Genomic DNA, 72089 nt, shown 5'->3' with positions numbered 1-72089 from the left:
AATTTGTTCATGCATAAAATAATTTTAACCAAAATTTCTCTTAAAAATTAAATAAAAATATCCATTAATCTTAATATTACATCACATCACATCTTATCACATCCACATCCACATCCACATCCATTTACATCACATCACATCTTATCACATTCACATGCATCTTATCACATCCATATCCATATCCATTTACATCACATCACATCCTTTCACATATCCTCACATCTCATTCTCATCTCTTCATTCACATCCACATCCATTTACATCACCTCACATCCTATCCACATTCATTTACATCACACCACATCTTATGACATCCATATCCACATCCATTTACATCACATCATATCCTTTCACATATCCTCACATCTCATTCTCATCACTTCATTCACATTCACATTCACATCCACATCCATTTACATCACCTCACATCCCATCCACATTCATTTACATCACACCACATCTTATCACATCAACTCACATCTTATTCACATCTAGTATCATTTTCTATTTTCGATACCGATGAGACTTTTCTAAATTTCTGCCAATTGCTTGGCCTAAGTAAGATACTTTTTCTCGACGGATATTTTCATATTCTTTCTCAAATTTCTTAAGTGAAATATATTCAATATTCTTCTTTTTAGTAAAAGATTCATGGGATTTACAAAAATCAATTCTATCCATATTTCCCAATAATGCTTAAAATTTCACTTTTGATAAATACTCATAATTTAAATTATGCTAAAAATTATTCTTTTTCCATTTAATTTCTTGGATCTCAAATATCCGTGGAATTTCTCTTTTTGTATTTAAATTGTTGAATTCCAAATGTCATGGAAATTCCTCTTTTATCATTTAAAAATTTCTCATGCATAAAATAAATTTATCTACAATAATCCAACTAAAAATATCCATTAATTCAAATATGCCAAGAATTACACTTTAACCATTTAAATGATTGAATTCCAAATGTCATGGGAATTCCTCTTTTATCATTTAAATTTTCTTATACATAAAATAAATTTATCTAAAATTTCTCTTTAAATAAAAGTTTTTATTATTTTAATATACCAAAATTTCTCTTTTTCCATTTACTTGCATGGATCTCCATTATCATGGGAATTCCTCTTTTGCATTATCATGGGAATTCCTCTTTTGCATAAAATAAAATTACCAAAAATTTCTTTTTTCTTTAATTAATTATTTATGCATAAACACTAAAAATTAGTTTTTCCTGAATGTGATGAAAATCATTCTTTTTAGCATAGGATGAGCAATCCTAGAATATGGTAGGAAGTCCTCTTTTCACATTATGCATAAAAATGAGCTATGTATTAATTTCTAAAAATTTTGCCATAGCTTTCAATATTTCTAGAAAGAAAAAGACTTTGTAATACAATTATGATAGAATAACTATCCTAGACTTAAATCCAATTTATGGAATTAAATCATATGTTTACCATAAGTTTATTAGCATAAAAGCATAAAAAGCCATTTTCTTAACCTCTAGCTTAACAAGCTTAGAGATTCATTTTGAATTAAGAATTTATCAATGAGAAGTATTCATTTGCTTAAGAATTAGTCATAGGAATGACTATTCTTTTGAGAGAGAGAGGTATACATAAAAAGCATCCTAATTAAGCATAAAGAATAGTCATAGGAATGACTATTCTTTTGAGAGAGAGAGATATACATAAAAAGCATCCTAATTAAGCATAAAGATTAAATTTTTGTGATTAATCATTAAAACTCTTAGAGAAAGCTTGATTTGCATTAAAAACAACTAAATATAAACTTCTCAAGCTTGAGAGGGGTTGAGAAGTGAAATCATTGAGAATATTAATGAAAACCATGAAATTACTTCTTACCTCTTAATTTGGCTTGCTTCTTTATCTTAGAAGGAAGTCCCCAACCAATCAATTAGTTTAGTATGTTGAGAAGAAAGCTCCAAGGATTGTTAAAGAGAGAGAGAAGCTCCAATCTCTCCAAAAATAGAGGATTTTTAAGGGATAATAGAAAATATCATTATTTTGATGTAATACTAGCATGGTATAGCTCAAAGATGAAAATACAAAAGATTGAGGATCTATTTATAGGTGAGGGAGGCCACTAACTGAGTCCAACTAAGTTCTATAACTTTTCAGCTTTAGTTTGGCTGAATTTGGACAAGATTTGGACCAATTGAGCTCCCATTTTGATCCAAGAGAGAGGAGAGATAAAAATATCACAAATTTTTTGAATTTGGACAAGATTTGGACCAATTTAGCTCCCATTTTGATCCAAGAGAGAGGAGAGATAAAAATATCACAAACTCTCTCTAGGTCAAAACAGGGTAAAACAAGATCTTTCTTCTATTTCAGAGAGAGGAATAATTACAAGAATACAAGGGGAGGTTCTTACACCTTTAAAAAACGCGAGATATCCTCATCTCACAGCTCGAGGACAAACTCTTTCCCTTAAGATCCAACTGATTCTGGGGTTCCTTATAATCTGGTCAACTCAAACAGAATCCTGGGATAAAGATCCCTTCTACAAGAAGAACATACAGGACTCATTATTAGATAAAACTTCATTCAGAACAACATATCATTCATATCCTTAACACAATAATGGTCCATCAGACCGGAAATTCCATCTGAACATTCCTCCACGGAAATTTCAGTTATGGCAGGTTCTCAATTTGTCATCCCTTAATTTGAGCCACTGGGTCAAAGGTCAAACAGCAGCAATCTCATCAGAATCCACTAATCTCGTAGTGATTTGCTGAAGTCATTATTGCCATTCTAGTTATTAACATCATTACTGGGATTCTGCCCATTCATCCTCATTGTGCATTTGTTCAACTTATCTTCTTTCAACCAGAATTAAGGAATCATCATCTTTCAATCAGAATCCAAATCAACTCATCAATTCTCATCCAAAATGCTAAAATCATATCAACCAGCATTCGAATTCGTCATCTGGATAGCATTTTTCCTTTTAATTTCAAGGTCTTAGATTTACTCGTATATATTGTCAGTAAAGAGCTGCAGATATACCCACTGAAGACCCAATTACCAATTTATGAATTTTTATTTTGAATATCAATTTGTATGAATTTCATCACACAATTACAATCTTTTAATGTTACTTCATAAAATTTTGATATTTCTTGCTTCTTGGTTGATCCACTTTAGCCAATTCGCTCTGATATACCTGCTGAAAGATCCCTGCCCCCTCTGCGCAACGAATTCGGACGTGCTAGAAGCGAAAGTAGCACTTCTTATGCAGGGCAGAGCCTCTCTCAGTCAGGGCCTCGCCCCCACGGATATCCGGACAAGAGACTAATCCCTTGGTTTGTTCCAAAACCGAACCCGGAAAAACTTCCCTTGCCCAGAAAGCACGGGCGATTCCTCCAGGATATTTTTATTCTAATGTAGTCAAGAGCCTTACCTAACCAAACTGATCCGACCGAACCCATAAGTCACATGGTCAGATCAAGGAAAAGACTTGCACTTGGATCATAGAGACCAACGCTTTTTTCCTCATCAAGAGACATAGCTGTTGATTCTTTTCCATAGAACAATGACTAACCTGGATTTACTTTATCTATCGTACCATAACATAATTGAGTCTCATTTTAGGGATCCATTAGTCCAGCGCCTAACCCCATCCAGTCCCATGGGTTAGCCAACCGCCCCCAACCACTGTAGTGATAGGATCCATTTAGGAATTTGGTTATGTTTTGTCCCGAGTAGTACTAGGGAAAAGAGTTCCCAGGCCCCCTAGCCGACCCTTCATGCAAACTTCAAGATAGTCATACCACTTACACACCCAATATGAAATTTCCTGTTTCACGGATTCATCTATCTTTAAAACAAATTTTTAATGAAACCATAGTATCTCTGATCATAATCCTCCAAAATATCCGGTTGAATTCTAGCTTCCAATCATTCTTTCATTGGTGTACCTATGGCATCATTGGTGGCAACCAGAATGCTCAGGGGCCTTTTCAACAGTCCCTAGCTCATAGTACTCGGAAATATATTCACTTATAAAAATCCATATGGACTCTCCGTTGAAGATCAGCAAGATCAACCAACACATTCATATAAAAGAGCCATGGACTTATCTGTTGAGGACCAGCAAGGTCAATCAACCAGATCCATGCCCGAGTTTAGAAAATAACTCTAACACCTTGTTCCATTTTCTTCCTCGATGCACGCGTGGGTATCTTCGGTGACCCCCAGAGCCTGAGCACCGAATTGTCAGCACTCTCTAGGATCCTTCTCGCAGGTCACCTAGCGCTTCACTCATAGGCCTCTTCCTTGGTCCCTCATCCATCGTACCGGAAGCTCACCATTTAAATCGAACCGAGGCTGGTTAAGACCTCGGCGGACCTTGCTACGCGAGACGTCCTCTGTTGACTCTCCGTCTCGCCGTCAGCTGTTGCAACTTTATCACTTAGGTCTCCACGACCTCATTCACAAGATGGTCAAAATGCTTTCCCAACATTATTGACATAAAACGGTCATTTAAAAACAGGTCATAAATATAGTTTCTAACGAACTCTCATCTTTCCACATTGATTCACATCATTTCTCGTTATTCCACATTCTTCTACATCAATTCACATTGCTTAATCCACATCCAACCATATGTATTCCCATCGTCCTTCATCCATTCTCATCTACTTTACATCTCATCACATCTATTCTCATCACATCCCATCCCATCTCATCACATCCCATCCATTCACATCTACCCATATCCATATCACATCACATCACATCCATTCACATTGCATCTCATCCATTCACATCTATCCCGATTCACATCACATCACATCACATCTCATCCATTCACATCTATCTTGATTCACATCACATCACATCTCATTCATTCACATCTATCTCGATTCACATCACATCACTTTTATTTCACATCACATCACATCCATTCACATCACATCTCATCTATTCACATCTATCTTGATTCACATCACACCAGATCACGTCACATCTCATTCATTCACATCTATCTCGATCCACATCACATCAAATCACATTTGCATCTATCCCGATTCACATCACATCCATTTCACATCACATCACATCTCATCCATTTCACATCACATCACATCTCATCCATTCGCATCTATTTACATCACGTCCATTCACATCTATTTACATCACGTCCATTCACATCACATCTCATCCATCACATTCATTGCATCCCCATCCTATCACATACATTCTATCCACATTACATCACGTCCATATCTATCCACATCACATCTTATTCTATCCATCCACATTACATTATGTCCACATCTATCCACATCATATCTCATTCATTCCATCCACATTACATTACATCCACATCTATCCACATCATATCTCATTCATTTTATCCACATTACATCACATCCACATCCATCCATGTCTCATCACATGCATACACATTCCATCTCATTCATCCACATTCATCCAGCCTTACACATGCACGTCTATATACATCCATCCATTTACTCACATTCGCATCTATCACTTCACATCTTATTCTCATCCATTTACATCATAGCACCCCCATACATATCATCATATCTTTTTCACATCTATTCACATTCACATCCACGAATATTCACATTTCATCCAAATCTCATCATATTCACATCCACATCCCTTTACATCACATCACATCACATCACATCTCATCCACATTCACATCCACATCCACATCCATTTACATCACATCACATCTAATCACATCCACATCCAATCCATTTGCATCACATCTAATCACATCCACATCCAATCCATTTGCATCACATCACATCTTATCACATCCACATCCCCATTCATTTACATCACACCACATCTTATCACATCCATATCCACATCCATTTAAATTCCATCACTTTCACATATCCTCACATCTCATTCTCATCTCTTCATTCACATCCACATCCATTTACATCACCTTACATCCCATTCACATTCATTTAGATCACACCACATCTTATCACATCCATATCCACATCCATTTACATCACATCAGATCCACATCCATTTACATCACATCAGATCCTTTCAAATATCCTCGCATCTCATTCTTGTCTCTTCATTCACATCCACATCCATTTACATCACATCACATCTTATCACATCCACATCCATTTACATCACATCACATCTTATCACATCCACATCTACATCCATTTATATCACATCCACATCCACATTCATTTACATCACACCACATCTTATCACATCTATATCCCATCCATTTACATCACATCACATCACATCCTTCCACATATCCTCACATCTCATTCTCATCTCTTCATTCACATCCACATCCACATCCATTTACATCACCTGACATCCCATTCACATTCATTTACATCACACCACATCTTATCACATCCATTTATATCACATCACATCCTTTCACATATCCTCACATCTCATTCTCATCTCTTCATTCACATCCACATCCACATCCATTTACATCACCTCACATCCCATCCACATTCATTAACATCACACCACATCCTATCACATCCACTCACATCTTATCACATCTTATTCACATCTATTCACATTTAGTAACATTTCCTATTTTCTATACCGATGGGACTTTTCTAAATTTCTGCCAATTGCTTGGCCTAGGTAAAGTACTTTTTCTCGAGACGGATATTTCATATTCTTTCTCAAATTTCTCAAGTGAAATTTCATACCGATGGGACTTTTCTAAATTTCTGCCAATTGCTTGGCCTAGGTAAAGTACTTTTTCTCGAGACGGATATTTTCATATTCTTTCTCAAATTTCTCAAGTGAAATATATTCAATATTCTTCTTTTGAGTAAAAGATTCATGGGATTTACAAAAATCAATTCTACCCATATTTCCCAATAATGCTCAAAATTTCACTTTTGATAAATACTCATAATTTGAATTATGCTAAAAATTCATCTTTTTTTATTTAATCTCTTAGATCTCAAATATCATGGGAATTAAAATGATTGAATTCTAACTATCATGGAAATTTCTCTTTTATCATTTAAAAATTTCTCATGCACAAAATAAATTTATCTAAAATTTCTCTTTAAATTCAAATAAAAATATCCATTAATTCAAATATACCAAGAATTCCACTTTTACCATTTAAATGATTGAATTCCAAATGTCATGGGAATTCCTGTTTTATCATTTAAATTTTCTCATATATAAAATAAATTTATCTAAAATTTCTCTTGAAATAAAAATATTTATTATTTTAATATACCAAAATTTCTCTTTTTCCATTTAATTACATGGATCTCCATTATCATGGGAATTCCTCTTTTTGCATAAAATAAAATTACCAAAAATTTCTCTTTTCTTTAATTGATTATTTATGCATAAATACTAAAAATTAGTTTTTCATGAATGTGATGAAAATCATTCTTTTAGCATGGGACGACCAATCCTAGAATATGGTAGGAAGTCCTGTTTTCACATTATGCATAAAAATGAGCTATGTATTAATTTCTAAAAAATTTACCATAACTTTCAATATTTCTAGAAAGAATAAGACTTTGTAATACAATTATGATAGAATAACTATCCCTAGACTTAAATCCAATTTATGGAATTAAATTATACGTTTACCATAATTTTATTAGCATAAAAGAATAAAAAGCTATTTTCTTAACCTCTAGCTTAACAAGCTTAGAGATTGATTTTGAATTAAGAATTTATCAATGAGAAGAATTCATTTGCTTAAGAATTAGTCATAGGAATGACTATTCTTTTGGGAGAGAGAGATATACATAAAAAGAATCCTAATTAAGCATAACGATTAACTTTTTGTGATTAATCATTAAAACTCTTAGAGAAAGCTTGATTTGCATTAAAAATATCTAAATAGAAACTTCTCAAGCTTGAGAGGGGTTGAGAAGTGAAATCATTGAAAATATTAAGGAAAATCATGAAATTACTTCTTACCTCTTGATTTGGCTTGCTTCTTTATCTTAGAAGGAAGCTCCCAACCAATCAATTGGTTTAGTATGTTGAGAAGAAAGCTCTAACGATTGTTGAAGAGAGAGAGAGAGAAGCTCCAATCTCTCCAAAAGTAGAGGATTTTTAAGGGATAATAGAAAATATCATTATTTTAATGTAATACTGGCATGGTATAGCTCAAAGATGAAAATATCATTATTTTAATGTAATACTGGCATGGTATAACCAGAATTTAGGAATCATCATCTTTCAGTCAGAATCCAAATCAACTCATCAATTCTCATCTAGAATTCTAAAATCATATCAACCAGCATTCGAATTCATCATCTGGATAGCACTTTTGCTTATAATTTCAAGGTCTTAGATTTACTCGTATATATTGTCAGTAAAGAGTTATACATAGACCCACGGTATATACGGATAGTCACGGTCCTTTGAATTATAAGGTAAATACCATCATATCTAGGCCTCAAGCAAGTCAAAGATTTCATACAATTGCGGTACTTCCATCTGAAGACCCAATTACCAATTTATGAATTTTTATTTTGAATATCAATTTGTATGAATTTCATCACACAATTACAATCTTTTACTGGTACTTCATAAATTTTTGACATTTCTTGATCCACTTTAGCCAATTCTCTCTGATACCAACTCCCTGCCCCCTCTGCGCAACAAGTTCGGGGGTGCTAGCAGCGGAAGTAGCACTTCTTGCGCAGGGAAGAGCCTCTCACTTGGGGCCTCGCCCATGGATATCCGGACAAGAGACTAATCCCTTGGTTTGTTCCAAAACCGAACCCGGAAAAACTTCCCTCACCCAGAAAGCACAGGCGATTCCTCTCGAGGAAATTGTTATTATAATGTAGTCAAGAGCCTTAACTAACCAAACTCATCCGACCGAACCCATAAGTCACATGGTCAGATCAAGAAAAAGACTTGCACTTGGATCATAGAGACCAACGCTTTTTTCCTTATCGAGAGGCATAGCCATTGATTCTTCTCCATAGAACAAGGACTAACCAAGATTTACTTCATCTATCGTACCATAATAGAATTGAGTCTCATTTTAGGGATCCATCAGTCCAGCCTAACTCCATCCAGTCCCATGGGTTAGTAGCCAACTGCCCAACTACTGTAATGATAGGATCCATTTAGGAATTTGGTTATGTTTTGTCCTGGGTATTAGGGAAAAGAGTTCCCAGGCCCCCTAGCTGGCGCTTCATGCAAACTTCAAGATAGTCACACCACTCAATATGAAATTGCCTGTTTCACAGATTGAGATGTCTTTAAAATAAAATTTTAATGAAACCATAGTATCATTGATCATAATGCTCCAAAATATCCGGTTGAATTCTAACTTCCAATCATTCTTTCATCGGTGTACCTATGTTGAATTCTAACTTCCAATCATTCTTTCATTGGTGTACCTATGGCATCATTGGCAACCAGAATGCTTACCACCTATCCACTCAAGGGCCTTTTCAATAGTTCCTAGCTCATAGTACCCGGAAATATATTCACTTATAAAAATCCAGATGGACTCTCCGTTGAAGATCAGCAAGATCAACCAACAGATCCATATAAAAGAGCCATGGACTCTTCCGTTGAGAGGACCAGCAAGGTCAATTAACCAGATCCATGCCCGAGTTCAAAAAACAACTCTAACACCTTGTTCCATTTTCTTCCTCGATGCATGCGTGGGTATCTTCGGCGACCCAGACCTCGAGCATTGTATGGTCAGCACCCTCTAGGATCGTTTGCAAGTCACCTACTAGTGCTTCACTCATAGGCTGCTTCCTTGGTCCCTCATCCACTGTACCGGAAGCTCACCATTTAAATCAAACTGAGACTGGTCAAGACCTCGGCCGACCTTACTACGCGAGACGTCCTCCGTTGACTCTCCGTCACACACATAGCTGTTGCAACTTTATCACTTAGGTCTCCATGACCTCATTCACAAGATGATCAAAATGCTTTCCCAGCATTCTTGACATAAAACAGTCATTTAAAAACAGGTCATAAATACAGTTTCTGTTGGATAAATGTAATCCCAAATCCTTAGTCCAAATTAATATGTGGTTGATAGGCTAGTGGTCAGTGGTTGGTGTGTAAGGCCTACAAATGATTGGTGCATGTTGTTCATGCAACTCATGCAACTAAAAATAGGATAGAGGAGTCTCTAAATAAGGTACAAGTCGTGATCAAGTGATTATATAAGTTTGGTTCATGTCTAATCATAATTAGTGTCTTCTTGTGTTAATCTCATATCAATTTTCTGCATATACCAATTTTTGTCCCTCATATTTATGATGTCTTGTACAATCTTTGATCCACCTTGAGTATGTTTTGATCAATCTTCATAGCTTAGTTATCATATCCAACATTTGGTATCAGAGCTTGACTCAATTAGGTTTAGTTTATTAGAAAAAAACCCTAATCAATTTCTTAATCACCATAGTCAGTTTTTCTCTGTTTGAACCACATGCTGTAGATTGCTTCCGTGCTTGCACCTGAGGGGATGAAACCCTAATATTTTGACATAGCCTTGTTTCCTTGCTCCCACGCTTGCTACAACTCGAAGCTTACTCGCCAATTTCAACTCAACCTCGCGAATTCGTCATCGCTAGTCAAATCGCCCGTTTTCTGTTCAACGCAACAATTCGCCTTCGTCGCTTCAAATTGGGTCAATTCCTTTGAGGTGTCCATCATGTGAAGATTCTCAGCACACAAAATCTTGGAGCATATGGTCCATCGTAGCTGCTGTGTACGCTACCAAAATCGCCTATTTTCTGCAGTTTCTGCTCCAGCTACATGGCTATACCTATTTTGATTTATATTGATGATATTTTTACTATTTGGGCTTAAATCATCTATGTGAGTAAGTTTTCAACATTAATCATCATATTTCATTATCATGAGTTCCAAATTTCTCGACAAATTCAACGAAACTGGGTTCCATACCTGGCAAATCAAGGTGAAGGGCTACCTCATGAAGAAAATCTGTGGAGTATGGTCAAGCCACTTTCTGATGATGAAGCAGGTATTTCTGCTGCAGTTACAAGAGCTACAACGGCTGCACTGAGCAAGCACTTGGTATTATCATTACTGCTTTAGAAGATGATTTTATTCATTATATTGATGATGTTGAGTCAGCTATGGAAGCTTGGGAATTATTAGAACGTACTTTTGGTGCAAAGGCAAAGCATTCCAAGATCAGTTTGAAGATGCAACTCTTTGATCTAACCATGGAGAGTAATGAAAATTTAGCAACTTTGATTAACAAGTTGAAGAGCTTAATGACACAGTTGGTTTATGTTAAATCTCCTGTTCCTGAAGAAGATGCTATTGCTATCCTGGTTAAAAGCTTACCTTCAAGCTTTAGACAAATTGTGACGGTACTTAAAGAAAAAGAGCCAGTCCCTTCTTTGGAAAGTATCATAAATTCTTTGCAGGAAGAAGACAAGAAGATTACAAAGGATGTGATAGATCCTTATGTATATACTGTTACTATGACATCGGCAAAGAAGAAGTGTACTATTTGTGGTTGTACAAATCATCTTACTAAGGATTATTTCTTCAAACATCCTTATGAGTATTGTGGAAAGACGAATCATCCATCCTCAAAGTGCTACCAAAAAGATCAAAAGCAAGCAAAGGCACATGTGGTTGAAGAAGTCAACCACACAACAAGATGAAACAAATCTTTGTTCTAGTCTCAGTATAAAAGATGTAGATGAGGAGTATGCTTTTTAGATTATGTCATGTATGTGGTTGAGTCAAGACTTATGTTGTTCCAACTTGACAAGTTGTAGAGGAGAGTACACTACCCTATGTTGTTGTTAAGGGGGGACTCTTACTCATTGTGTCAAGGAGGTTTGTTAGACTTGATTCATGTTTTGTAAGAAGTTGGTCTTAAGGGGGGATTGTTGGATAAATGTAATCCCAACTCTTTAGTCCAAATTAATATGTGGTTGATAGGCTAGTGGTCAGTGGTTGGTGTGTAAAGCCTACAAATGGTTGGTGCATGTTGTTCATGCAACTCATGCAACTAAAATTGGGTAGAGGAGTCTCTAAATAAGGTACAAGCCGTGATCAAGTGATTATGTAAGTTTGGTTCATGTCTAATCATAATTAGTGTCTTCTTGTGTTAATCTCATATCAATTTTTTGCATATACCAATTTTTGTCCCTCATATTTATGATGTCTTGTACAATCTTTGATTTACCTTGAGTATGTTTTGATCAATCTTCATAGCTTAGTTATCATATCTAACAGTTTCTAACGAACTCTCATCTTTCCACATTGTTCCACATCATTTCTCGTTATTCCACATCAATTCACATTGCTTAATCCACATTATCCAATCATATATATTCTCATCGTCCTTCATCCATTCTCGTCTACTCACATCATATTACATCTCATCACATCTATTCTCATCACATCCCATCCATTCACATCTACCCATATTCATATCACATCACATCACATCCCATCCATTCACATCTACCCATATTCATATCACATCACATCACATCCATTCAAATTGCATCACATCCATTCAAATTGCATCTCATCCATTCACATCTATCCCGATTTACATCACATCACATCACATCCATTTCACATCACATCTCATCCATTCACATCTATCTCGATTCACATCACATCTCATTCATTCACATCTATCCCGATTCACATCACATCACATCTATTTCACATCACATCACATCCATTCACATCACATCTCATCCATTCACATCTATCTCGATTCACATCACATCACATCTCATTCATTCACATCTATCCCGATCCACATCACATCACATCACATTCACATCTCATTCATTCACATCTATCCGGATTCACATCACATCCATTTCACATCACATCACATCCATTCACATTACATCTCATCCATTCGCATCTATTTACATCACATCTCATCCATCACATTCATTGCATCCCCATCCTATCATATACATTCTATCCACATTACATAAAGTCCACATCTATCCACATCACATCTCATTCATTCCATCCACATTACATTACGTCCACGTCTATCCACATCATATCTCATTCATTCCATCCACTTTACATCTATCCACATCATATCTCATTCATTCTATCCACATTACATCACATCCACATCCATCCATACACATTCCATCTCATTCATCCACATCCATCCAGTCATTCACATGCACGTCTATGCACATCCATCCATTCACTCACATTCACATCCATCACTTCACATCTTATTCTCATCCATTTACATCACATCTACATATAATCACATCTCATTCACATCTATTCACATTCACATCCACGTATATTCACATCACATCACATTTCATCTACATCTCATCACATTCACATCCACATCCCTTTACACCACATCACATCTCATCCACATCCATTTACATCACATCACATCTCATCCACATCCATATCCACATCCATTTACATCACATCACATCTTATCACATCCACATCCACATCCATTTGCATCACATCACATCTTATCATTCACATCCACATTCATTTACATCACACCACATCTTATCACATCCACATCCATATCCAATTACATCACATCACATCCTTTCACATATCCTCACATCTCATGCTCATCTTTTCATTCACATCCACATCCATTTACATCACCTCACATCCCATCCACATTCATTTACATCACACCACATCTTATCACATCCATATTCACATCCATTTACATCACATCACATCCTTTCACATATCCTCACATCTCATTCTCATCTCTTCATTCATATCCACATCCATTTACATCACCTCACATCCCATCCACATTCATTTACATCACACCACATCTTATCACATCCACTCACATCTTATTCACATCTATTCACATTTAGCAACATTTTCTATTTTCAATACCGATGGGACTTTTCTAAATTTCTGCCAATTGCTTGGCCTAGGTAAGGTATTTTTTCTCGATGGATATTTGTATATTCTTTCTCAAGTGAAATATATTTAATATTCTTCTTTTGAGTAAAAGATTCATGGGATTTACAAAAATCAATTCTACCCATATTTTCCAATAATGCTCAAAATTCCACTTTTGATAAATACTCATAATTTAAATTCTACCTATATTTTTCATTTGAATTATGCTAAGTCACATGGTCAGATCAAGGAAAAGACTTGCACTTGGATCATAGAGACCAATGCTTTTTTCCTCATCGAGAGGAGGCATAGCTGTTTATTCTTTTCCATAGAATAAGGACTAACCGGGATTTATTTCATCTATCATACCATAACAGAATTGAGTCTTATTTTAGGGATCCATCAGTCCAGCCTAACCCCATCTAGTCCCATGGGTTAGCCAACCGCCCAACCACTATAGTGATAGGATCGATTTAGGAATTTGGTTATGTTTTGTCTCGGGTACCAGGGAAAAGAGTTCCCAGGCCCCCTAGCCGACGCTTCATGCAAACTTCAAGATAGTCGCACCACTTACACACCCAATATGAAATTGCCTGTTTCATAGATTGAGCTATCTTTAAAACAAATTTTTAATGAAACCATAGTATCACTGATCATAATCCTCCAAAATATCCGGTTGAATTCTAACTTCCAATCATTCTTTCATCGGTGTACCTATGGCATCATTGGCAACCAGAATGCTCACCACTTGTCCACTCAGGGGCCTTTTCAATAGTTCCTAGCTCATAGTACCCAAAAATATATTCACTTATAAAAATCCAGATGGACTCTCCGTTGAAGATCAGCAAGATCAACCAACATATCCATATAAAAGAGCCATGGACTTAGGACCAGCAAGGTCAATCAACCAGATCCATGCCCGAGTTCAGAAAATAACTCTAACATCTTGTTCCATTTTCTTCCTCGACGGACGTGTGGGTATCTTCGGTGACCCAGAGCCCGAGCACCGTATGGTCAACACTCTCTAGGATCCTTCGCAAGTCACCTAGCGCTTCACTCATAGGCCGCTTCCTTGGTCCCTCATCCACCGTATCGGAAGATCACCATTTAAATCGAACCGAGGCTGGTGAAGACCTCGGCCGACCTTGCTACGCGAGATGTCCTCTATTGACTCTCCGTTCAGCTGTTGCAACTTTATCACTTAGGTCTCCATGACCTCATTCACAAGATGGTCAAAATGCTTTCCCAACATTCTTGACATAAAACAATCATTTAAAAATAGGTCATAAATATAGTTTCTAATGAACTCTCATCTTTCCACATTGTTCCACATCATTTCTCGTTATTCCACATTCTTCTACATCAATTCACATTGCTTAATCTTCATCCAATCATATGTATTCCCATCGTCCTTCATCCATTCTCATCTACTCAGATTATATCATCTTATCACATCTATCCTTATCACATCCCATCCATTCACATCACATCACATCCATTCACATTGCATCTCATCCATTCACATCTATCCTGATTCACATCACATTAAATTACATCCATTTCACATCACATCTCATCCATTCACATCTATCTTGATTCACATCACATCACATCTCATTCATTCACATCTACCCCGATTCACATCACATCACATCCATTTCACATCACATCACATCTCATCCATTCACATCTATCTCGATTCACATCACATCACATCACTCACATCACATCTCATTCATTCACATCTATCCCGATCCACATCACATCATATCACATTCACATCTCATTCATTCACATCTATCCCGATTCACATCACATCACATCACATCCATTTCACATCACATCACATCAATTCACATCACATCTCATCCATTCGCATCTATTTACATCACATCCATTCACATCACATCTCATCCATTCACGTCACATCTCACCCATCCACATCCATCACATTCATTGCATCCCCATCCTATCACATACATTCTATCCACATTACATCACGTCCACATCTATCCACATCACATCTCATTCATTCCATCCACATTATTACATTACGTCCACATCTATCCACATCAAATTCATGGAAAACTAATTTTTAGTGTTTATGCATAAATAATTAATTAAAGAAAAGAGAAATTTTTGGTAATTTTATTTTATGCAAAAAGTACAAAAGAATGAGGGTCTATTTATAGGTGAGGGAGGGCACTAACTGAGTCCAACTAAGTTCTAGAATTTTCTAGCTTCAGTTTGGCTGAATTTGGACAAGATTTGGACTAGTTTAGCTCCCATTTTGATCCAGTTTGATCCAGGAGAGAGGAGAGATAAAAATATCACGAGTTTTGGTCGCTGTTGACAAGATGTCTTTCATCTTTTTTTTTATAGATAATGTATATCACATATGTGTTAACGAAGATAATGATAACATAGGATTGGGTACAAGGGATGTGATATACCAAATATCTGTAATACTAGATTTGAACGGATTACTATTAGAACGTTGCTTCACAAAGTCAAATAAGCATACAAGCTTACGTTGCGGGAAACAATGGATTGTACTTCATCTAGGATGCACGTCATGCATATGGTGGAAACTTTAGAATTGCATGTAGGGATATTATTGCCATTTTTTTATTATGTGGGGATAGGAGGAGTGTTGTGTATGATCTTGAGAAAATACTTAGGCCAGGAAAGATGAGAACAGGAGTGTTATGTGCATGATCTTGAGAAAATATTTAGGCCATAAAAGATGGGTATGGAGGCCATGTTCAAACCACTTAAAAAGGTTTGGCACCAATGTAATACACAATACTATGTAACAATGACAGATCTCATTGATGATAGTCCATACAAAGGATGTGTAAGTCCACTAGAGAATTGCATTTTTCCACCCAAATTCAACATTGATGCATACAACACATTCAAAGACTTATATAGATACTTCCACTATTTGGATATTGCTAGTGATATCCATTTAATGATTTCTTTTAATAGATATGGGAAGTTGTTATGGTTCAACAAGGACATACCTTGTATGAATACTTTGGACGTGTGATTATAGAGTGGGAGGAGATGTATAGGGATGAATCCGAGGGATATATAGCCTCAACATGTGATGAAAATGACATAATCAGTTCATGCTACCAAGGTGTTATTAAACATGCAGCATTTGATTCTGAAGTTACATTTTCAAGAGTAATACGCTCCTCTCCATTGACTGTAAGTATACTGCATAATTAAAAATATTAAAAAAATACCACTAGTGTCAAAACTAAATAAAATAGTTACAATGCACTTTGTCAAATAGCTAGAATATAAGAAAAGGTTCATCACAGGAGCCACATCTAAGAGCTTCATATCACAATTCTATGTACACTTGTTAAGGAATAACACACTACCTTGCCCACACAAGAGAAAGAAGAAGAGAAAGGTGCATGCAAGAGTCAAATCCGATGGATGGCACTTAGCCAATCCTATGAGGGTTAACTCTTCGATGTGAAGCTGCTAGGGACTCACGCCACACTCTCCTTGTGTCACCTAAAGAGAGATCCAATGGTAGGTAGAGAGCAAGAGGGAAGGAGCTATGGAGAGCTCAACCTGTACCTCATGCCAATCGTATGCAAATGGGATATAGTAGATAGCAATGAGAAGGTAGAAGAGAAGAGAAGGGAGAGCACTACCATACCTACTCAACAATCAAAGCAAGCAAGCAACAACACAAAGAAGCCAGCAAACCATAAGCTCAAATGAGAGAGAGAGAGAGAGAGAGAGAGAGAGAGAGAGAGAGAAGGTAAAACTCAATTGAGACAAATGGCATTGTCCCTTTTCATATTTCATAAAAATTCATATTTCATAAAATGTCTTATATACATGAGCTCATATTTACAATTTCTAGCCACCCAATTACAAGTGGGGGCCCAAAACTAGTCTTCCTAGTTTTACTAGCTCTATGTACATCAAATCCTCATGACTGGCATTACACATTTCGTAACGCATATCTCATTACAATTAGCGCATTGCATGGTTACAAAAGGGCATAGTAGCCATGCGAAGGTCATGTTAATCGGAGTGGTTAACATACCCCCCTCCCTAAAGCAGGTCCATCCTCGGAACTAGTCGGATTTATCGATAAAAGATGGAGTAGGTTCGAACAAAATCCCAGCAGGATGAAGGAGTGGGAGAGGCCCGATGGAAAACCCAGTTAACTGGTCTAAAAAGTGGTCTCCACATCATGTCTTCAAAAGTTTGGAGCCACCAAGCAGGCATCCACATGATGCACTCATAATATCCAAAGAGATGCTTGAGTGTAGGCTCTTTGTTAATGTCAAATGCAAGGCCTTGGGCACCTTCATAGTAGTGGTTCCAGTTGGGGAACGACTCCAGCACTTTGATAATAAGGTTGAAGAACCAGACGATGGCGATCACTCTAGTGGGTCAAGAACTTGGTTGTATTCATTGAAGTGCCTGACCATATGCTCTTTGGTGCAGGGATGCTGTGCGGACGAGGGCCCGAACCAACGGGAAGTTGAACTGGATCTTGGGATTCTTTAGTTGCTCTGCATGAAAGATACTCCATGTTGAAATTAGAGCAATGTGATGAGCTATGGTGGATCAAACACTAGAATCAACATCATTAACAAAGTGATTAGCAAATAATTAAGACGTAATTAGTGGTGGGTAATTAGCAAATAATTAAGACGTAATTAGTGGTGTGGATAATTAACAAATAGATTAATGTAGGCATGGATACTCAAAAACCAGCAAATTCTCATTAGGGCAATGCCTCAATTTATAAAGTTTACATCAAGCATCTAATCCCACTGATTTCTCCATGATTCACTCCACCTCTTTTCCCTAATTCTCTCCACCTCTTCACTTTTCCCAGAATATCTCCACACTTCCCAGAATATCTCCACACTTCCTAAATCTTCTCATGCTACCCTTTATTCTCTCTCAGTAGATTCTTCTCACCTTTTCACAGGTTCTTTCACATTTACACATTCTCTTTTACAGCCTCTAACCAAGGGCTTGTTCCCGCACACACCCTATTCACTTGTATTTTCAACACCTCCCCTCAAGTGAATACTCCTAGTACACCTAGACCCTATACCAAGTTTACCTCCCCTTACTTGATAGTCTGTGTGACTAGTGTCTAGCACACCTCCCCTCAAGTTATCTTAGCACACCTGGACCCTATATCAAGTTTCTCTCTTACTTGATAGCCTACGACCAGTGCCTCGAGTCCCTAAACTCAGTCCTTGACACTCTCTCTCCTTATGTGTCCAAGGCTTACTATAGTTGCCTGCGACCTTGACTAAAGTGCTCACACATACATCTACCACGTGGCCTACATCATCGGTGGCTCAGAGGTGGTTTTATTTTGTTGGGGCAGGTTACATTGGGTTGTGGAGTCTCTTTCTCTCTCTCTCTCTCTCTCTCTCTCTCTCTCTCTCTCTCTCTCTCTCTCTCTCTCTCTCTCTCTCTCTCTCTCTCTCTCAGAAAAGATGATTCGACTCCACTTCCTTTGGAGCCTCCATGAAGTTTGCCGATGTTGTTCCTTCTCCACTGGGTTTGCTGTAGTAGCAGTCTCTTGCCATGTGTCCTGGTTTTCCATAGTTGTTGCAAGTGAATGTCCTTCCTCCTACTCTACCTCTTCCTCGTCCTCGTCCTCGAGAAAATCCTCCTCGGGTGAAGAATGCCTTTTCTTCTCCTTCTGTTGAGTCAAGCGATTTCTTCTCTTTGCCTCTGCTCTCTTGCTCTAGTAGAGCTGCTTCTATCTCGTGTAGCTTCAATTCAGGTACATTCTTTAGTGTTGCTACAATGTTTTCATATTCACCTTTGTCCACACTCTTCAGAAGCACCGCTAGTGCCTCATCATCTTCTACCTTTTTGCCAATAGCTGCCAGCTGTTGCTTAATGCTTTTATATTTGTTCAAGTGTATGATTAAAGGTTCACTTTCCTTCATGTCCAATTTGTAGAATTGCATTAACAGATTTATCTTTGAATTTTTTGCTTGTGTGCCAAATAATTTATTGAGAGTTCATCCCATGCATCTTTTTCCCATTATATCCCTGTGATGTGATGATGAATGATTTCATCATTTAAACTAAGTGCAATAAGTCCCAATGCTTTTTCATTCCTGCTCTTCCACTCATTTTCTCCTCTCTCTGGGCATTCATCTCTTCCCTCAACTAATCCCCACAGATTTTTCCTCATGAGCAAATACATGGTTTTTGTCTGCCATGTGTAAAATTGCTCCCCATTAAATTTGGCTATTTCCTGTGCTGTACTCATGGTGATGTGAAGGGGGTCTTACCTCAATCCAATTTCAAGATTCAAGGGCAGTGTCTACCCTTTTACAACTCAATCTGGTGTTTAATAGATGATTACAACAAATTTATCAGCATAAAATCACCAGAAATTACATTAAATCAAGGGTAACCAATTTGTACGGAATGGTTGGAGTATCAAACCAACTCCGAATTGAAATCTGAAGTTCTAGGGATCTGTATCAAATACCTAATGGTTAATTTGAACCCTCAATTGTACCAAAATACAGTGATTAGCACTGATTAATCATTGATTAGTAAATTAATCCACTATTTTGTGTGCAAAAAACAGAGCATGCGTGGAGTCCAGATCTGGTGCCTTAGACTTCAAATGAGCTCAAATGCTTTCAAAGCCATCAATAGCAATGAGTCTAGTAGAGGATTAAGCCAAGAAACACAAGATTTGACCAAATATTGAAAGCTTAATCTCTATTTTACCAAAGTCACCTCTCTGCAGATTTGATGAAGAGCTTGGATCTCACTGTAGACTTGATGAAACTGAATTATGTCTTTGCTAGCTTGTAGAGCATGCTTGAAAACACCTTGGGCTAAGAGGAATTAGAGGCATTTGAATTGAGCAAGCAGAAATCTCAAAACCCCTTCAGAAAAATGGCGCCTAGTAAATTCGTGATTTCTGCTGCATCCGAGCGGTTTGCTACGTGGAGTTGATGAGCTTGAAGAGTATTGAGGTGGCTAGCTATGGTTAGAAGCACTATGGATAATTTTAATTGTGCAAGGAGAATGAACTCCTCCACTAGCTAGGGGTACAGAAGCTAGTTGAAAAAAAGAGGAAAATTTATAATTTTCTACTAATCCTAATTAGCGCCATGGTAAATTTGGAACGACCGGGGCATTTCAGGAGTTGAGAAAGGAACAGCCTTGGAAAATTTTGAACGGCCAGAGCAATTGTGGAATGCCCGTGCCCTTTCTTGCGTACACCCTAAAGTAGGTTTTGTACACAGAGGCTATGTTGCCAGCACCCCATTGTGGGTTTTGTACTACCGCGTGCCAAGTTTGCCAAGGTGAGGAGTCTATTCTATTTAGGTGAGGAGTCTAGTCTATTTGTACTACCGCGTGCCAAGTTTACCAAGGTGAGGAGTCTAGTCTATTTAGGTGAGGAGTCTATTCTATTTAGGTGATGACAAGGTGACTTCCTTAAGGGATTCCGAGGTGGGTGGTAAAGAAGTACCTGAGGTTGAAGGAGTGGATGGTAGCTTTGTAGTACATTCGAGCCTCAACAATGAGCAATGGGGGTGTTGCTGACGTCGAAGGCATATCTGTAAGAAACTTTGTCAGCGGGCAGCATATGGGGGTTATAGTGAGTAGGCTTTACTGCGAATGTTGTCTTTGGTACCCATTGAAGTTTAGGAGACTGCGGAGTGACACAAGGTGGAGGTTTAGGATGGGGATTTTTGGGAATCCGAATGTTAGGATTGCCTTCATAGAAATGTTGGTGGGCACGGAGAAGAGGTTTGGGGGTTGATTTCACGGGTTGAGGGTTTTGGAGCTCCTTGGGTTTGTGTTGGTCTTGAACCCTGTAGGCTTGAGGCTTGCGAATGGGTGGCCAACGGTGGGGATGAGGAGCTTTGTGTGCCTATGGACGAGGGGGATGGTTGGATATTTTGGGGATCCATAATTGAGATGCGCCATCATAGTAACCTTGTCCTGTGTGAGAAGTTTCTTAGGCACCCAGTGGTGAGAGAATAGACCTTGTGGAGCTGTGTTAATATGGTTAGCAGTGTTAGTGTGGTTAGTGTGACTTGGTGGGGCAGCAGCTTTTGATTTGGCAATGTGAGAATGAGTTGATGCCGTGCATGGTGGTGTGGCTGTGAGAGGCATTAATGTGGTTGACATGATGAGCAGCCTCTTTTTTGGGGGGATGGACTAATAGAGGTTAGGTGATGGGATGATTGTGGGTGGTGGAATGGGGAGTGCTTAGCATGGTGGAGTAGCGGAAACTAGTTCTTCGTCTGTCATTAGAATAGTGACTTGGCTAGAAGCCAAATGTAGGGTCGTTGTCCGTGCATCCCAGTCAATGTTGCATCGGTTATGTCCCATCCACTCCTTGCCCAGGAGGATCTCTTCATGCATTATTCCTGGAGGCATCACATAAAACTTCCCTTCCAAGGGATTATTTCCAATGTGGAATAAGACTGTGAGTGTGCCTATGCAATGAACATGCTGTGAGGCAACTGTTGTGACAATGGCAGGGGTTTCTTTCAATGTGGGTTCCCAAGGGAACAGTAAGTTTCATCTGACATCAAATTGTAACTAGCCCTTGTATCAAACAAGAGCTAATTTTTGGACAAAGCTTGTCGGGGTGGTCATTCCTAACCATGGCTTTACCTCCCAATCTTCTTCTTCTAAGTCAACCACTTTGGCCATGTTGACCATGATATGCTTTTGCCTAAGCTTGGCTTGCCTTGCTTTGGCCTCTTCTTGCATAGTTTTTTTCATATCCTCATGGTCCTTCTTTCGTTGTTTCTTATCATGGATGGATTTTAAGGTGGTCTCTGTGAGAGGTCCATAGTAGCGTTTAAGTTTGCTACCATTGAAGTAACCAGCCATCTCAATACCATTAAGTGTTTCAATGCGCACTGTGCCTTGTGGTGTTATCTTAGAGACTAGGAAAGGTCCTAAGCCTCTGAGCTTGAGCTTTTTTTTTGTGTTTTGGTACTAAATATGAAGACCATGTCTCCCTCATTCATCTGTTTATCCTTGACCTAGTCATCAAACCATTGTTTGTGCCTTAACTTCTCTACAATCATGCTATAGTCTATAAAGAGGTGTGTTTCGTCGAGCTTTTCAAGCTCGAATAAGTGACAGCTCAGAGTATTTTCGGTAAGTTTTTCATGCACTACAACACATAGACTAGGGACTAAGAACTCCATGGGCATGACCGCTTCAATGCCGTAAGTTAAACTAAAAGAGGTAGCATTGGTTGCTGCCTTGTATAAATTTTGATAAGCCCAAAGTGTAGCCCGCAACTTCTGTTCCCAATTATTGTGGTGGCTGGCCTCCACGGTTTTGGTAAGAATGGCACATAGGGTTTTGTTTGTGCTTTCAACTTGGCCATTCACTTGCAGGTAATATGGGGAGGACCTTCTGTGGGTGACAAGGAACTCTTGTAGGAGGAATTTAATTACCTCATTGATGAAATGTGTCTCGAGAGCTTGTCATTGACAAGCTCTCGAGAGGGCAACCAAGGCGTGTAATCACTAACTCATAGATAAATTTAGCTGCCACCGTTAATGGAGCATCAGCCTTGCGGGTTGTGAGAGCTTCTACCCACTTAGTGCAATAATCCATGGTAGCAATTATATATCAGGCTTGAGTGTATTTGGCTGCCGGACTCATAGGTCCAATGAAATCTATGTCCCATTTTTCGAATGGTTGTAAAGACACAATGAGGGTCAAGGGCATGTGATCCTTGAAACGAGGAGGAATTGGTGCACGCTGGCATTCATCACATCGTTTGACATACTCAACAGCATTATCCATTAGAGTGGGCCACCATAATTGAGCTTGAGAACCTTGTGAGCAGTGATATCTACTGCAAAGTGCCCCCAACATAGGCAGAGTGAGCCTATTCAAGGAGGAAGACATACTCGTCTTCTCGAAAACAACGTTGTAGGATTTTGTCTTTGCCCTACTTGTAAAGTTGGCTCATGATAAGCTGGTAAGCAGTCGCTTTTTTTATTAAGCGATGGGCATAGTCCTTGTTGAGGAGAGGATCAACCGATAAGCCATTGACTAAAAAGAGAGCCACTTCTTTGCCCCATTCAGGAATCAAGCAAAGTTGGAATAGGGTGGCATCTGTTAAATTGTCCCACTGGCTGTTCACCATTGGGAATCCTTGACATGTGGTCTGCAAGAACATGCTGAGAGCCTTTCCTTACCGTGACGGCGGTAAAGTTGAACTTAAGCAAAATCAGTAGCCACCTGGTGAGTATGCATGTCATACTACAGGGCTTATTTACCAGGTACAAAAGGGCTTGATGGTCTACGAAGAAAACAAACTTGGTCACCAAAGATAATGATGAAACTTCTTAACCGTGTAAACCATCGCTAATCCCTCTCTCTCGGTTGTGGTGTAATTTCTCTCAGCTTTGTTGAGTTAGCGGCTGGCAAAACTGATGGGGAAGTCCATCTTGTGTTTACCTCGTAGGGCCAGCACGCATCCTATAGCAAATGCTGAGGCATCAATGTGGACATGGAAGATGAGATCCCAATTGGGGGATCTGAGGATTGGAGTGCTTGCCAAGGCTTTTTTGAGTGTGGTGTAAGCCTGTTTTGGCATTCTTCAGTCCATTCAAAAACAATAAGGAGTCCTAAAGGAGTCGAGCAATACCGGCGTACATGAAAATGAATCGTCGATAATAGCCGACATGTCCCATGAAGCGTTGGACACCTTTGAAGTCTGTGGGTGGGGACAACTCAAGAATGAGCTGCACTTTGCTGTCATTAGTTGAAATTCCCTACCTGGAGACAATGTGTCCCAGGATCACACCATGTCAAACCTGAGAGGGTTCAAGGAGATGCGATATAACCTGCATCTTTCTACTAGCACTTTGCGCAAACATGCTAGGTGCTCCTTCCACAAGAGGAATTGACACAAAGGTCATCCATGAAGACCTCAAGGAACTTTCGAAGATATTCCTTATTGTAAGCCGTACACATGAGACATTGGAAGTCCGGGGACATTGGTCAACCCAAAGGGCATGGCTCGGTATGTATATGTACCCCACTCAGTGGTGGCAAAGGTCGTTTTGTGCTGGTCTTTGGGATCAATCAGCACCTGGTTGAGCTTCCTTTCTACTCTTTCTACTAGCACATGTTCGGTGAATGGTAGGGGATAGTGGTCCCTAATGATAGCATTGACCTTTTTGAGGTCAACACACACTCTCACTTTTCCATTCCCTTTGGGCACTATCACAATTGGTGATACCCACTCCGTATCCTCGATTTCATAGATGAATCTGGCATCGGTAAGTCGTTCAATCTATTCGTAGACCATCTTGGAGAACTTAGGGTTCATAGGATAAGATCACTATTTGACCGGCCTTGCTCCATCAACCATTGGAATGGTGTGCTCGACCACTTCTCGAGGTACACCCTTCATGTCCATGTACTTCCAAGCGAAGCAATCCTGGAATTCAGTCAGGAGAGCAATGAGCTTGATCTCTTCAAGGTGAGAGATATGGATCAACCCCAAGAAAGTGGATTTGAACCATCTTTAGATCCTAGAGTGGAAGTCGGCTAGAGCGGCAAGAGCCATCAAACCTAGAGCCAGACCCAATTACCAGTTTGGAGAGCCATACATGTCTTAGGGGTGGCTGATTCGTTCACAGCTCCAGAAACCTTACCAAACTAAGAACCAAGTCCATATTTCCAAAGGCTGAGATAGCATACCAAAGCGGGTGGGTCTACCCAGGCCCATCGCAAACAACAAACGATCAGGCCTGCTTGTCTATCAACAGTACCCACCTTAAGGGGCATGCCCAATATACCAATCGGGATCATGTGGACCACAACCCAGTCCTCCCACAAGGCAAAGACCTCCTATAGTCTATTATCCACCAAGATCCACTCCTCCACAACCCATTCCCCAACCAGCATTGCCGTCTGCCATAATAAGGTTGACACCTGAAATGTTAAGATTAGCCATGGAAATAGGGAGGGGGGTAGCCGTTGGCATCGCTCCCCTTGCACCTAGTCAACCTAGAAAGGAACGAACCAAACCAGCAAATATCTCTAAGTTAATTACAAAGTTTGATGGTACAGGTGACCCCATTACTCACCTGGAGATGTTTAATTAGATTTGAGAAGCATTTCGCCACATAGATGACCAGACTAAGGTAAGTGCTTTTGACCAGACTAAGGTAAGTGCTTTTAGCCTTACCTTGGATAGCAAAGCTGGCTAATGGTTTAGATCTTTGAAGATGGAAGATAAATCTTCCTTCGAAGCTTTAAACAAAGCTTTCAAAGTGGGGTATTCTTGTCAAGGTACCCCATGGAGCCCCGTCAAACAATTGAATAACGTCAAGCAAAATGAGGGTGAAACCATTAGGGATTACATCATAGAGTCAGATATCTCCACTCATGCTGTAGTGCCGGAGATAAGTCTTCTGATGAGAGATTAATTGGGAGATTTTTGAAGGGACTCGACGATATTCCCCTGCATAACTCCTTTTTTGCCTCCTTGGACCATACCTTCTTTGAACAATGCTATAGGAGTGCTTTAAAGTTGGAGGAAAACTTCAAGGGAACAAGTTCCTAAGACAACTCCATGAAGGCAAATCAGAAGCCTCCTTCAAAACCACCAGCACAAAGCCTAATGAAAAAAGCAAAGAGTTGACATCTGGACAAAGTGTAGAGCAATAAGCCGCTACCCTAATACAATAGATAACCCAGCAACAATGGATGATCAACCAAGCCGGGATCAAGGGGGCCATCCACATCTTTATCCTAGAAGGGAACTCATATGGTGCTCGACTTGTCAAGAAAACCATAGTGGCACCGAGTGTCCTCATCTGAGACCTTGTCCAAGCCTCTATTGTACATATTGTGTAAAGTGGGGCAATCATGAAATCTCCAACTGCTATCACCACAAGGCTACTTGCTCTAGCTCGAGCTTTGCCTTAGGCACTACTCGCCAACCCCAGGCAATCACTGGCTTTGCTAGCTTCAGCACATCATAATGCACCTTAACCTAACCAAGAAGTGGCCCAAAGAGGAATCCTTAGGGTACCAGAAATGCCCTTGCCACCCTCAATTTTTCCACCTCAGTAACCATTACCTAGAGTGGCACCGGTTTGTGAACTCTTTGAGGATGGGAATGAGGGAGAAATCCTGGAAACTCCCACCTATGAAACCCCAGAGCCAACAAGCTCTCCTTCACAAGTCCTAAGTCACTATATCATGGAGGGTGATCAAGTGTACCCTGTATACTTAGCAGCCCTGATACCGTGGGCTAAGGACATGAATCAGACAACTAAAAGACCACCCATACAGTGCTATGATTGTGGCAGACCTCATCGAGTGGCTGAGTGTCCCAATAAGAAGGGTATGGCAAAACAAGTGCCTCTGTAGGTGTTCCCACCCTAGTCCTATTGTGTAAGGTGCAATAGTGATCATCTTTATAAAGACTATCCATTGAGACCTGGATCAACTCGAAAGGCTCATGATGCTGATCCTAGCACTAGCCTTAACCTGCTGAGTGTTAGAGATGGTTTCATTCGAGCAGTCCCTTTCAACAATGTGACTAGGTGACAAAACAGGCAAAGGGCTGCCGCACATGCTGCAGCACATCAAACTCACAAAATTAGGGTTAAGCAAGAGCCCTTGCACAAGTAACTCAATGCTCACAAAAGAAAGCCACCAAGGTTGGAAAGGGGGAAAGCCAAGTGATTATCAAAAGCGGTTCGAAATCTGGCACAACAACTCATCCGTCGACTTCTTCCTCCGAAGAAGAAGAATTGCTATGGGCTACCGCTCGAGCTAGAGAACCCATTGACACCCGCCAGTTACCAAAAAAGCTCACTGATTACCCTAATCCTATTGAGGAAAAGGAGAGACTCTTAGCAGCCCAAGAGTTAGTCCGTAAGTGCCAAGCACAAATGAAAGATGAGCCTCCTACCACCTTCCTTGAGCCATGCCCATCCGTGTCAAACTTGAGACCATCTGAAGAAGCTCAAGCTTACTCTAGAGAGCTTCCAGACCAGCAGCACCTTCACAAAGACTAACCGAAGCCGTAGTCTCTACTCTGCAGAGCAGTAGCCGAATATCTCAGGAATCTAGGAGATGATCATCTTAGAAAAACCAATGCAGAAAGACTTATTCACATCCCCTACACTTCAAAAAGCTTAAGACAGAGTTCCATGCATCCCATATCAAGGAGTTACTCCATTCTTGAGGACCCAATAGTTAATATCGAAGAGGATCGCATATATATCGTGGGTGATGTTCGAGATGGAAATGTGGCGGGTTACATAAATAGTTGTAGGGGTTTCATTGAGAAAGGGAATGTGAGATATGTGTTTCTTCATCTTTTCACCTTATCATAAACAAACTCACACGTCAATTCAATAACCTTGAATATGGATATATTTATGTTGAATCTATATGTAACATCAAGGCGCATGAGATGAGCTCTTTGCCGACTATGAGTTTTGATTGCAATGTGTTGTTAATATTAAGTTTACATCATTTGTAATTATGTTTCATCAATATGTATTGTAAAGTGAGCATTGGTTATTTATAAACATGGCAATTTGTAAGTGTCATTATTGATATTAATTATGTTGTTAATATTAATATTACAATGTGTTGTTAATATTAATATAACATCATTTATAATATGTTGAATTTTGATTGCAATGTGTTGTTAATATTAATATTACATCATTTGTAATTATGTTTCATCAATATGTATTGTAAAATGAGCATTGGTTATTTATAAACATGGCAATTTGTAAGTGTCATTATTAAAGCTTTATCTTTAATGACTATCTACAATTGTATTTTTCTTGGATTCATAAATGTCATTTTTTCTATCTCCATTACTATCTTTGGCTTACTTTTACAAACAAATATGATAATTGAATCCATATTGGTAGTTATATAAATGAACATAAGGATGTCATCAAGTTGACACACTCAATGATGAGTAATGTTTGTGGATATAATGTCGAGTTCATGGGAGTGAACATATTTGTGAGCCTTGAGTTTGGTGGACATGTTATCCTTGTAAAGGGTTTGTCATTAATTAATGACTTTGAATTTACCAAAAGTATTTTTCTATATTTTTCAATGTATGCTTAAGGTAATACGATGAGTGTGATCACAAAATTTGTTGATATACAATGTGCATTTAAATAAGGCATTCCCATAAGATTGTGCTTAAATATAGTATGTTTTGAGTATTGTAAGCCTCAATATCACAAATATGTAGTTTGGAGAAAAGAAGTTAATACATTTTATTTACCTATTATTGGTTTGTCCTAAACATATGAAAATGGAAATTACGACTTTTCCAATTCCCTAATATGGAATTTTTGAGGCCCGGATGAGATGCATTGGTGAGCATGGGACTTGCCGATGGAACTAGCAAACCAAGTGTTAGTAGGGTGGAGTTGGTGCAATTTGCTCTTGCCTTTGAGGTTGAGTCTTGTAGAAATGGGTAGTATCATGGTTTCCTATCCTCATACAGTACACACACCACACCGACTCATGTCTAGGGTATAGATGTGGTTAACCTATGCTATATTTTCTTATCCCAACCCTTCATTGCTCAATCATTTGTGCTACATAAGTGCAGCCACTAGGTCTTCTCTATGTCTTGTGCGGGATGTGGCACTTTCCCATACCATCAACTTTTAAGGTACTATGCCAAATAGCTTAAAGTTTTTGTGCTTTTCTGAGTACAAGGCATTATGCAAGGTTAAATCTAGGATTAATTTACACAATTGTTGATGTACAAAGATTAGCATTCCCTTGCTCTATCCAATGATGTGCTCAGTTGTGTGAATTAATTAGGAATTAGTGGCTAATTAGAGTCCTTGATTAGTGTAAAAGAGGAAAATATTAGTGAAAGAATTAATCTTAGATTAATTTTTAATCACTTTTTTACATAACTCATTAAGGCTAATGAAGAGTAGATGCTCATGAGTTGTCAAAATTGTCCATTTTAAGGGTCATTTATGAAGGGTGTAAGGGGTGTCATTAAAAGGTTGACTTTTTTTATTCCCACTTACCTTTTTGAGAAAATGCCCATACCCCTTTCATTTTAAATTCAAAAAATATTCCCCCCCAGAAAGGGAAAATTCGTATTTCCCACTAGACTCCGCAAAAAAAAAGGCCGTGGAAAAAATTCCGACCGGTGAAAAAAAATCCGGCCATGAAAAAAAAATCCCGGCCGTGAAAAAAAATCCAACCCCATGAAAAAAAAATCCCGGTCATGAAGTCATTTTTTTTATTAAAATAACTCTTGAAAACACCCTTGTTTGGAGGCTCGTGTCTCCTAAACCGTATATTCGATGAAGGCACTCTAGGGCTCATCGAAAAGCTGACATCGAGATCTTCAACTTTGGACTTGTTCGTCCAAAGTTAAAATCAACCATTTTGGCCTCCGACCAACAGCCTCAAAATTCGACCTGAAAATTGAGACAAAAAACAGCTCAAAAACCACGATAAATTGCAAAAAACAGCACGAAAACAACAACGAGCCATATTTGAGCTACTTTTTGAGGGTCTAAACGACAAAATCACGGATGACTCAGGGAAACAAAGTTGTAGTACTCCAAAAATACTACAACTCCCTCATACAGAGTTTTTCAAAATTCCTTTTAGAACACCCTCAAAAACGTGCTGCGAAACATGAAAAAATTCTCAGAAAATTTTTTCGTCTTGAGACAGTGATGGAAAATAGGTTTTAGAACCTGCTCTTTGATCTAGGAAGTTCCTAGCATACGCTTTTTTCGAAAAATATCTCAGGTCGTTCACGTGCGTATAATGCCTAAACGGACACCTGTTTGATCCAACGAAGAGTACGCCAAGCCTCTTAAGGCTATAACGGGCTATGGGAGAATATAAGAGGCATTTAGGCACTCTGCCATGGCCACGATAGAGGTATTGCCAGGGATTACACAAGGACTGAACCCAATGGCTGACATCTGCGAGCCATTGAGATCTATGCCACAAATTCACCTCCCAATACCATTGGCCATGCCTATAACAAGCGTATCATCAGGTTTTACACCCCCTATCACTTTCATCCCACCAGGCTTTGGTCCATTACCTAACATTCCCACAAATCCTATAAGTACCAACCCTTTTCTGGATGCCCACACCCTGGACATACTAACTAGTCTAGGAAGGGGGTGGGGGCCAAGGACTCAATGAGTCTCTTCCAACAAGAGCACTCACATACGGCCTCAATGATTCATACAAAAATACGGCCATTCAAATTCCTAAAATTATGGGCAAATACGAGGGAATAACAAACCCTGTTCAATTCATTCAAATGTTTGAACAGAGATGTGAAGCCTTTGGAAATCCCAATTGCCCCACTAAGATACATGCCTTGAACTTATGCTTAGAGGGAAAAGCTAGTCGATGGTTCATCGCATTGATGCCGACGATCAAGACCAACTTCAAAACCTTGAAATCAGTCTTTATACATGGCTTTTCCAGACAAGGTGATCGGTGGAGTCCAGTAATAGAACTCTATTCAATTGAGCGTCAACCAAATGAATCCATTAGAGATTTTATCCTTAGGATAAATTTCTTGGACTCACGTTGTGAGTCATGGGAAAAATTAAATGATGTTTAATTGAAGAGATGTTTCATGATGGGCTTGAAGAATAATAGCTTACACAACTTGATCATTGTATCCAATCCGCGATCAATGTTGCAAAGAAGCAATGCGTTTAGATGACAACATGCTAGAAGATGATCATGCTACGAGGAGGAGGTTGAGAGTGAGGAACATTATGTATGCAGATGCAGAGCATATATACACCACCATCTTCAATGGACATCCCTCACTTTGCTAGATCATGGAGTCCGCAGACCAGCGCAGATTTGGCCAGTTCTTGTTAAAGACATAACGCCATAGAGAGACACTGATACTATGAACTCATACCATAGGGAGAGGTGGGTGACAGCACCAGCTCACTGATTTCTTCTAGAGATCTATCCCAGTGTCTACCCTGACACAAGAGGGGGTTACACTTCAGCGCACTGCGGACCTTCGAGCCAGACGGAGATCGAGAGCACCAGGCTACCAGACTCCCAGACTACGTCAGAGGGAGATCATAGAGATACGGGCTTGACATCAGTACCATATCCAAGAGTGGCTAGCTCGCTTACACTCAGACTCGGAGATCATGCTCCGAGGTATTTTTACCTCACCATTGCCTATGTATCACATATTACACCCCCATTATGGTACTGGTTGGAGCTAGACAGATCTGCATTGCATTCTTGTATACCCTACGCATATAGGTTGCATACTGAGCCTCTAGTTGTAGTGCATATAGGTTGCATACTGAGCCTCTAGCTGTAGTGCTCCATCCATCACACCCCCCCACTAGCTCAGTACTTTCATACTTTATTTCATGTTATTATGTCCTTTTTTTTCTGGACATCCAGAAGACATTGACAGTTGTACATTGATTTGTCTCATAGGTCGAGTTCGGCCTCTAGTAGACGTTAATACAACTCTCTCTCTCTCTCTCTCTCATGGGGAGTTTGCCCCGACTGTAAAATCCTGAGGCGAAGCCCTTTTTATAACCTTCATTGAGGCAGTTATGGGAAGTTCCTGGAGCAGGCCTTTTTTTTCCCCCTTATTCATCGTCGCTAAGGTTTCCAACACCCTTTCCTCCTAAGGCTTGCGATTCACTCCATCCTTCATCAACTAATTAATGCATTTTAAAATTTGGCACCCATATTTCACGGCTCCTTCTTGCATCGCTCTCAAGAAGCTTCAAGAGTCCATTTCCTCTTTTCCACATCGAAGCAGATAGGCATTCCGCTCAAAAGAGGATAGAAGACTCCAAAAGATGATGCCTTGACCATGATGAGCCCAATAATATCCAAAGCCACTAAGAGTTTTAAACTCTACATGATCAACCAAATGCAAGTGACTTCCTAGTTGAATGATAAGAAGGTGAGGCAGATGTATAAGACTGAATATGTATCCACAAAGAGTAGCCACTTGTACACAGAGCTAGATTGATTTTTTTGTATCAACCTTCCTAGTGATCAGTGTCACATCATCTCACTAAAGATGAGACTAAATGAGATTCTTAACAATAGAATGCTTGGTTGACAAAGGTAGATTATCTATCCACCATATAGCTCATGCATGCTAATACTACCACCTTTCCTATTTCTCGACTTCCTCTCTCTTGGCACTACATCCCCCAGCAGGATGGCCAAAAGTGTCATTATCTAGTTAAACAACCTGACACTTTAGTGGTTCAAGACGACGTCTTACAGCCATGATTTCTAATTGTCCCCAATGTAATGAGGCGGTGCCTAGCACCTTACCAATCTGTAGGAGCTATCATATTCAGAACCTTGCTGACTAGACTTGAGTGCAAATGGCATTCGGATTACTAACAAGATAAGAGATGGAAGCAGGACAACTAGCACATGATGGTTCATGACAAAATTACAGATAGAAGAGAATTCGTATTCCATAATGGCTAAGTAGCCTAGCACACTGGATCAACGCGATAACCTATTCATTTATCAACACATGAGCACCCAAACAACCTCCCTTGGATTCATTTTGTAAAAGGACCAATTCACTACCAGACCATGGTGTCCTGACTCTAGACACACTCTCTCTCTGTGTACCTCCCTGGGATTCATTTTGTAAAAGGACCAATTCACTACCAGACCATGGTGTCCTGACTCTAGACACACTCTCTCTCTGTGTACCCCATATATCAACCTAGTACTATCCGTTTCCTAGAAGACAAATACAAGAACAATTACAAGGAAAAGTTGTTATCACAAAAAACATTCCTGATCATGATGGAATATAGTGGTATTGCCGACGGGCTATTAGAGTTGAGATGACAATCCATCAACGGGTGAACCATTAGGAGTGGTTCACCGGCCAACAATCGATCGACACGAAGAAGAAGGAAGCATCCTCAAGCAAGGAAGAAGAAGTCAAAGAAGAAGAGGCCTCAGCTAGGGCCAACTGTATTGAAGATAGTTGTGCTTTCTAGACCAGCTAGAACTTACCCCTCATTGGTCCAAAACAAATGATAAAGATTTATATTTATTCTCTTTATAGAGTACCAATTCACCTTTTATAATAGTCTTTGAGGAGCCTAAAAAAGGGGGTTGACTCAAGATGTATAATAAAGCCCTCACTTCACAAGAAGAGCTAGAGTCCAGATGATCAAGCTTGGTAAATAAGGTGACTTTCTCTCCATGCACTTGCCAACAAATGATCAAGCTTGGCAAATAAGGTGACTTTCTCTCCATGCACTTGCCAACAACCTGCATAATCAACCTTGTAGACTCTCTAGTCATGACCATGTAAAATAAAAATGGCATCCCCTATGTGCTCATCTCTATCACTCCAATCAACTTTTGCTCTAGCCGGTCCACAAGGCATGTTGTATCTTGCGACAGTTAGTGCGTACTTACGTTGCCGTCTAGCTCTTGTGAAGGCATACATGCCCTTCTCCTATTGGTTGTATCTTGTGTTCAACATTTCATGACTCCTCATGTATGCCATTCCCATCTTCTCTAATGCTCGTGAGGCACAGCTCTAAGCCTGGGTCCTGCAGGGAGCATAAGTTGGTAGGGCCATTGGTACCCCCAAAGGACGAAAAAGTCTCCTGCTTCCCCAGCTCGCCTTGTCGGACCTTCCACCATCGCCAATGCCCTTGCGCGTTAGTCGCCAGCCCCGCAGCCGTCTGCTCATTTGTCGCTTTAAGTCTTCATCTCCTTCCTTTCGTAGCTCGACATAGGTTCCGTCGGCATAGCATGGTGCAATGCAGTCCGTGCTGATGAAGAGCGATCAAATGCACGCGGGATCCTATCTGCAGTACCGTGTGGTGGCGTGGAAGGGCATTTTTCATGAATTTTGCCGCAGCTAGCTTCCGCGATCTTGGCAGTGCTGTTGCCTTTCTCCGGATCTTCTTCATTTTGAGGAGGGGGGTCGTTTCTGTGGTATGCGCGCCCCGTGCGGCGTCCACAGTCCTCTTCTCAGCCTTCCAGAGGCATGTTCAACAAATTAATCCGCAAGCCGAAAGGAGGCAAGCCAACGAAGCCGGACGGCAATGAAGCTCCGTCGGCGGGGGAGGGTCCGGCGGGCCGCGGACGGCCGGCACCATCTCTACAAACTCCTGTTCTTCGTTTTCCGGAGACAAGGCCTGCTGCTGCCGCTCCTAACGGCCTTGAAACCCCACCTGCTTTGCGGGATGTTCCCAGCTACGAGAGGCCGGCTCTTGTGCGGAAGAAGCTCAGCCTGTGCACCGTGGTCTTCGATTTCTCCGATCCCACCAAGAACCTCAGGGAGAAAGACATCAAGCGGCAGACCCTCCTGGAGCTTGTGGACTATGTGTCCTCTGGCACAGCCAAGCTCAACGAGAATGCCTTGGAGGATAGCTTTCGTATGATATCTGCCAATCTGTTCAGATCTTTGCCCGTGCCCTTGCGCCACTATGCCCCTGGCGCTGATGCATTTGATCCTGAAGAGGAAGAGCCTAGCATGGATCCATCCTGGCAGCACTTGCAGCTTGTGTATGAGTTCGTCCTGCGCTATCTCATCTCTCAAGAAACCGATGCAAAGGCAGCCAAGAAGTACATAGATCACTCCTTTGTGCTCCGGTTGCTGGACCTCTTTGATAATGAGGACCCCAGGGAGAGAGACTATCTGAAGACAATCTTGCATCGCGTATATGGGAAATTTATGGTCCACCGCCCATTCATTCGCAAGGCCATCAACAACATATTCTACCGGTTTATCTTTGAGACCGAGAAACACAATGGCATCGGTGAACTTTTGGAGATTCTTGGAAGCATTATCAATGGATTTGCTCTTCCTCTCAAAGAGGAACATAAGCTGTTTCTAGTCCGGGCACTGATTCCACTTCATAAGCCTAGGTGCCTGGGGATGTACCATCAGCAGCTGTTGTATTGTGTAACTCAGTTTGTGGAAAAGGACTTCAAACTCGCAGATACTGTTATCAGAGGATTGCTAAAGTACTGGCCCGTGACAAACAGTCAAAAAGAGGTATTGATGCTTGGAGAGCTGGAAGAGGTCTTGGAAGCTACTCAGCCAGCGGAATTCCAACGTTGCATGATACCGCTATTCAGGCAAATTAGTCGTAGTCTCAATAGCTCACACTTTCAGGTGAGTCAGTTTTGTTGACATCTACGCTCTTTTCTACTCCTTCAAGCAGGTCCATTTGTTGGCTTTTATATCATACTTTTTGGCTTGAGTTTTGAGTGCATTTAGCATTTAAGCATGTGCTTCACTGTTGCCATCGTTTCATCTTGGAGCAAACTGTTTTTGAGTAGAAGTGACTGCTGCAACCCTCGACAGCTCAAACAAATGTGTTGCTGTTTTAAGATTGTGCTTTGATGCTCCTTATATGGCATGAACTAATCCGCCAAAAACGAGAACACAGATAGATTCTGAGTTACTGGCTCATTTCAAGAAGCTTGGTGCTTGGCAGTGATGGTAATGCCAGTCCGATCTGGAGTTTGGAAGGAAGGGCAGTCTGTATCTTAGATTAGTGTCCAGCTTGTGCTTTGATACTTGGCTCTTGGATGCTAGCTCAAATTTCATTAGTCTGAATGTTTTCTGATGCATGAAGGTTCAGATGAAAAAATAGGCAAGGTGTAAAACAATGATATGAGTAATACTGGAGAAAAAGAGGATTGCATGTGTTTGCTTAAAGAGATTGGTGGTTGGTGAGATAGGTGAATTGTTGGGCATTGAGATGTTATGCCCATTCTGTGGGTGGTTGATTCAGAGATCCCTGCCACTATACAGGATCATGCTGAACTAGCTTTAGGTGTGTGCTGTGTGATTGAGCAGCATAAAAGTTAAACCCTGCGTCAAACTGAAAACCATGAGCAGTTTACTGTGAATAGCAAGTTGTGAGTGAAGCATAGCTATGGGAAATGGAGAAAACGACATTTTTATTTCTGGGCTGAAACGGGGAAATGCCATGCCAGCATGGGAGCTTCGGTTGGGGGCCTTGATCATGTGGAGGTGTAGAAACTCAAGCTGTGATCGTGCTATGGAGATAGCTTTTGTACAATGCTAAAGAGATGGGAAGAAAATGCGGAAAGGGTGTCGTAGAATCAGGCAATGCAGGAAAATTTCTACCTTGCAGTTGGGGAGATGGCCTGTTGCCTTGTGTGGGAAATGCTGCTTTCTGCTGTTTTCCCAAATGGGAAACACTTCCCATTGGCAACTGTGTTTAGGGCACGTGTTGGAACTTCGTTTCCTACTTGGAGGGGTGATGCTCTTGCATTTTCTCTTAACTATGGAGTTGTCCTCGTATGGAAAAGTTTATTGTAGTAGAAGACGGTCTAGGCTAGTTTTCATGGGCTTGGCGGTATGTCACATGCACTCTGCACTATAGTGCATGGTGACAAGATGGCTCATTATCAGTGCATCATTGTACAACAATAGGACATGAAAATGTCGTATGCCGTGGCTCCATTGTAATCCTCAGTCCAGGATATGTCAGGCACGAGCTACGTAGGTCATTCCTCAACCTTAGAGTGTCGGTTAGTCAGTCAAGTCCCTTAACCCACTTGAAGAGAATCATTCATGCATGTAGAGTTAGTAGAAGCCTTAGGATTTGCATTAGATCGTGGTTTGCATTTGCATAGCATTCATCCCCATGTGCATGTAAACCATTGCATAAGCCTTAGAACTTTATTCAGCATTATTAGCATATTTATTAGCATTATTCATCATTATTATTCTATTATTCAGCATTTATCACATTATTACAAGTTGTGTAGTATTTATTATGCAGTCGGCCAGCTCTGTGCATGTAAACCATTGCAGAAGCCTTAGAACTTTATTCAGCATTATTAGCATATTTATTAGCTTTATTCATCATTATTATTCTATTATTCAGCATTTATCACATTATTACAAGTCGTGTAGTATTTATTATGCAGCCGGCCCGCCACCCATGCTCATATAAATAGCAATCGCTTGCATCTCATCATTCATCTTAGCATTCAAGCATCAACGATTCAGCATTCAGCCCTTTGGATCATCATCGCTTGAAGCATAGAAGTATTCAGGAGCATTAAATGCATCATCAACAATCAGGCAAGGAAGAAGCGCTTCAGTCCCTTGCGTTTCTCAGCCTATAGCAGATTTCAGCATATGCATACATCATCGTTTGCTCCATCCTCCCGGGTGAAGGTAAACACAGCATATTCATGCATTCATCTTGCATATTCATAGCCTAGAAGAGTCCCAATTCAGCTCATCTCTCACCCACAGTTTGCAGCCTTCCTACAACCCCTTGGAAGAGTGCATTGGCCTTGAGATTGGACATCATTGGTACTTCTACAGTTGCTGATAGGGTTTTTTGTGCCTATAGAAAATGCCTAAATGATATGTCCACCCTACCCCAAGAAAACAAAATAAATCATTGATGTGTGGTTAGAAACCTCAGGAAAGGTAATTGCTGCGTGGTAGTTTTTTGGGCCACTTTCCAAAAAACTAAAATTAGCCATTACTGCCCTAGCCAATAGAAGAAAGTACACATGTATATAGTAGAGAGGGGAGACTGCGAAAGAAAGGCGATAGTTGCGGGAAGTTGTGGAGAGAAGCTGGGAGTTGGAGATGCGTGGAAAAAGAAGTTTGTAGACAGAGAAGATTGGATTGTGTGTGAGCTAGACGTCGAGAAGAGAGTAGAGAAGAGAAATCGAGAAGAAAGTCGAAAGGGCACAGAGAAGAAAGTCGAAAGGGCACAGAGAAGAAATAGAATCGTGAAGAGCGAAAGAGGAAGGGGGGAAAGCAATTCGGAAGATGTTTTGTTGCGACAGTTTTTGTTTGAGAAGAAGACACAGCGGGTATTGCTTGAGTTGACTTGAGTTTTGCCCAGAGCAGAAGTTACAAAGGTGAGTGGGTCTTGTAGGTGGTGGGTTCCCTAAGACCATTGAGGCTGCAATTCTGTTGGAACTTGGTCTAGATCAAAGTCTTTATCAACAATCCTCTGCAGTGTTTATTAGTTGTTGTCTGTAGAGTGCAACTGCAGTTATGGTGGTTGTTTCTTGTTCTTTGTGAAGTCGAGAATACAAGGTTTTGCTGAGATATGTTGGGGTAAAGGCATAATGCCCACCCTTATAGTGTGTACAAGCCCATAAGTTATAATACATAGTACACTTAGTACTTTTAATGTACTAAGTGCACTATGTGTACTAGTGCAATATACATGTGTGATAGGGGAGTCACACTCATTCCCATGAGTTGACTTATCCCCATAACTCTCTCTCTCTCTCTCTCTCCCTTGTTCTCTCTGTGTATGTCTCCCAGATGAACATTATAACCTAACCCTAATTCTTCTTCTCCCATTCAACTGGTATCAGAGCTATAGTCATTCCCTCCCTCTTGATAGCATCTTCGGCCAGCATAGAACATTGAAGCTAGACGGCTGGCTTTCAATCGTTGGGTGGCGCACCAGGAAGGGGGCGAACTTTCAACTAGCTGGGCGTGAGCGAGTACCCGCAGGCGAACAGGCATTTTGGTCGCAGGGGCTAAGCTGCTGCGCAAGGAGGTCAAGGCTCTTCAATCAGAACAGAGAGCGCTCTGCGACACCTCACGCACAAGCTTTGGTTGCTTCTCTGGTCCACAAGGCGGATAGGTAAAGGCGAGCTCGTAGCGAACAACAAGGCGCTAATCGTGTAGCGCTACAAGGCGTCAATATAACAGGCCACGTAAGCCTCTAGGCAGGCGAGCGAAGAAGCAGGCGGGCGAAGAAGCAGGCGAGCGAAGAAGTTGACGGTGCGGTGACGTGACGCTTTCGCCTTGCTGCCTTCGCCGTGTAGAGCTGGGCGTAGACTGGCGCTAGGCGAAGCAGGTGTGGAGGCTTAACTGGCTGCGAACCAGAACAACACGTGCGGCCAACAACGTGTCATACGTGAACCCGGATACGCCCCTGAAGCTGGCGGACTATTTCAATCTGGGTGGGCAGCAACAGAGCCAGCCAACCGTACATTAGCTACAGCAGCTTCATCACCCCCCTTCTGCAACAGCATCAGATTTTCTGCAACAGCAAAAATCATCAACCCCTTTTCCTGCAACAAAAAGAAAAATAAAAAATTAAGAGGTATTTGCCTTCAATTTTGGGAATTTCTTATCAATTCAATCAATTGAGCAGGTACAGGTGTCCAATTGCTCAATTTTTGAGCAAAATTGGCAAAATTGGGTGACATTGGTCACAATCAGGATCAATTTGCAGGAAATTGGATGTCGAAATTTGGGGCTTTTGATGTAATTGTGCAATTAAGCAGTCATACATGCTGTATGATGTGAGAAATCGCACATTCGGGCAAAAATGCAGCAAATTGCAGTGCAAATCAAGGGGCTTTTGTGCCGATTTGGTTGATTTGCATGCAGGCAATCGCATTTGATGCTGTGGGCAATGTGTTGATGCTTGTCAAGCACTCAATGTGCCTGTAAATCAAGGGGTTTTCATGTATTGGATGTATATGTGGCCAGGGGGAAGCATCGTGAACACTCTGGATGCCTTCATGTGCGTCAATGTACCATGTATGATCAGCAATTGATCTTAAATCAAGGGGCTTTTCAAGATTTTATGCTTGTTGAGCTTGGCAAAGTAGCAGGCAAGACTCTTATGCCTTGAATCCTCAGAAATCAGCTTGTAGTCAAGGGGCTTTTGCCCAATTTCTGTTCGGGACTGTTGTATGCAGTGTTCGGGACTGTAAAAGTCTGATTTTCACTCATTTGGACAGCCAGGAGAGCATTTATTGCTACTGTACCCGTTGGTACAGATTTGGTACAGCTTTGTACAAGTTTTGCCATGGCTGCACATTGATTTGAGTGGGGAAAAGGTTCATTTACAGCTGCTGTACTTGCCGGTACAGGTTTGGTACATTATTGGTGAGCACTTAGTACTGCTGTACAGTACTTTGGAAGGGCAACAAAGCACATTTAAGGTGCTGTCCTAAATCTGCAGCAACCAGATTTTGGTGTTTTCATCACATACAGTGGGAGAAAAGTTGCATTTGTGCTTTCGTAGTGGGAGATAAAGCTTGGGAGAACAACTGTGAGCACTTTGTGTGCTTTTGGTGCAGTGTTTGCACATTTTGCAGTGGGAGTGGCCAACCCTGGCAAGAAGCATTGGGAAGCAGTGAAAGGTGTCATGAGATACCTGAAGGGCACACAGGATTTGTGCATTTGTTTTGGGAAACAGGATGCATTAGTGCATGGTTACATGGATTCGGATTATGCCGGTCATCCAGATAACCGGAAGTCTACTACCGGTTATGTGTTTACATTCACAGGAGGTGCTGTGTCATGGATATCCAGGATGCAGAAATGCACAGCCTTATCTACTACAGAGGCCGAAATTGCAGCCACAGAGGCTTGCAAGGAGGCATTATGGCTATCTCGGTTAGTTATACAGGGGATATTCCATTGTTGCATTGTGACAGTCAGAGTGCCATCCAGTTGGCAAAGAACCCTGTCTTTCATGCAAAGACAAAGCATGTGGATGTGAAGTATCACTTCATCAGAGAGGTGATAGAGAATAAGCAAATTCAGCTTGTTAAGATTCATACGGATGACAACCCGGCAGATCTGTTGACAAAGAGTTTGCCTACGGAGCGGTTTGCTCATTGCAGACACTTGATGGACATTGGATGAGGCCAGTTTCAGCCTTGATATGGCCTTGTATATTATCATGTACATGCTGATTTTTTCTTTTCCTTCATTTAAGGGCACTTTGCCTTTAAGTGGGAGGTTGTTGGGGTAAAGGCATAATGCCCACCCTTATAGTGTGTACAAGCCCATAAGTTATAATACATAGTACACTTAGTACTTTTAATGTACTAAGTGCACTATGTGTACTAGTGCAATATACATGTGTGATAGGGGAGTCACACACTCATTCCCATGAGTTGACTTATCCCCACAACTCTCTCTCTCTCTCTCTCCCTTGTTCTCTCTGTGTATGTCTCCCACATGAACATTATAACCTAACCCTAATTCTTCTTCTCCCATTCAAGATAATTGTGAAGAAGTCCCTTGGTTTTGTGGCGCTTACCTCTTTTTTGTTCTATCCCCAAATCTCAGGGGTGTTGAGATTTGCTCAGTTGTATATACACAGGGAAGTCTGTTAATGTTGGATTGATGAAATCTTATGTTTTGGTTTTAGTTATATGGTTTTGATGGAGTTTGTTGAGAGAAAACTACTGTGAATAAGGAGCTGACTAGTGTTAAATTAGATTTGTGTCATTTAGCTTGTGTTTAAGTCAGCAATTTCTAAAAGAGGCAGCTTGATTAGCTGTGTGTCAGCATAGGTCAGCTGAGGTTGTTTGAATATTGGTCTGGTCTTGTTTAACACTTGTGAGGCTAGGCTTACAATCAGAAGCAGTCAGAAGTCAGTCTGACAGGTTGAGCATTGCTAGTAGTTTAGGTGTTGGTTAAAGACTGTGTCAGGTCACAAGGGAGTTAGCCCGGATCAGTTGAGGCCCAATAGCGGTTAATTGTGGGTGTTCAAGAGTGGTTTTGGTCTCTCTGTACTGAAGAGGAAAGTTTTGAGTTAAGTCTGACTGTCAGCTGTCAGTAATCAGATAAAATTGAAGGAGAAGGTATCCCTGAGTCAAAATATCGTCAGCAGCTGTCAGCTGTGAGTATAGGGAGATGAATCTGGTGGGGTTTGAGTGTTTTGAGGGCTTTAGAGGGTCAATGGACACATAGGATAAGAATTCTGCTCCAGTTAGGTTAGCTAGGTCAGTTTGGTCAAAACAGTCAAAATACAGTCTGTTGGAGTTAGTAGTGAATCTTTGGTGTGGTAACTCTTTGAGATTTGAGCAACTTGAAAGTCGGAAGATCAGAGGACCCGTAAGTGAAGAATTCTGCTTCAATTGAGACAATTGGGTCAGTCATTCAAGACTTTTCGGACAGCTGGGTCTGTCTCAGGCAATTCAATTAGAAGGGTGTCAGAAGGGAGGGAGCCGTGTGTCAGCAAGAGGTCCAAGGTGGTCTTGGGGACGTGGATATAAGGATAGCTGATGCCGGAGGACAATAGAGGATCCTGGTGGACACATTTTGGAAGGAAGTGAGCGTCAGCATTCGGAAGCAGGTATTCTCTCAACAACTGATCTGTCTATGGCAGCTGAGAGTATTTTTGGTCAGTTAGTAGTCAGTTGAGGTCGGCTGAAGGGTTATAAGGGAAAATTAGAGGTTTTGGAGCCTTGGTTTGGTGTTGTTTGCTGGTGTTGTGGTGTGGGTGATAGTTCTCTCTTGACGGTGGTGTGCTTCAGATGGGCTAGAGGCAGGTTCTCTCGGGCACGTCATTATTTTGGTGCCCCCATGGAGGAGGGCTTTGAAGCACCCTTTCAGTGTGTTGCAGGTTTGAGAGTTTTCAAGACAGCAGACGGCAGCCATGCTTTCATATCCAATGTTCTATGGGCATGCTGGAGAGGATCCAGAGGAATTTTTGGCGGGGATGGAGATGGTAGCATTTACCTTTGGGAAGGATAGAGATGAGGATAAGTTAACCTTGTTGTCAATGTTATTAAAGGGAGATGCCAAAAGGTGGCTACAGACATGGAGAGCACAGCTGAATTAGGGTCAGGCTTATGAAGATGTCAAAGTGGCCTTGGTGCAGCATTATAAGCAGGGGGAATCCCCAGATGTTGTTGGATTATATCATCTCCAGAGTCTACATCACCTTTTCATGCTTGTACTGGTCATTTTATGAGACCCTGTATTGCACACGAGGTGAATTTAAAGAAGCTATAACCGATTAACCCAGTCGAGGCATATTTTAGTAGATATTATTCAGCATTTTTCTACCATTTTTAGGCATTTTTAAAGCATTTTATGCTACTGGTCTGCTGTCGGCTTGCTACAGCTGGCCGACCAGCACTTTAGGGGATTATATAAGGGCTGACCCCCCTTTCCCCCATTTAATCTCATTTTTCAGCATTCTCCTGAGGTCATTAGCAGTTGCTTCTGCTTCTTACCATTGTACAGCACCTACGGGCTTCCCTCGTGCTCAATTTTCAGGAATAAACATCAGTTTCTAGCATTTACAGGTCTCGTACCTGGGCCTTCATGTGTGTTTTCTATTTGCTTCACTTTCTTTCATGGTATCAGAGAAAAGCGCTGACCTGTGAGCAGAAGAGAATTGTGTTTTCTGTTTTGAAGTAGAGGCTTTGACAGTTTGCTAGGTTTTTTGTAGACTTCAGCGTAGAAGGTGCTGCATTTTCTTCGGAGAGCAGAGAGCAGAGGCTTCCTCAAGATTGCTGCGTTTTCTTCATCTGACTCTTTGGACTGTTGTGTTTCTGAATTTTCAGCAAAGATTGCCGATTTTTTCTGCTAATTGGATTGCTGAAGCCCTCTTCTAGGTGCTGAGCTTGGAGAGATCTTTCTTCTCCCTCTCCTTTCAGTTTCACACCCTCCCTCCCTTTCTTCTTGCTACGCACAGCCTGAGAGGAGGTTTCTTGTCAGAGGACATGGCTTCACGAGGTTTCTCTACTGCTGCTGCTTCTCCTGTTGATACTCCAGCACCATCACAGCCTGGATCCTTTGCTCCCGCTCCACAGGTGGTTCCTATTCTCAATCTTTCCTCGTTGAGTTTCTCTCATCTAGGTCTTGCTCCCACCCCTACCCATATACCATCCTACAATCCTCCCCAAGTCAGTGACTCCATGAAGCTTACAGCAACCAACTATCATACGTGGTCTTTCTATACTCAGTTGTTGCTGGAAGGAGCCAATGTGTGGATGGCTATCACCACACCTCACTTGGTGGACCCTGCTTTGAGAAGCATATTGGATGCTCGGGCTTGTCTTGTCATCATCCATGGCATGACTCCATCTATACGGGCACAATTTGTCTCTACTTGGAGGAATGCCCATCAGATGTGGATAGAGATCCAGAGGAGGTATGGGAGAGTTTCGACAGTGAAGATTGCCAAATTGGAGTTAGATCTGGAGAAGCTTACAATCAACGAGTCAGATAACTTGATTGAGAAGATTGGAGAGTTCACTCGTATCAAGGTGCAACTTACGGGAGCACCATCAACAATCCCATCCATAAACTTCTTGGTAAATTGCCTGCTTCCTTTGATTCTTTAAGGGGTAATATTTATTTCCGTGATTCTCTCTCCCCTTTTGAGGAAGTCGTGAGACGACAAGTGCATGCTTCGCGGAAAAGGCAAGTCGGAGTTTGCCTTTGTTGCCTGTGACAAGGGAAAAGACAAAGGTGGAAAAGGAAACTCCAACAACAACAACAACAACAACAACAAAAACAAAGGCAAACACAAGGGTAAATATGATTCTAAGGAATCCAAGGACAAAAGCAATGAATGTGATTATTGTGGAAGTCAGGTCACAGTGACGCTCGCTGCTTTGCTCATCGTGATGATTCTCGAGCAGCCAAAGCCAAGTATAAAGTCCAGGATGCTTCTAAAGCATTTGACAAGGACAACACCAAAGATAAAGGCAAAGTTTCAGAGGAGGGATTTGCCAAAGTTGCATACATGGCAGTCACAAATTCATCCACTTCTTCATAGGATTCACTCCTCGTGATCATAGATATGACTTCTCCAGAAGAGGTTAGTGACACCCCTGAACTCCTCGTGATCATAGATATGACTTCTCTTGAAGAGGTTAGTGACACCCTTGAAGCGGTGGAATGGGTTGGTGATAGTGGTGCTTCTGTCCACATGACCAATCAGGCCCATATCTTGGAGGGCTACCAGACTCTCTTCTTTAGTTCGCATCGGTGACAACTCTTCACTTCCTGTCACCGATGTTGGTAATGTTTCTTTGGGTTCCTCTGCCACCTTACATGATGTTCTACATGTACCACGGATTTCCAAAAATCTGTTTTCAGTATACAAAGCTTCTCAGAAGGGACTTGGTGTGTACTTTGATGATGAGGTCATTGAAGTAATCGACAAGAAGACCCTTTCGGTTATTGCCAATGGAGTCCATGATGGGGGTCTCTACAAGATCATCAAATTTTCTTCCTAGATCCCTCACACTGATTCCCATATTCATCAGCTTTTCTCCCCCTTGATGGCTTTGGTTTCTGAGGCAGATACTTCTCTATGGCATTCTCGCTTCGGTCATGTACCCATTGCTGCCTTACAGAAGTTCCATTCTAAGCAGGTTGTCAGTGGACTACCTTAGCTCAGGTCTCTCTCACACATCTGCTCATCCTGCATGATGGGCAAGCATCATCGAGATGCATTTCCAGAGGAGGCCACTCATCGAGCAACCCGAAGATTGGAGCTTATACATGCAGATCTTGCAGGACCTATGGAGGTTGAGTCTCTTGGAGGGGCTCGATATTTTCTTTTTCTTGTGGATGATTTCACTTGCAAAGTCTGGGTATGTTTTTTGGCTTGCAAGTCAGATGCTTTTGCCAGTTTCAGGACTTGGATCGCGATGGTGGAAAATGAGTCTGGGAGTAAAGTTTCATTCCTCCGGACTGATACTGGTGGCGAGTTTGTACCATTTGATGACTTCCTTGCTTCAAAGGGCATTCACCGACAGACTACAGTTTCTTACACTCCTCAATAGAATGGAGTTGTGGAACGAAAGAACCGGACCGTCAAAGAGATGGCTCGTGCTTTGTTGCGTCATGTAGGTCTTCCTCTTGCTTTTTGGGGTGAAGTTGTGGCTACCTCAGTTTATCTCATTAACCGCTCTCTCACAAAAGCAGTTGAGGGGATGACTCCGGAGGAGGAGGCTTTTACAGGACACAAGCCTTTTGTTTCTCATCTATGTGTTTTCGGTTTTGTTGCTTATGTGCATGTCCCAGATAAGAAAAGGACCACACTCGCACACGAAAGTCAAAGAGGATGATCTTCACAGGCTATAGTCTGAGATCCAAAGGGTACCGTTTTTGGGATCCGGAGGTTGATGACATCATCATTTCCCGTGATGCTCGGTTTGATGAGAGCTTGTTTGGCATTACCTCCCCCATGCCCACACTAAGGGTGCAACTCTTCGCACTGGGGTAGCCCTATGGGTTGGCCCCATCTCTACATGTAAACCTATATGCCCACAGAGGTCTGGCATCCAGTTGCAAACTAGACACACAGAACATCTGACATCATTCCAGAGGGAGACTCACAGCGCGGACTGGCACTGCTTCATGTGTAGGACAGTGCACACCCGACCTTGGACTCATGTGCAGGACAATGCACACCTGACCTCGGACGACTGAGATGGATCCCTGGCTGACTCGTCCCGGACTGGGCTCACATGGGACCAGTTTACCATCCCAGGTCCTGCACCTTCTGTACAGAAATGTCTACGTGGCATCCAAGTGCGGGATGCACGTGACATCCCCTTCTGCTTAACTTGACGGAAGCTGCATAGCCTCCAAATAATCCGTCAATAATGCCGGATAGTCTTCGAAAAATTCTTTGTCGAGCCATACCGCTTCATGAGTTTCTCGGTCCTGAAACTTCGTGAGAAACTGTCGTAGTCGTCGGCCTGAGCCATGCTTGAAACGGTGCAGAAGGATCTGTTCTGGAACCATTACTTCTTCTTCATCAATAATGTCTGGTTCCGCTTCGTCTTTGACCTCTGAAGGGAGTGGACCTGCATATGGCTTTAACCAACTGACATGAAATACATCGTGCATAGTCCAACTTGGAGGTAGCTTTAACTGCATAGACACCTCATTAATCTTTTTCCGGATGGGAAATGGTCCGAAGCTCCTGAAAGACAACTTTGGGCATCGCTTGCCCACCTGCTTCAATCTTTGCTTCATAATCCGAAGATACACCCAATCCCCTTCCGAAAACTTTATGTCCCTTTGGTCTTTATTGGCCTGTCGAGTGTAGGCCTCTTGCGCTTTAGCCAATCTGTCTTTAACGGACTCTAGGATCTCCTGGTAAGACTCCGTCACTCTGTTCGCCTCCGGTACTGAAGACGAAGTCCTGGTTAACAACGACTGGAAAGGCCTTCCAAACGCTGCCTCATATGGAGTCCTGCCAATAGCTGAAGAAAAAGAGTCATTCAAAACAGCTTGAACTAAAGGCAAAAACGATTCCCACTTACCTTGCTGATTGTGGACATAACACTTCAGTACATTAAAGGCCAACTGGTTGTATATCTCTGTCTGGCCATCTGTCTGTGGGTGGAATGCACTGGAAAAATTCAACTTAGTACCAAAATTATCAAACAATGCCCTCCAAAAATGACTGGTAAACTTGGCATCTCGGTCTGACACTATGGTCCTAGGAATCCCGCCAATCGGGTACCAATGCCGAATGAATAGCTGGGCAACATCCTCGGCGGTCACATTGGCCCTGCAAGGAATAAGCATAACAAATTTGCTGAACCTATCAACAATAGTTAAACACTGTGTATTACGCTTACTCGGACTGGGAGGCAGATTTGTGACAAAGTCCATCGAAATGTCCTGGAAAGGACCCTCAGGAATCGGCAAAGGCTGTAACAACCCTATCTTCTTTCCACGAGGAGCTTTCACCTTTTGACAAATGTCACATCGTTGTACATATGTAAACACATCACGCCTCATCTTTGGCCAATAGTATTGCCGTTCTAATTTCTCCAGAGTCGAATTCATGCCCCTATGACCACCTGTAATGGCGTCATGGGCATCATGGAGAAGAGCTGCCCGGAATGACTTCATGACACATAGTCGGCCTTTGTAGAAAAGCCAACCATCGCGTATCAGAAAATGGCATGGTCCTGTGGCATCCAATGCCTGTTCCCACTGAGTACCGAATTCCTCGGAATCCGCGTACGTGTGCTTCATGTCTTCTAGTCCCGACCAACAAGGTCAAGTCTAGTGGTTTGAATCGCAGATACTTGTCCCTTCCTGCTCAAAGCATCGGCCACTGGATTGGCCTTTCGTGGAAGGTACGCAATCATACCACCGAACTGCTGGAATATCTGACTCCAGCGGTGTTGTCGATCACTCCACTGTGCACTCGGCATCGTTTGAATCCAGCGCAATGCCTGATGGTCAGTGCGAACCTTGAAGTCACGGCCATATAGGAAATGTTTCCAATGTTTCAAGGCGTGTATTACTGCGAGGAGTTCTCGATCATAGACTGAGTAGTTCTTCTCGGCGGGCAGTAACTTACGAGACATGTAAGCTACTGGATGACCATTCTATTGCAATACACCTCCGATTGCGATGTTACTCGCATCGGTGATCACCTGAAATGGTTTGTCCCACGAGGCAAGTGCTAAACAAGGTGCTTCTGATAAAGCCACCTTGAGGTTCTGGAATGCCTCCAACGCTTGTGGAGTCATCCGAATCTTTTGCCTTCTTGTTTTCACTCCCTTTAGCAGATCGGTAAGATCTGCCGAGAGATCAGAAAACTTGTCAATGTGGGTGGAATATGCCTGGCATATACCCACAAATGATCTAATGTCATAAGCGGTCTGAGGTACTTCCCAGTTAACAATCTCGGCCACTTTAGCCGGATCAAGTTGAATGCCTTCGGCACTAATTATATATCTCAAGTAATGTACCTGGATTAGATAAAATTCTGACTTCTTTTCATTGACGTAGAGCTCGTTGCTTTCCAGCAACTTAAGGACTTTCTCCACATCAATGTCATGTTGCTCAACTGTAGCTGAAAATATGAGTATGTCGTCCAGAAATATGAACACACACTCTCCAATCAACTCCCGGAAAATACGCATCATCATGCGGTTAAATGTAGCTGGGGCGTTCGTCAAGCCAAATGGCATAACCACAAATTCATAGTGGGTCCGTTCTGTACGGAAAGCTGTCTTGGGGATGTCCCCCTCTACAATCCGTACCTGGTGGTACCCACTCTTTAAATCCAGTTTGGAGAACACCTTAGCTCCATTCAGCCTCTCGAGAATATAATCAATTCGAGGCATCGGGAATCTGCTCTTGATAGTCAGCTTGTTGAGTGCACGATAATCGACACACAATCGAGAAGACCCATCTTTCTTCTTGACAAACAAGATCGGTGCTGCAAATGGCGACACGCTGGGACGGATGAAGCCAGCTTGCAACAATTCTTGGAGTTGGCGGTCCAACTCCGATTCCATTGCCTTAGAAAGGCGATACGGAAACTTGCTCGGGGGTTCCGAGCCTAGGAGGAGGTCAATCCTGTGATCCTCCGGTCTGGACGGGGAAAGCTGGGGAGGGAGACTGTCCCGAAGAAAAATCTTCTGGAACTTTTCATGGAGAACCGAGTACTTCTCGGAAGCACTGGCCACTGTCTGGGCTGTCTGGATGTAAATCATCGCACACTGTGCGCCTTTCCTGACTGCTCGCTTAGCCTGCACAAGTGGCTTATGAGCGGAAAGTTTGGAATACCTGGCTCACACTTAATGGTCACCGGGGTGTTTGACACATTCCGATCGATTTGGAACGTGTGCTTGTCCCACTTGACATCAGGAAGAAACTTGTGAAACCACTGGATACCCAAAATTATGTCTGCTCCTACAAGAGGGGCAACCATAAAGTCACGCACAAACTCTATGCCCTGAATCACTAACTTAGCACCTAGAGCTTCATACTTGACGCTCGTTGTCATACCTGTGCTAAAACCCTCAACTTGTTTGTCCACCGGAGTCACCTCGAAACGGGCACGCCTAGCGGCCTGTTCCGTGATCACATCCTCCGTGCTGCCGCTGTCAAACAAGACAACGACTCTCTGGCCACCTATGTAGCCAAAGGACTTGAGCAATTCGTTGCGCTCATACTCTTGGTCATGGGCGCCCTTCTGCTTATCTTCGAGCTCCCGGCTAATAATTGCTCCAACTGAAGCACCGGGGGTTGAAGAACTAGGGGTAGCCGCTGGGGTCTGTGTGGGAGCTGTGCTCACCACGGAAGCTGTGGAGACGGCGGCGGCCTTTGGAGGCTTCTTCGGACAATCCCGAGAAGTATATCCTTTTGTGTGACAAAAGAAGCATCTACCCTCCTTCCTGTACTGAGAAAGCTCCTCAGCACTCAACTTGCCACCTGTCTTGCCTGCCTCCGCTTTTTGGTCTGGAGTAAGCTTAGACGCATTGTTCGAGTTCTTGGAGCCAGAGGCTCCCGGGCTCTGTCCTGGGGAAGACCCCGTCTGGTTCTGGCTTTTGCCCCCCGAGGCGTTAGCCTTGGGAGAAGCCGGCTGGGAAGTCTTGGGCTTGCCACCATTGTGTTTCATTTCTGCACTCTGCGCAAGCGAGAGTGCGTCCTCAAAGGTGGCTGGCCTAAACATACGCACCTCCCATTGGATTTGCGTGTCCAGGCCATACAAAAACTGCCCTTTCTTGTCCGTATCAGATAAGCCTAATTGCAGACACAAGGTCGAAATTTTATTGGCAAACTGAAGGACTGGTTGCGCGTTCTAACGCGCTCCCTTGAACTCGTCTTCGAGTCGCTCAAGGTAGTGGGGCGGTAGAAACCGCTGCTTAAGGTCGTGGACGAACTCGTCCCACACATAAGCTGCCATACCTGCTCTGGTGTGGGCATGAGCCCACTGAGTCCACCAAGGAATGGCCTCACCTTCCAAGTACCAACTAGCTAAGATCACTTTGTCAATATCTGTTTTCCTAACTGCGGCAAAGTAAGCTTCAAATTGATGTAACCATGAATAAAGAGTAGTGGGATCGAGTTTACCATTATACTTACTGAAATTCATTTTCTCGGGAAAATGATTCGAGGGCGCCGCCGGTGTCAATCTGGCGTCCAAAGCTCTAAGGTAACGCTGGTGTTCCACTCGTCGCATGGCGTCGTCTTCTCATTGTCGAATCTCCAATGCACGTATCTGCATCTCAAGCAAGGAGCTTGGCTGCGGCTGTGACCCCGCGAGAGGGTCCCTGTGACGAGGATCTGGTATCTGGGATACGGAAGGAGAAGGAGGAGGAGATGGAAAACGCGACGCTGGAGAGCGAGAACGCTCCTCCAGAGCCAAAATCCGCGCCTTCTGCTCATCCAACTTGGTTGTCTGGTCTGCGATTGCTCGCATCATCTGTTGGAACATGTCTGTGACACTCAAGCCGGGTGCCCTAGCTGGGTTGCCTGGTGCACTCTGGTCCCATGGTTCTGGTTCTCTCTCGTCGCCGAAACTCGCCATAGCGGGAAAATGCAATTCCTTTCCGGAACGCAATCTGACCATCCACTATCTGTGTGGGAGACTTCCGGAGGCTTCCGAAGGCTAAAAACCAACCGTCCTTCGAGGGACAGGAGTCACTCCGAAAGGGGTAGTCCACCGGCGTCTAAAAACCAACCACACGAGCGAAAAAATTTTCTGGTTTTCTTTGCTGAATCTTTGTCCTTGAAGTGAGCTCTGATACCACTGTAATATGCGGAAGCTTCGGAGAAGGATCGGTACTTCAAAACTCAGAAATCAGCACTCTTTTCGCGACGAAATTAACGCACAAACTGAAAGGAGATGTGCAGAAAAATAGAGAGAGAAGGGGGAGATGGAGAGGACACAGTATTGGGTCCCAATTACCCTCTGTAGGGCCCCCACCACGGATGGTGTATTTGCTTTATTAGAATGATGTAAATCTGAAAACAAATACAGAAACTTGACCTTTTCTTGGCTGGAAAACCTGCCCTTGACCTTCAGTCCTTCACCCCTTTGCGTTAGCAACCTCTTGGCTGTCCTGGCCCTTGTTTGCTTGATGCACTTGGTGAATTATGAGATGGCTTCAATGATTCTTGGCTGGAGTATTTATACTCCTCCTTTCATCCAGTCGGCCAGCTTCATAAAGCCCCACGACTAGGTCTTTTTTTAATAGACTTATGCAATATTTGTGTTTTCACACAATGCCACATGCTGACCACTCTGCGCATGCCTGTGTGGGACAGTACCAGGCTGCGCATGGGTGTGGGACTGCCCCTACACCTGGCCGACCTGCTGGTTAGGGTTTCTAACCCTGTCGGCTGCCTGTCCAGCAACAGTAAAGCTGGCCGACAGCCCTTCCAGCCCATGCCATGGCTGGTGGGCACAACTTGGGCCCTCCTGGCCCCTTGGGGGTGGTTCTACACCTCCCCCATGCCCACACTAAGGGTGCAACTCTTCGCACTAGGGTAGCCCTATGGGCTGGCCCCATCCCTACATGCAAACCTATATGCCCACAGAGGTCTGGCATCCAGTTGCAAACTAGACACGCAGAACATCTGACATCATTCCAGAGGGAGACTCACAGCGCGGACTGGCACTGCTTCATGTGCAGGACAGTGCACACCCGACCTTGGACTCATGTGCAGGACAATGCACACCTGACCTCGGACGACTGAGATGGATCCCTGGCTGACTCGTCCCGGACTGGGCTCACATGGGACCAGTTCACCATCCCAGGTCCTGCACCTTCTGTACAGAAATGTCTACGTGGCATCCAAGTGCGGGATGCACGTGACAGGTGAGGAGACCGAATTGGTGACACTAGGTGCAATGGTTCTATGAGGGCACTCGGCAATATGGTGTGTGCCCTTATAATGGAAACATTGCATCAGTGGCCTATATGCCATATTGTTGAGGTCCCTTGATCTTTGTTGCATGCCATGGCCTCGAACAGAGACTTATGGTCAATGACTGGTGGTTGCTTTGGATATCCGTATGAGTCATATTACTCATATGACTCATAGCTCTAGTGCTCTGGACTCTCAAAGTCCGCTAGCAAAGGCAATGAGTACTATTTTATCGGTGTGGTTCCAGGAGGAACCAGTTGGGGTGGTAATACCGGAAGTGGGTATGGCATTGGTGTGGGTCTGTACCATAGTAACATGAAACGTTTTGTCCGTTTCATCGTTTCGAAGGTTTTATTTCGTTTCGTTTCGTCTGTTTTGGACGAAACGCAAAGGTTTCGAAATGACGCTTCTTATATACACATACCAAATTTATAACATAGCCAACAAAAATATGAAGATGCATTTTTTGGGACTAGTGGGTGTGAAATTCATTATTTTTGGGAGTTGGTTTTTTGGTATTTTTGAAATTTGGGCAAGAAAAGGGGAGAAAGAGAGGAGGAAAGAAACAAGTTGGAAGGGAAGAGGGAGGTGAGAAGAAAAGGGAAGAGGAAGAGGAAGAGGAGGCGTGGAGGAGAAGAAGTGAAGGAGCGAAAAGGAGGAGTGGACGAGGAGAAGAGGCGGAGCAACAGGTCGCGGCTGAGAAGAAGCGTCGGATGCGTGAAGTGGCAAATGGACAGCAAACAAGGACAGAAACGACGGCAAAAATCGTATTTGCAAAAAAAAAACCTCTCGCCCATTTTTTTGACCTCACTTTACATTTGGGCGAAACACCGTTTCGATGGGCAGGTTTCGTTTTGTTTTGAAACGTTTCGTGCCGTTTCGAGAGGGCAAAACGGGTTTTTATGTTACTATGGTCTGTACGTACCTTGCGATACAGGGTTTTGATGAATGGGTGGTGGATAATGTACGAGTTGAGAAGTCTTTGGTATGGGCGGTAGGGCTTTGACATCGAAAGCATAGGTTGTGGTGCCGGATTTCCCTGGTACCAACAATGAGCTATGTCATGGTTCACGTGGCATTGGCAAAGCACAATATTGTTGTTGTCTGGGCCTTAGCATTGGACACTCGGTACTTATATGATTTCGGCGGTAAATTGCATACCAAACCATATCTCTACGTGGGAATAGATGTGGATGTCCTGCTTGAGGTGTTGGTTGGGGTTGGCCTTGGGGCTGTCCCTGCCATTGTTGGCTTAGATGGTTTAGCAGATTCTCCGCCAACTCGTCCACGCTCATGTCCTTGACCAGGACTCTAGTTAGTGCTAGTTGGGTATCCTTGGTTGACGATGAGGCTTTGGATGATGCTTTCCCTATCTCTTGGTTTGGGTGGACGACTTCTACATCCTTATCTTGCAGATTATCCGCTAGGTCTATTACCTCACGGCAACACTCATCGAGGATGCAGGGCCTAGACTTGTAGAGATGGGCGTGAAGCCTCGTGCTCTTGAGACCGATCATAAATTGATCGATGAGCGATAGGTCATGGAGTCTCTCGTGGGTGCTGCGTCTCATGTGGAGATACTTGGTTCTAGCGATATAGTCCTGCATTGTTTCGCCCTCCTCTTGCTTGAGGTTCTAGATTTGTGCAATAGGATTCCATTTGGCTCCATTGGGCGAGAATCCCACAACGAATGTGTATCTCAAGGCCTCGTAGCTAGTCTTTTCAAGTGGATTTAGTGATCTAAACCATTGGCCTGCTTTGCCTTTAAGGCAAAGTCCGAATGAGCAGATCTTGGTGGGATCACTAATTCGTCCCATGGCCTCATAAATTTGATGGAGCTTCTCTAGGTATTGAATGGGATCCATCAAATTTACTCATCCTCCTTGGAGATGTGGATTGGCTTGGTTTTCCCTAACTTTGAGCCCCTAGTGGCTATGCTGGTTGCAAATCCCCTTCCCATTTCAAATGCCATTCCTAGCATGTGGTTTGATGTGCTGCAATTGATTGTATTGTTGTTTCCAACAATTAGTCTAGATCAGGTTCGCACTAAAGATCCCTGGTGTTTTTGGATCAGATTTGAGAATTATTTCAGACATGTTTTTTTTTTGGGTTATTGCTAGGCTCACGCATCTAGGTTCACGCCTCTAGGCTCATGCGTCCAAGTTTACGCCTCTAGACTCATGTAGACTCACATACTTTGGGCTTATGTCTGCAGGTTCACGTGTTTGAGTTCACGTATGCAAGCTCGGGTCTCTTTTTGTATGAACTCGGCTCACTTGCTTCCCTTGTATGAAATAGGTCTATCTGGGATACGGAAATCTAGGAACTGGGCCTTATTGGGTAATAATTGTATTTAATTCTCCAATAATTACGAAGGACAAGAATTTTCCTTGGAATTTGTCGTTGGTACAATTGTATGATAGGAAAATATTCTAAAGGCATTGATAAGTGTATTTGTACAGGTCTTTATGGTTGTAGTAATTGGTCTGTACTATATCAGGTATACCTACCTCCAGGCTTACATCTTTAGGGCTCACGTGTCCAGATTCATGTCTTTTTGTGCGGGACTGTAGGCTCACGTTCCTTACTTGAGAGCTAGTTTGGCCTGGTTTTTGGTGGTTTTTGTGAGATTTTGGACTTGATGGAATGTGATTAATGTTTTTAATCCTACTAAATGTTTTTTGATGGTTTAACATGCTTCTACTTTACCAGTTATGGTTTAACATGCTTCTACTCTATCAATTCCACAATGCATGAATAAATTATGAAAAAATATAAAATGCATGAACAAAAATTGACAGTTTTACTCTATTATGGTTGTAGTAATTGGTTGTATACCTACCTCTAGGCTTACATCTTTAGGTTCACATGACCAAGCCTAGGGCTCACGTGTCCAGATTCATGTCTTTTTGCACGAGACTATAGGCTCACGTTCCCTACTTGAGAGCTAGTTTGGCCTGGTTTTTGGTGGTTTTTGTGAGATTTTGGACTTGATGGGATGTGATTAATGTTTTTAATCCTACTAAATGTTTTTTGATGGTTTAACATGCTTCTACTCTATCAATTCCACAATGCATGAATAAATTATGAAAAAATATGAAATGCATGAACAAAAATTGACAGTTTCACTCTAATTCAACCTTAATGGAGTTGGGCTACTTATAGTGAATATTTTCTAGGTGCATGCAACCTATTCAAAGCAACATTGCCTTGCTCTATGTGTGGGCAATGCTCATGTTTTTGGAGTGAATTTTACTCCTAATCACAATTGTTAAGCTAATTCTTGGATCAAACCAATGAAATTGTTAAGCTAATTCTTGGATCAAACCAATGAAATTTAAGCCTCTTGGGCTCCAATTTCAATCACCAAAAAAATCAAAGTTTTTCTCTACCAATAGATGAATATAGATTGTCCTAATGCAAAATAAACTCCGAATCAAAATCAAAATCAACTAACAAACATATCCAATGCTTCAAAACCGTATGTTTTTCAGAATGTGACGTCTTAATCAATACTGGGTAATATTGGGTAATTCCAATTGCTTGGAATGGACGGAAAAATGGAGCTAAGCCTTAGGCTACTCCCTAGCAGTGGTGTCAAATGTATTCAAGTCAAGAGCTTACCTTAGTCTTGCCGAAGCATGTGTCGTTGGGTTTTGCCTTGGAGCCACAAATGTGGGTGCACTAGCTCATTTGTCGCGTCCTCACTACGTTGTCACACTGGAGTGTTCCTTGCTAAATGGGTAAAGGGAGAGCTCTCAATGTCTAGATAGAGACAAGAAGAAAAGATCCTTCGTGATGGTTCTCTCTCACAAAAAGCAAGGGAAGAAGAAGCTAATCGAAGAGGGAAGCCTACAATCAAACCTATTCAAGCATGCATTCATCTAGCAAGCATGAATTCAAAAGCATACAAGTAAGCAAGAAGAGGGAAGAAAGAGAGCTTACAAAAAAACTATTGCAAGGGAATGATCGTGGATCGCTTATTGTCAAAAATGACAAGTGAGTAGTTTTCACACTAGGTTGGTCAAACTTAAAAATGGTCCGGCCTCTATTACTAGTCTTAAGCAACTATGTACACCAAGTTCGTAGACTTTCCCTATTTGACATTAAGCTCATGGTGAGGCGGCTTTATATTCTAGCATTGTCTTATAACATATAAGTGCCCGTTTGCACGGGTAAGATGGAAAAAACGCCTTATGGTAGGTTTGGCGGGCGAAACCATGTTAACCAACAGAGTGGTTAACACATGGCATGCGGACATGCTTGATCCCCAGTTTTGGCTATGATTAGGAACCTTTTCAGACATGGAACAGCTAGGATTCATGATAAGGATTTTACCCAAGGCAGTCAAAAGGAGCTAGACGCCATATCCAAGCAGTTCTGCATTTTATGCACATTTATACTTGTTCTCTGCTGGCCAATAGCAGTTCCAGAAACTGACCATAGATAGGGGTAAATTGCAGCCTAAAAATAGGCATAATCTTTTCCATTGTATTCATCTGATCCCAGGTTTTGTGGGACAGGTTATAGGCTTAGGTGTTTCCTTTTGGAGGCCATGTTGGCTAGGATCTGTGTACCTATTAATACATATATACAGAAAACACTGTTACAGAAACATCTGTTCATCTCTGAGTTTTGCACAGTTCTTAGTATAGGCAGTGCTTCCGCATGTGACAGTGTTGATGGTCTCTGCAGGAGTTGTTGTGGGAAGATTCTTTTCTGGGTGGCTCATAGTGGGAGGGAGGCTAAACAGTCTTCCTGGAGCGTAAGTAAACCATCCACTAGAGAAAATATTTCTTTCTAGGACTGGGCTGCGCACTGCCTCAAGACAATTTTAGCTCTAATATCAATGTTATATGCACCACGGAACCTTGAGTGGTAAGGCATGCAACAAAGTCTTTCTGTGTGCCTTTGAAGAGAAGGGTAATAGAGAAAATGCAACTACACATGATTGGGGATCTAACACACAGCAAGAGGGGCTGCAAGCTGATGGGTTAACTGCTGCTAGATGGATCTTGTTGATAGGCTGAAGTGGGGAGAGGAGGGGGCTCTTTCTAGGGCCATCAGCCCCTGTATCTAATGGTTGGCCTGTCCGACCGCCTGACGTATCCAAATCGGCTTGTCCACCCTGGCTGCCCCTGCATGCCGCCTGCCCAGACATGTCCGGTGTCTGCCAGTTGGCTTAATAAGCTACCTTGGACAATTGCACACACTTCAACTTTAGGTGGATTACAAGATCATGTGGCGGGACTTTGCATGGATGACTAATTGACCTACCATGTGCTACCCTAATTGACTGTTCCACTGAATTGGATCTCACAAAATGCAAAGTGCACACATTGCTGACCCCAAGGTTAACCCAAAACTTGCACTTATAGCACCTGACTGCAGTGGGTGCACATGACACTGAAAGCAAGCAGGTCCTGGTTTCAGAGGGGTTTGTAGGAAGGTCTGCGTAGCACCATCGGACAGTGTCAATGCCATCAGCAATACCTTAGTGAGTCCTCAACATTAAAGTTGAAGGCGTTTTTTGTCAGCTTTGTTAGTTCATACCTTGTGTTTTACGAAGTGTGTCAAAATGGATAGGATGTCTACTGTGCAGCGGTCTGGTTGGATGATTAGCTGTAACAATGGATTTTGATCAAGTGCAGGTAGCCGAGCGAGCACTATTATTGTGGAACAATGATCATATTGTTGGTTTGGTGGCACAAAACCAGCAAGTCATTCTGCCTTTGATATTTGGTGCGTTGGAGAAGAACTCTAGAAGCCATTGGAATCAAGCTGTTCATGGCCTAACACAGAATGTAAAAAAGATGTTTCAAGAGATGGATAAGGATCTATTTCAGGAATGCCTGAATGCTTTCCATGAAGGGGAGGCCAAGGAAAAAGCTAAAGAAGAGAAGAGGGAGGCAACATGGAAATGCCTAGAAGCTGCTGCTGCTGCAGCATCAAACTCTTCAAATGCTGGTCACTAGAGTATAGTCACATTTCGGATCTATGGCAGGGTGGTATATGCACCACAAGAGATGAAGTTTGAAGGCCATATGAAAAGGCCAAGAACCTCCAAAAAAAAGAGAAGAAAATTGCAGGCCCAAAAAATGATATGGTTATAATGGATTGGTGGCAAGCCTATCCCTATGCGAAAACTGGCATAGTAATCAATTGTGGACAGAAGAGTGTATTCTAAATGTATTGTTGTCTGGGCTATTTTACAAGCCCTTCCAGTATGTCATTTTGTATATTCTTATGGCTGTACTTCGGTATTTCACAAGAGCTTGATTTACAGTATTCTCTCCATCAGATACGTCTCTCAATTCAAGTATATCATTCACTCCATCAGATTTATGTATCTTAAATTAGCTAGTCTTTTCCTCATTCTTTTGTTTCGTTCTTCATTTTCCTTTTAACACATGTAAGGGGGCAGCCAAGCATCCTCAAGGGGAGATCTCACTTGCCCGTCCCTCGTGGGTGGGAGATTTTCCATGTCCAACCCCTGCCTCCCTGCCTGTTGGTTGGAATGCCCATGTGCATGTACATTTTCATCCTTGCTTTTGTTACTGGCACAACTGGACATGTATGCATAGGCTGTGCATACTTGCTTTTGTTACTGGCACAACTGGACATGTATGCATAAGCTGTGCATATTTATTTTTAATGTCATCAGACAGTAGAAGATATATGGGTCTGACGAACATGGCGATTTCACAGTGGATATGTGCTTGCGTGCTTTTGTGAACATTTTTTTCTTTTGGTGTTTTATGTATTGAGCTTCTAATTGAGAGATCCTGGTCCCCGACTCTGCACTTAGGTGGCATCATTTTCATCTTTCTAAAATTGCCTGGAAAAGGACAAGAAGGTTTAGTAGGTTGGTTACGGACATACATTATTGAGTTAAGAGTGAACAAGAAGCTATTAGCAATATAAATATATATGTACACATTGACATCATAATGAACACGATTTGTGACACGAGGTGTGGAAGAACAGATTGTAAAGAAAAAGGAAGAATGAGGAGGGATTTGACACTCGCAGTGGAGTTTCAGCGAATGTAAAGTTGATGATACCCATCCGATGAAATGAGGAGGGATTTGACACTCGTGCATGCCCCCTTCGTTGCTCGTCGCACACTATCTTGAGTTGCACGTTTCTGCATGCCCCTGCTTTGCTTGTCCCTTCGACACATCGTGTAAGTTACCCAAGATCTACCTAAACACAGGCAACAAAATTAGTACCAAATATAAAGGGTGCAGGCCAACTCACCTAGGTTCGCATCTACAGAGGCCACCCTCAAGCCCATAGGCTAAGGTTTCATCGTGGACTAAGTCCCAAGCCAAGTCCTAGGCTTGCTAGCCTCCCACAACACTCTCAAGAGAGCTCAAGAGTACAATACAAAATCTCAATAGGCTCCCCCACTTCTATAGCCATAAGTCAACTTATAAATATGTGACGATTGAATAATAGCTTATAACATATGGGATCCTATATTACTCCCTTAGCTCATGTTATTCTAGCCCCTAATCCTTAGGGTCCCCTAACCCAAGATTAGGCTCTCTAACCATGTGGTTAGCATCATGCATATAACATACTTCCCTGCTTATAACATTTCCTCTCCTCAATATTTGGGAAAGTCCAACCATATGAGACAACTGACTCCAAAAATCATGTTTACACATGTCTACTCTTTCCACATAATCACCAATATATAGGAACCAACTTAGTCATAGGCTGTTGCTCCTACACGACTATCTCTGTGGAACAAAAGACAAAATCAAAACCAACTAAAGGTCGTAAAATACCTAACAACCTCCAACTCCCATGGAATTGGATAACCTAAAATCATGGAGACAATTATCATAACTAATCAAGAACCTATACATACTAGGATTGGGTAATTCATGTTCTTTGTACCTAGAGGATCTATCCTTGCCCATAACGCCTCAGAACTCTCAAATACACAAGCATTCCCTTAGAAAACTTTGGATAACTCTCAAATATGCAAACATTACATGGGAAAATTTCCTTGGCTAATGCACCCTACTAGTGGTAAAACTATGCTCTAACTTGAGCATTTGCTTATAGAAATTAGCATGAAACTCCATAGATATGAATACCTGAAGTCTTCTCGTTTTATTAGAATCTTAAGCAAACTTAACTATTGGGAAGTATCTCTCCCGATCAGATGGTTGCTTGGAGACGCATGCATGAAGCATATCCTCCAAAACCTGGTTTATCAAATAACTCCCTATTTGAGAGTTATATAACTATCATGTATCTTAGCACTTTCATCATAAGTAATATCAGAGAATGCATATATTAGGACCGTGTTCTGACAAAACATATCAAGCTTGTGTTCAAGCCAAAACACCATTGATATAAAAACCTTAGTTTGAGACAATATTTGTCAGTGCACATCCATGCAATGACTATGCAACAAATTATCGGCCCTTTCCAAGGCCTGGTTGCTCCTAGATTTATACCTTTAAGTTATAAAGTCTTAGGGAAGTTCGGGCTACAAAACCTGAACTAAACATAACCTAGCTATCACCAAGAGTCACATGCTTAGCATAATCACAGGCAAGTCCGACCAATAAAATGATCTCCTGGTGCCAATATAACATTCCACCAAAATTTTGGTGCCGAATGAATACATCTTTCCACCAAAATCTGATATATTCTCTCTGCTACCTGACAGATCATTTGATTCAATCTTTCAATTGGTGATTTAACTTTTTGGATCGGTAATTTAACTTCTTCAATCGAGCGATTTGACTTCTTTAATCACCCGATTCTACTATAGTTTGATCACTCGATTCTGCTTCAACAATCGTTCAATCCAGGACTTCAATAGTATGATTCCATTGGAGTTTGATCACTCGGATTCTACTTCAACAATTGTTCGATCGAGCTTAAATCATCCAAATTTACTACACATTTTGATCACTCAATTCTACTTCAACAATCGTGTGATCCAAGACTTCAATCGTCTGATTCAACTATAGATTTTCAGCAGATTGACACATCGGGAATCAGCATCTAGTGACTTCGTTTTACACTATTTTCAGTATCTCTCTTCCTTAGATTTAACAGCAGTTAGGCATGGCTAGAAAATCATTCAATGATTTGTTTGGTATTCTTTCAAAAGAAGACAAGTTGGATAGGTCAAATTACTCCCTTTAGAGTATCACAGTTAGAAATGTCCTTATTGCCAAGGGTTTGTTGAAAACACGGATCGAGCTCTCCTAAACAACTTCCTAATAAAAACTAATCCTAAACTAATGACTAAATTAATCTAAGGTGGATAGAAATGAAAAACACTCATCATGAGTGTATGCTGATTAAAATGCACTCAAGTAAAATCAGACACCAAGATGAATTAGCTTGGATACATAAAGAGACTTGAGATAAGTGTAAGTGTTATATTCATTGCTTGAAATGGTCCCCTTTTATACGAGGAGCTACACCTTTTGACTTGCACATGAATGTGGGATAATTCCCTTTGCTCAGGTGGCTTCATGCTATACTTTGCTCTTGCTTGGCTACCCATTCTCACTCCCTACCTCTTCCTTGTGCTCAATGGCACCACATTTCTCAACACCCATCCTTCGTGCCGATTTTTTGGGCTACTCAAGGTGGTTGGATGTCGATTTTTACAACATATTTTCACCTCCTCTCATTTCTAAACTTAGCTGGGTAACTTTGATACTCTTTGGCTTGGTTACTCTCTAGTTCCAGAGGTTAATTTTAGAGATGGTCATGTTGATTTTCACTCCCCCAGGGTACTAGTTTGGCTACTCTTTGGTGGTCGAGTGTATATTAATTTGTCTACTCATTTGGTGGCTTACAACATATGAATTGACTAGATTAGGGTAGTGAGGTTTGAATCGCTTTTTACATGCGTACTCATGAATGGCCACTTTTTATAATGATTTTTGACTCATGATCAGTCACATACACCTGCTCATATGGTGAATTACAAAGGTTACAATAATGGTAAAAACATTGCTGGACATTTTGGTCGATAACTCCCAATTTCATAAAGAAGATTTTATCGATGAAGATCCACTCGATGAACGATGTCATGGGTGCTAGTGAAGCCCAAAACTTGCCCTTTTGAAGGTCCATATGAATAGTCCCTTATTTAGGATACTTTCCACCAAGGTTTATAAAACCTAAGGGTTTTAACCCTAATGGATTTTTTAAATAAAAAAAAACACAATCTTATTGTGTGGTTGTTGTCTCTGCTACGATTTCTCAATGGCACCACATTTCTCAATAGGGTTTATGGAGTCTAGCCAGTTGGTGAGATGAGCCCCATCTTGGCACGAGTGCTCCTGCCACTTAGGGCCAATAGACCCAACCTCATGCCCTCAGACTACTACTGTGATCTAAGAAGATGTGATAATTTTTTTAATATGTCAAAAGATCAATTGTTCTGCATATTTGTTCTTTGTACACTTTAGAGACTATGCATCAGGGTAAAATGATGCATGAATTACTTTTCTCAAAAGAAAATTTGATAATGAGAAAATATAAGTGAAGAGGTCCATGAATAACCAATTAGACTCTTAATTATGGTCTCCTCTTGTAAGGCAAAATTAGGCAGAGAGCCAAATTTCTCCAATTGATGTGATTAGGTGTTTTGATGCATCTAGATGCTTTCAAAACACTCAAAAACATCAATTTCGACTACTCATATGATCAGTTTAGATCCCAATTAATACATTTTCTAAATTTTTGGCCTCTTGAACAAAATTAATCACCCTTAATGACAAAAACCAGTCCGTTAAGAGAAATTAGTGAAATTCAAGGGTTTTTTGATGGTTTTAATTTTTTTTGAAAGATTAAGCTATTCCTAATGCTTGCTAACACTCTAATCTAAACAATTTCAACAACAAACACACAATTAAACTAAAATTAATGATCTTAGTTTTATGTTTAACACTAAAGAGAGCAAACGTTCACTAAAAATTACATTTTATTGCATTGTTTGATGCAATGGATTCAAACTAAGCCTAATACAAACTATGTGCAAGCCCCAAGAATATGAAAAACCATAGAAACAATAACAAAAACAACAAATTAATCCAAAAATTAAGCAAAAAGCATTCTTTTCAAAAACAAAAAAGAGAGCTATTCTACACCAAATATTCCATAAATTACCATCAAATCCACATCTTTTTCATGGAAAACCATTAATAAAGATAATGGGCAATGGGTTATGCATAGATTAGAGGCAAAACGATGGAAAAAGCCAAGGGATGGCTCCCTGGTAGAGCGACGCCAAAAATGTTATGGCTCACCCTAACCCTCCTTGAAATGTTATGGCTCACCCAAAAAGAGATTACCTGGTGAACCGCAACTGTCGTGAGGATATTTCCAATGGCCGAGCTCGTAACCCTTGAGGTCTCCAAGCTCTACAACTCCTTGAGAAGCAATTTCATCGCACCTCCCGTGAGCTTTATCACACCGTCGCGTTGCACTACGGATACTCATCCCTCCTCTCACCTCACTTCACTCACACACACTCATTAGCATGCATTAGAGAGAGAGATTAGCAAGAGGATTAGCAAGAACAAGACTCAATTACACAATGGGAGAGTATGTTGTATTATGAGAGAAATTGACTTATATACATGGCCATAAGTGTTCACACTCACTTAAACTATGGTCGGCCAGGCACTTTAAGCTCATAAGAGACTTAATGCTATTACAATGACTACTCTCATAATATATCCATGAAGTACTCTATGACACCATTACGGGCGCTTGTCTAAGTTGTAGCTTTGGACACTATGGCTTCATATCTTGAATGTATGACCCTTTGGTGTATCTACCGTGACTCCTTAATGTAAGATAATGGTTGTAGCTCTTGTTAACCCTAGAATTGGGTTAACAGATGGTAGCCGCCATGTTGTCAAGGGGGTGCTCACGCTTCCAGTTGAGATGCTTGGTGTCAATGTAGGGACGCAGGATGTGGATGTCCATGCGATCTGTAACTTTGGTGAGCGGTGGCTTCTCCTAGAGTTGTCGAGATTGAGCAGGATTTGAATCGCCTACTCAAACTCTGTGAGATTGAGCGGATTGAGCGCCAATTAAGGGGGTTGGGCGGAGGGTTGACTTCCTCCTACTCTTGTGGTGGCGGCGGTGGGATCTCTCCTTCTTCTTCGAAGGGTTGGAGGGAGGGGATTCTAGGTGGCGGTGGTGACGAGGTTGGAGGGGTGGGTGATGCGAGGAAACGATGGCAAGGCTTGCTTTAAGGAATGGGGACGCCTTGCCGATGTTGAGGGTAATTCAATGAAGGCATTGCACAGACCTAAGTTGAGTGTTAAGGTTGGAGGTGAAGGGGGAGTTGGTGAGGGAGGTGGAGTGGAGAAATGGATGGGTGTAGAGGATAGTGAGGTGTTAAGGTTGGAGATGAGGGGGGAGTTGGTGAGGGAGGTGGAGTGGAGAAATGGATGGGTGTAGAGGATAGTGAGGGAAAGAGTGGGAGTGTTGTGGTGCCAGGTGGGGGTGGGGGTGGTTGTGTGCTGGTGCTCGGGTGATAGGAGTTGGTGGGGGAAGAGGTTGATGGGGGGGAGATGAGGGTGGTGGTGGTTGAGGGAGTTGGGCTCGTGGATCCATCACCTCCATTGTCGGTGTTGTCTTCCTTATCAGAGTATTCAGGGCCGTGAGCATGGAAGAAGACTCTGGCCTCCGCCGTAGCTTCTTCAGGGGTGAACTCCATGGGAAAACATGTGAGTCATCAAATTGCATGATGCATGTGGGCTGCATGACCTCCATTGTTAAGGGAAATGATCTTGTAATAGAGGTTGAGGAGTTGGTAGGGGCTCTGGGGAGGTATGGCGAGGAGAGGGAGCTCTGTTGTTGTAGTGTCCATGAGTGCATCAACTTTCCTCTCAAGTGAGCTGGAAGTAGGGTCAGAGGGTGTGGGTGGTGGGTGTGCGGCTCTTGCTTTCATGGCTTCAAGCTACACTTCTTTGTAGTGGAGTGTCTCCTTTGTAATCTTGCGGTAGTGATGGAAGTTGAGGGTGGTTCTGTTGAGGGCCTCTTCCGCGGTGGTGGCTCTTTGCTGGAAGTCTTGTGCAGCTACTTGGGTAAGAGAGAGTTCGTTGTGCTGCCTCCTGTGTTGCTTGGAGCTCGTGTTAGAGTTCTGCAATGGAGGAGAGGGCATTGACTAATAGCTGCTCCTTTCATCGAGGACCTGCTGGAGATGAATGTTGTTGAGGGTGGATGTATAAAGGTCCTCTGCATTCTGTTGCTCTCCTGAGGCTTTCGGAGCAACATTTGTTGCTGCGCTAGTGTAGCAATATCCTGCTTGGTGATAAATGTACTTCGTCATCTGCGTGATGAGTTCTCGGGTCATATGAGAGAAGCCTTGGGCAAAGTCTGGCACATCCCCATATGATGTGCAGATGCTCTTGACATATGCTTCCCGGGATCTGATGCTGCCCGTGCGTGCCCAATTTCCATAGTATTGATGCGTGACACTTTTGAGTGATGAGGGGGGTAAGGAGAAGATCCTGCGGGCGGGGGGGTGGGGTTTCAAAGAGATTCTGGTCTAAAAATGCCTACCTTTATGCCTCCTCCTTAGTGGCCTTGCATTGGGTGGTGGCCATACTCCTCAAAGCGTCCCCTCATTGGGTGCTTCTTCTGTAGGGTGGGGTGCTTGTGAACTTCTAGGGAGGAGTCGAAAGTTTTGACCATGGGTGATGGATGATGGATAGAAAGGGAAAGCTTGATTTTTTTTCCGGATGGGGGCTGAAGGCAGAAAGTGAGGAAATGAGAGAGGTGGGCCCATATATATAGTTTTCAGAAGGACACGGCCATGAAAAGCAAGTGGTATGGGCATGGCATTTCTAAGAAATGAGCGTACACTTGTGAATGGTGTGGGCATACCATTTGGATCTGAGGTTGGAATGGCGTGGATTTGTTTGGTACGGGCATGCTATCTATTTGGAACGGCCATGGCATTTGAGGTTAAGGTTGGAACGGGCATGGCATTTGGAGCGTAGGTTGGAACGACCGTTGCAACATTGAAGGAGAATGGTATGGCTGTGGCATTTCAAGTGGAGGTTGGTATGGCCATGGCAAAAGTTAATGACAAGGGTACGGCCATGGCATTTCAAGTGGAGGTTGGTACGGTCGTGGCAACGCTAAAGTTCTGAATGGTATGGTTGTGGCAAAGTCAGAGGAGAATGGTACGTCTATTGCAAGTTTTGTATAGCCGTGGCAAATACATTTTTTTTTGGGGCACCCTGCCCCAACAGGTTTTGTACCCGTGGGCTATGTAGTTAGCACCCCATTGTGGGTTTTGGTACTGATTGCATGCCTAGTTTGCCAAATGGAAGAGACGGTTCCAATTAGCTGATGATGGTGAGTTTGGGATTTCCTTGGGGAGTTCAGAGGTTGGTAACAAGGGAGGAGCTGAGAAGGGAGAGGTTAAGGGCTGATTGGGAGTACTCGGAGGTAGCATGACAATGATGACAGGTGGGGGAGTAGCCGACGTCAAGGGTATATCTTTGGTATGGACTGTGGGCTGCGGGGTTGCGGGGGCAAGGGGTCATCATGAAGCTTTTGCTTCCCTTTCTCTTGTGTAGTATTCATGGCGAAGGCCACTTTGGGCTTCCATTGAAGGGTTGGTAACTCCGGAGTGACAAGAATAGGGAGTTGGTGCCTCGGTGATTTGGGGACCCAAATTTGGATTGCCCTCATAGTAATGTTGAGCATGAAGTAGAGGTTTTGGGATCCACCGGAAGGTTATTGTTGGGCAAGGCTTAGGGTGTGAGTGAGGATAGTTTGGCCTTGGGAGCATTTGGGCCGACGTTTGTCTGGTACCTTGTGGGCTTGGGGTTGTCGAATTGGTTGCCTCTGCGACGAGAGAGACAAGGAGCTTGGGTTGCTAGTAGATGTGTATGGGAATTGGATTGTCGGGGGATCCACAGAGTGGAAGTACCTTCATAATACCCTTGCATTGTTAGAAGACTTTTAGGTACCCACAGTCGAGAGTGCTTGCCCTGTTTATGTTTGTTAGTGTTTTTAGGAGGTAAGTGTGGTTAGTTTTGTGGTGGTGTGTCAGCAGAGCGATGGTGGCTTTTGAGAGTTGGACTTGGGCTACTACCAAGTGGGGTAGTGGAGAGGATGTGAGAGGCAGGGGTGTGTTCGGAGTTTGGAGTGGCCTCTTTTTGAGCAGTATGGATCTGTGTGGATTGGAGGGTGGAAGGACGGTGGTGAGTGGAGGAGTAACTTCTTGGCATGAGGGAGTAGCGGGTACGGGTTCTTGTTCGTCATGTGAGGACTGTAACTTGGCTTGAGGCCAGCTGCTGTGCAGAGTAGTCATCCTTGCATCCCAGTCAATGTTGCACCGATTGTGTCTCATCCAACCTCTTCTGAGAAGTATCTCTTCACGCATGGTTCCTGCAGGCATAACATAAAACTTCCCTTCCAAGGGATTATTTTTAATGTGGAACAAAATTGTGATTGTGCCTAAACAGTGAACTTCTTGAAATGCCACTATTGTGATCGTGTGGCAGGAGTGTCTTTCAATGGGGGTTGCCCGAGGGAAAGCCATGTCTCATAAGACATTAGGTTGTAATTAGCCCTTGTATCTACAACAGCTAATTTTTGGGTGAATCTTGTTGGGGTGGTCATTCCTAACCATAACCGAACATGCATCACCTTCCAATCTTCTTCTTCGTCGAGGTCTACAACTTGGGCCATGTTGACCACTATATTTTTCTGCCTAAGTTTGGCTTGCCTCTCTTTAGCCTCTTGTTGGGCTGCTTGTTTTCGTGGTCGTCTTTTCTTTGTTTTTTGTCATGAGAATGGCCCTTAGGGTGGTTTTGGTTAGTGGGCCATAGGCATTTTAATTTGCTACCATTGAAATATCCCGCCATTTCGACACCAACCAGTGTCTCGATGCGCACACCTTACAGGGTTATCTCAATGACTAGGAAAGGTCCTAAGCCCCTGAGCTTGAGTTTCTTTTTATGTGATTTTGTGCTAAAGAGGAGGACCATGTTGCCCTCGTTCATTTGTTTGTCCTTCAACATCGGACCATTGTTTACACCTTAGCTTTTCTACAATCATGCTATATATAGCTAGGAGAGGCATGTTTCGTTAAGTTTTTAAAGCTCAAACAGGCGACAACATAGGACATTTCGTGTGAGTTTTTCTTATATAACAATTCATAAACTTGGGACCAAGAACTCCATTGGCATAATCGCTCAGTACCATAGGTCAAACTGAAGGGTATCGCATTAGTAGCATCCTTATAGGAAGGTCGATAGGCCTAGAGTGCTGCCGGTAACTTTTGTTCCCAATCATTGCTAGCCTCAACAGTTTTGGTGAGACTGGCACATAGAACTTTGCTAGTGCTTTCTGCTTGGCCATTAGCTTGGGGGTAATATGGGGAAGATTTTCTATGAGTGACAAGGAATTCTTGTAAGAGGAATTGGATTACCTCATTATTAATAAAGTGCGTTCCATTGTTTCTCACAATCTTAAGGGGGCAACTGAAGCGTGTGATAACTGACTCATACAGAAATTTTGTGGTAGAGCACACATTAGCCTTACGGGTAGCCTGAGCTTCTCGGAACATTTTGTATAGTAGTTAGTGGGGCAGTGATAATATATTGGGCTTGAGTGTATCTAGCAATGGGCCTAATGGGCCCAATGAAATCAATGCCCCACTTTTCGAATGGTTGCAAGGACACAACATGGTTTAGGGGCATGCTATTTTTAAAGGAGGGAATTGTCACTGCATTCATTGCACCCCTTGACTTATTTCACTACTGCATCAGCCATTAAGGTGGGCCACCATAACTCAGTTGTGAGGACTTTACATGCAGTGATATCTACTCTGCGAAGTGCCCCCTAGTATAGGTAGAGCGAGTCAGTTCTAAAAGGAAGACATATTCGTCTTCACGGACATGTCTGATAATCTCGCCTTTCCCTTGTCTGTAGAGTTGGCCTGCAATGAGTTGGAAGGGGGCCGCTTATTTAATGAGGCATCGTGCATGGTCCTTGTTGAGGAGGGGGTCAATTGGTAAGCCATTGGCTAGAAAGTGTGCTACCTCCTCTCCCCATTTTGGGATTAAGCATAATTGGAACAGGGCGACATTTGGTAAATCATTATCAACTCCCACGGGCGGCTTTCCAACCATTGGGGATTCTTGACATATGGTTTGCCAAGACATGCTATGAGCCCTTCGGCACTGTGACAGTGAAGTCAAACTCAAGCAAGATCAGCAATCATATGGTGATTCTTCCTATTTCACATGGATTGTTTACCAGATATATAAGAGCTTGATGGTCTACAAGAAGAAGATAAATTTGGTCGCTAGAAGATAATGGTGAAACTTCTTAACGGTGTAAACCATGGCCAACCCTTCCCTTTCAATCATGGTATAATTTCTTTCTGCCTCATTTAGTTTGGTGGTGGCGACTGGGCAAAGCTGATGGGGAAATCCATTTTGTGTTCACCAAGTTGCGCCAGCACACATCCCACAACAAAGGTGGAGGAATCGATGTGGACATGAAATATAATGTCCCAATTAGGGGACATTAGAATAGGAGCACTTGTGCCACCTTTCTTGAGGGTGGTATAGGCCTGTTGGCATTCCTCCGTCCACTCAAAAAGGATCAAGAGTCCGTAAAGGGGTCGAGCTATGTCACCATACATAAAAATGAAATGCCTATAATAGCCAACATGTCGCATGAAACTCTGTACTCGCACCTTGCTATCGTCCGTGTGTTGAAATTAGAGCAATGTGATGAGCTATGGTGGATCAAACACTAGAATCAACATCATTAACAAAGTGATTAGCAAATAATTAAGATGTAATTAGCAATGTGTTTAGTGAGTAATTAGTAATGTGTTGAAATTAGAGCAATGTGATGAGCTATGGTGGATCAAACACTAGAATCAACATCATTAACAAAGTGATTAGCAAATAATTAAGATGTAATTAGTGAGTGATTAGTAAATAATTAAGATATAATTAGTGAGTAATTAAGATGTAATCAGTGAGTAATTAGCAAATAGCTTAATGTAGGCATGGATAATCAATAACTAGCAAATTCTCATTAGGCAAATGCCTCAATTTATAGAGTTTACATCCAAGCATCAAATCCCACTAATTTCTCCTTGATTCACTCCACCTCCCCAGAATATCTCCACCTCTTTTGCTTGATTCTCTCCACCTCTTCACTTTTCCCAGAATATCTCTCAGAATATCTCCACACTTCCTAAATCTTCTCATGCTACTCTTTATTCTCTCCCAGTAGATTCTTCTCACCTTTTCACAGGTTCTTTCACATTTACACATTCTCTTTTACACCCTCTAACCAAGGGCTTGTTCCTGCACACACCCTATTCACTTGTATATTTCAACACCTCCCCTCAAGTGAATACTCCTAGAACACCTAGACCCTATACCAAGTTTCCCTCCTTACTTGATAGTCCGTGACCAGTGTCTAGCACACCTCCCCTCAAGTTAACTTTGCACACCTGGACCCTGTACTAAGTTTCTCTCTTACTTGATAGCCTTACCAGTGCCTCAAGTCCCTAAACTCATAGTCCTTGACACACACTCTCTCTCTATGTGTCCAAGGCTTACTATAGTTGCCCGCGACCTTGACTAAAGTGCTCACACATACATCTATCTACCACGTGGCCTACATCATCGGTGGCTCAGAGGTGG

At 42.1% G+C, this 72089-nt stretch overlaps 1 protein-coding gene across 2 annotated transcripts; it reads left to right on the top strand.

Moving 5' to 3' along the window:
• Positions 1-34459: 34459 nt before the first annotated feature.
• LOC147628794 (serine/threonine protein phosphatase 2A 57 kDa regulatory subunit B' beta isoform-like) lies at positions 34460-59744 on the top strand. Of its 2 annotated transcripts, none has more exons than XM_086814045.1 (2): positions 34460-36123; positions 55604-55833. In XM_086814045.1, the coding sequence occupies exons 1-2, from the start codon at positions 34990-34992 to the stop codon at positions 55679-55681; spliced, it is 1212 nt and encodes a 403-aa protein (XP_086670171.1). In that variant the 5' UTR covers positions 34460-34989; the 3' UTR covers positions 55682-55833. The 2 variants fall into 2 exon arrangements, with proteins under 2 accessions (XP_086670171.1, XP_086670170.1); XM_086814044.1 differs by lacking the exon at positions 55604-55833 and adding an exon at positions 59040-59744 and having other exon boundaries at positions 34466-36123.
• The last annotated feature ends 12345 nt before the right edge of the window (positions 59745-72089 follow it).

This window comes from Cibotium barometz, chromosome 19 (genome assembly GCF_041138505.1).
Source record: "Cibotium barometz isolate CiBa-2024 chromosome 19, ASM4113850v1, whole genome shotgun sequence".
NCBI classification, from domain to species: Eukaryota; Viridiplantae; Streptophyta; class Polypodiopsida; order Cyatheales; family Cibotiaceae; genus Cibotium; species Cibotium barometz.
This window is presented reverse-complemented; position numbering and strand designations above follow the sequence as displayed.

Excerpts from the sequence above, each read along its gene's own strand:
- LOC147628794 (XM_086814044.1), top strand. The coding sequence starts at position 34,990 with ATGTTCAACAAATTAATCCGCAAGCCGAAAGGAGGCAAGCCAACGAAG. Across the intron at positions 36,124-59,039 it reads TCAATAGCTCACACTTTCAG|GTAGCCGAGCGAGCACTATT; the intron begins GTGAGTCAGTTT and ends GATCAAGTGCAG.